Below are 72,089 nucleotides of genomic sequence, written 5' to 3'. Positions count from 1 at the left end.
TTCACCTGACATATTAAATAAACAGCAACATCTTTATTTTCCTTCTTTATTTAGATTGTATGATTTGGTTAATTTATAGTTCCTTGCAACTTAATTAAGAATAATATAAATAATGATTTTGTTATGCAAAGAAAAATGAAATGTACACTTGTGTAATTACTTTTGTATACCTTTTTAACAATTTTTTTGTTATTTATTTATTGTATATAATTTTAATTTTCGTTCTTAAAAATTGAAATAAAAATTTGAACTTGTAACTCTCAACTTAGAGGGTAGACACTTTCGTTTTGAGAGCATGATAATTCTAAGAACGTATGAATGTGGGCCAAAATGGGTATGTCGGTGAACCATAAATGCCGCCTTATTTGGATGGGGAAATAGCAAAATAGTCGTAACAAAGGAATGTGGAATTTTAAATGTTTGTATCAGCTCACTAAGTGCCACATGACGTAGCTACAGAGGCATGGGGGAATACTCCCCCCCCCCCCTCGAACGGCGATTAAAAAAAAGAACAATAATTCTAGAAGTGGAAAAAGGGGGAGGAAAACCACACAAAATAATGATCGAATCTTCTACACCCCGCCCATTTGATGACTTTGTCAGGACACCTATAAAGTCCGTAGGACCAACCACTATTGACCTCACCCCCCTCCCCCTCGCTACCATAAAGTAAATCCTTGAAGCTAAATGTGCCTTTTTTGGTGGTAATGTAGTCATATTTAAGGCACAAATCTCTATTAAGTGCTCTGTTACGAATAATTGTGATTCAATGGTCAGAATGTGAAATACATACATTTGTTGCTAGGTATATAGGAAAAACATTATGGCCTTTCCAACCTCACAACACGTAAAGTATGCTATTCGCATTTTGACTTCAAAAATACAATTATTCGCTGCGGGTGAATGAAATGATAAGTAACGAGGCACTTAACAACATATTCTTTGCATTAAATTTGATTACATTACGAAAATGGTGTATTACTGGGCCCATGATTGGCCACTGTCAGTGACACGATTTAACTTAGACCTACATGATTTGTAATATTCTCGCCGTTTCTAATTGTTTAGGCAAAATACTTGTATAAGGTTTCAGAAATCGCGGTCTAAATTTATCTCTTTTTTTAAAGAATCAAGTGGCACAGTTATGGCTAAAACAGGAAAAGAATTAGGCCGACTCCGTTCCCTAAAACTATGGTTGGCATTTGATGCTATGAAGATCGATCAAAAGTTGACTTGTTGACCAATCAGAGAGCCGAGGTCAACTACTTTTGTTATTAAACCACACGCCCGAAGCATGTTCTTTCGTTATGCTACGGTCACAAAGGTTCGTACGAACGATAATTTCGTGCGAATCTCCCTGTTTTTCCATTGTCTTCCCGAATTTCCATTGTCTAAAAATCGTTCGTACGGCGTTTGTAGCAGTTCGTAATGGCATTTGTGACCGAGGCATAAAATACAAGATGATTTTCCAAAAATCATCAAACGATCCGGTTGCATGTTTAGATCGCAAGCTCGAACTCTCTACAAAAAAACAAAAACAATATTACTATTTCTAACTTGAATTCCCAAATTTTTGACGCAGTAAAATCGCTTCCCTATTGATGCTTTTATTTACAAAATAGTGGTAATTGCACATTTTTCATACCTTCACAGGAAATCAAGAACAAATCAAAGAAGCCTGACACTCAACAATCATGAAGATCATCGTTGCCATACTCTTTGCTCTCTCAATCGTTAGCGTGACAGGCCGGTCAGGGCGCGTTCGGCCCGATCCTACCGAGTTTAGTCTACTTGACGCCCTGCAATACGCTTGCACGGACATTCTTCCTGGATTGGATCATTTGAACTATTTCAGTGATCACTTTAGCGATTTGAAGATTGGACTGCAACCCATATGCACCGTCTTCCAAGAGGCTGGCGGTCCTTCCGAATTTGACGCTACAGCATTCTGCATTTTCGTCGGCGATTATCTCCAGCTCGGTGGCCTAGACCTGTTACACTATCATGGTATTGGTTCTGAAAGTAAGCTGGAAAGGCTAGCCTTCTTTTTCAACAGAATCTTTTCCAATACCACCCGAAACCTATATGGAATCGACCTCAGCAACCTCACAACCATCTGTCCCAACGCACATCGGTTATTTCAACCTCCTCTCCAGAAACTCCTTGAAGAATCAACGAAAGAGTATTACACCGAGCTGCTAACCGCCCTCATCCCCGAGATCAAATTCATTTGCCAGGACTGGAAAAGATACTTTGCTAGTTTGGGCGTGCCGGACGACTCTCCTTACCAGCAGTTGGTGGGTAGTCTTGTAGACATCGTTCCGGAACTTATGGGGCTTCGAAGTTATGAGAGCCTGTGTAAGCAGTTGAAACCATGGTTAAGTCTAGGTAAATGAAGCTCAATTAACTTTAAAGCCCCACTGCCTTATAACTTACTTATAGCTACTTGCGCCCTCTGTATAGCAAACAATGCATAATCGGTGACCCTTGGTCCCCCACGATCCCCTTTTTCTTATGGTAATTGAGAGCTGATTTGATGAGATAACCACCTATCAGTGATCAGGTTTAATCCCTCCTGGCCAAACTAGTACAGTGGGGCTTTTAGGGAAAAAATCTATGAAATTTATTTCTTATTTTCATTTTATGTCCCATTCTTTCTTTTTTGAATAATTAGAGCAATTGTTACATGGAAATTACTTGTTAACACTTGGTCACCCATTAACAGAAAGTCGACTTAGTCAAGCCAGGCTTAACTTAAGCCGATTTCGAGAGTATGTGCCTTTTCGTTTTAATGGTGTATCTGGTTTTGTTCATCCTTCTACTCCACAGATTATGCTAGTCGGAGGTCGATCTCCAGTACGTTCGTCAACCTGATGAATGAAAAGTTGTAGTGCTCAACAACCGATTCATCCTCCCATGCCTCTACAACTAGGATCCCAGAACTGGACAGAACTGTGTGCCTCATTAGGCGCCCAACAAGACCGCATTAAGGCCCGTTCAGATATGTCGCGGTGAACCACCGCCAAAAAAGCCGCTGTTTTTCTCCGTGTAAATGAATGAAGACTTAACGTTATCCAAAAACAAGAAAAAGAAATCGCGGATTTGCTGAGGCATATCTGAATGAGGCCTTAGATTACAACTACAAACGCTTTAATTAAAGAGTAGGTTAAGTTCTGGTAGAGGTGAAAACAAGATTTGTGAGCTTTCTCTTTCCTTTCAATTTAGTGTAGAAGAATAACTTTTTGTTAAAAGATTGGTCCCTGAATAGGATGGCTCGACAAACTATGCATGCTATTCGATATGGCAAGAAATATCTAGAGTGTTTAGACTAAACTTTCATGCAACATTTCTTGATATGTTGGTTCTTCTAAAACCACGTATAACCATGGACCTACTACACGTACAGCATAATACAGCAATCTCATGTGTTAAATTGTTAATTACAACCTTTTCCAATAATTGCATCCGAACACTTTCTGTCACAATGCAATCACATGACCGGAATTGAACTTTATTATCTTTAAGTAAAATACGCAGTTGAAGATATATTATATTTTCTACGAGATATACATATATGCCCACTGCAAAGGAGGCTCCATTTTGGCTGACGCATGAATGCGTCAATAATAGATCTTTGGCGCACGATGAGAAAGTCGTTTCGTACAAATGTGGGTGCACTATACACAGTTTAAAAAATTAAAAAAGTATGTTTAATTACTGACGTAAGGGCTATTTTTCTTCCTCGACACAGTTTTGATTAACGAAGGTTATGACGCTTTTAAAGGTCGCCTCGTGATGGGTAGCAGGCATTATCCTACAAAAATGCTATTAAAAGAGTTTCGTCAGCGTTTTTCAACCTTTTCATAGTCAACAAGACAACCTTTACAGAAATAGGGAATAAAAAGTTTCTTGTCACCCCTTCCCAAATTCATAACAGAAGATTCATTTTGCATCACGCTGGTAGTCGTAAGTGCCATATACACGTATGGGCACATTCTTCTTTTTTAATTGCGAGTAACCGAAGCGCGAGCACAACATGCTCGGTCACCTCACGAATATGTGGATATTCGGTCAACTCGTTGCCTAGAATCAGCCTGTTTCTATACATTCCGAGCGAGTAAAGCGAACGAGCATGGTATAATTTATTTTCGATAGAAAAAAAAAGATATATAAGAAATATCCGGACACCTCCCTGTCATATTCTGGCACCCCAATTCCAAAATAACGAGACATTCAGGCACTCAAAATCACAGCTTAAAATCAGATTCTAAATTTTGCGAGCGAGGTAAGTGAGCCAGGTGAAAATAACACTTTTTTTCAAATATTATTTCATAATGAAAATAGATAGCCGTTGATATTATTTTGCTTCACGAATTTGACTTTTATTTAAAAATGCATCAACAATAGATCTTTGATAAATTTCTCTCGCGGCACCCTTATAGGTGTTTGACGTCACGCCGGTCGAAAAACGCATAGTATTCCTATTCCTATGTTTAAAGTAATGTATTGAAATTTAAGTAAATGTGTATTTTAAATTTGTACTAGATTTCCCACGAACTTGCGTGAGTGCGGGTGTGTGTATGTGTAATGTGTAGGCGTGTATGTGTGTGTGTTTGCTTCTAAAGTTGGAGCAGCTTAGACTTTAATGTTAATTAAGATTTATTTTCCTCTCCACCGTGAGCTTGTTAAAGTGTAACTCTACTTTGCAGCCTGGTAACTTATTGAGTATATTTCTGATATAGTGATTAGTTTGTGTGTGTGTGTGTGTGTGTGTTTATATATGTGTGCGAGTGCATGTGTGTGTGTGTTGTGTGGGTGTGTTTGTGTGAGGGAGTGTGGCATGACGGAGCAGGACTTTGTCCTTTGTACCAATAAAATAACCTCCAGATGTGTTAATGTTTTTTTTTATATAGAGTAAATAACATGTTCAATTGATTTATAAATAATGATTATGTACTTCAAGTTCATTTTGTTACTCAGTTAAATATACTGTAAATTATGTTTTGTTCAATTATGTTTATTTATAAGCAATTAATATTGAAAAGGTTTATTTACTTCATTCAATTGTATGTTGTTCTTGTTTGTATTACATTTGGAGGAATAATACAAAATTACCCCCCCCCCCCAAAAAAAAAAAAGTGTGTATGAATGTATAAGTACATGTGATCTTATAACCATATTGTTAGTTACTGACTTGTAAAAGCTCGAAGTTGAAAATCAATACTTAATTAAAGAAACAGTTTAAGTCTCTCTGTAAATATATAAACACGCTTGTAGTCTAGTCTATAGATACAGAACCTTGCCATTACGGCTTTTGAAAAGCGTAGCAGAGGGTCTGAAGTTTTACACTATGTAGATCAATGTATATCATTTTTTTGAAAACATCAGATCCTTAACTTCAAATTTCAGCACAAAATTATCAAATTAATTCAAAATGAGACAAGCCATACAATAAAGAGAAAGGTGAGAATTTAGGAATTTCATTCATTTTGGCCTTATATTATGCAACCATGATTATCATTTATTTGTCGCTTTGAATTAATTTCTCGTCGAACATAAATCTTTAGAATGTTTATTTTCTTTTGTTTTGGTCTGTTTCAATTAAAACGCTTATCCTAAAATAAATTCTTGGTTTATTTCTAATGATTGTTTGCCGATCTTTTTTTCCCTCACATATTTTATATAGCCAAAAAAAAAACGAATTTGGTGAGAGTAAATATTTAACTATTCCCCCCCCCCCCCTCCGAGACCAACAACCGACAAGGCTGTTTGTGGACCTTCTTTCAACTTATTCTGATGATCCACGAGACCGGTGGATCACGGAATCTAAAGCCAGTGAGGCCGACATTGTCTGAGTGCTTTTCTTACGTGTTTCTAAGCCTTTTTTATATTTGTATTTTTTGGTAATATCACCTTTTGGAGCAACTAAAGCAATAACATGGTGCTTACATTAGAAATATTTGATATGATCATTATTGGGAAGAAAAGTTACGTAATAACATAAAAGGCTTACAATAATTTCTAACTTTCTAAATGAAACGAATAAAATTGTAATCTGAAATCTCATATGTACGGATACAGCATAAGCCATAATCCATCACAAAAGTTGACCAGGGCCCCGTCTTATAAACAGTTGCGATAAATCTTATTTGATATTGATATCAATTTCAACTTTGTACATAAGACTGCAAACTTGTGATTGATCAGAGGACGTGCGATTGATTCTAATCAATAGCAACTCTTTTTACGATGGGGCCCAGATTTCCGTTCTTTTCTATATCATGTATATTTTACCGTTTCTATTTCTTTCCTTTTTAATTTCTAAGTTGTTCATTTCCTCGTCTTCTTTTTGCTCTCTCCATTGAGTTTCCTCGTTTTCCTCTTGCTACTCTTTTCATGAATGTTTTTGTGTCTTCAATATTTCATCTCGATTATTTAAATCTTTCATTATGCATTTGTTTTTAATGGTTCATTTAGACCAAAAACCAACGAGACCGCAAATTGTCTTCCTCCCCCTCAGTATTACTTCATTCTGTCGTGGGTAGTTGATCTCCTGGGTTCTCAATATCACTGACTCATCGGTTTGAAATTCGTAAACATTTTGAAACCTTTATTTTTTGTTTTATGTTTCTATTTATGATTTTGTTTAATAATTTTTGGCAGTTACGTGGAGCGGTGAATATAAATGCGTGGGCAAGTACAAGATATTTGCTGTGTCATTGCCGTAAATAAACAGATGAATATCAAGCAACAATTCAAAACTTAAATATTGCCAAATACATAAAATTATTGTCTTTAATCTGATCTAATTTTTTGTTGAGTTTTATACCGGATAAAACCATCGGATAAGCCATCACACCAAGAGAGGGAGAGCGAGAGAGCGAGAGAGTGAGAGAGGGATACAGAGAGAGAGACAGAGAGACAATCATGAATGGCATATTAAGTTGTTTTCAGTCTCATTGGCGCTCTACAAATTGGCCTTTATCCTGATGTAACCTAATTTATGCATATTTAAAAGGAATTGAATTGAATTTATTTTCTCCAACATACAAATCAAATTGCACTTCAAAAATACAATATATGCAATATATAACAACTTTTTTGAACGTGAATACAAAATATTGACAATATATGATGTCATTAAAACAAAATGTAAACTGAGAACCGCTCGCTATTCATATGGACAGCTATTAATAAGGACGATATTCATAATTTCAGAAAAAGAGTCATTATTCATAAGTGCCATTATGAATAGCGCCCCTTCTTTATGATTATGAATAGCGACCCCCATGTTGCATTATGAATAGCGGTCCTTATAAGTAATGACCCTAAATGTGACTAATGAATAGCGGTCCTTATCAATAACGTACGTCCTTATGCCTTTATGAAAAGTGACCCCCTTTCCGTTTGATGAATAGCGGTCCTTCACGTATAGGAAATTACACGTGATGAATAGCGGTCATCGGTCCTAGTGAGGTTACCAGCAAGGGGCGGAACCAGCCGGTGGCAATGGAGGGGCCCGATTCGTGAGAAAATATTTAGCGGCGAATCAGCCAGCCGGTGAAAAAGCGGGAGGAAGAAGTGGGGTACGGATCACTAATTTTTGTTTGCTCAACACCCCCCCCCCCCTCACCCCCTTCAGCACACAAAAAAACTAGTACTTTTTTTTTTTGTCAGGGGATGGGGTTCGTCTTTTTTTTTGTTTACAAGGTAAGATTAACGTGTTTTTACCTGTTATTTTTTCCAGCGGAGTGGCTTCGCCCCTTCCCCCCCCCCCTGATCCGCCACTGCCCCGCCACTGGATGGGGAGGCGGGAAGACTTTTTGAAGCGCCTCTATAATCATGAATGTATCTAGTAGTCAAAATTCAAAAAAAGTATACATTAGTTTTTGCTAGGTAGGTGAAACGTCTTGGCTTGTCATCCCTAACACCACTTGCAAAATATATTCTGAGTATTGAAATACAATTATTCGTAAACATGTGTAACATGTGAATGAAAAAATTCGTATCGGGGCACTTAAGTATGAATTTGGTTACGATACAAAAATGGCCTATTCCGGGATCGAATTGGATGGATGATGGATGATGCCAACGTAGGGGACAAAATAGGCTATCTCAGATTTGCCCGTATTTCGTCTGATATGCCGAGTGCAGATGGCGACAGCAAATATAACGAATATGAGTGAGTTTTCTCGTTTTGCTTTTTCTTATTATGTCTGATTCATTTTGGCGGTTTGTGTTTTCTTTTTGTTTGTGTGTGTGGGGGGGGGGGGGGAGTGCGAGTGTAGGTAGGGTACATATACACGTATGTATGTGTATGCGTGCGGGTGTGTGTGCGTGCGTGTGTGCGTGTGTGCGTGTGTGAGTGTTTGTGTTTATCTAACATATGTTATTTTAGCCTCGTTTAAATGATAACAAAAATTGTTTTAAATATATTGTTTCTGTTTGTCTGTAGCTCCAATTAGGGGTATTCTGGGGGGGGGGCTAGAAACAATGTGTGGTGGAAGTGTGGTCGGGTGGTGTGTGTGTGTCGCATGGTGTGGAGGGGGGGGAGTAGTGTGTTTGATTGGATGGGGATATTTCCCGGCCCCTCCACTCAGTATTATTTAGGATACGCATATGCATGTTCCCTCCTTTTGAAAACTTCCCTGAAGTCCGGTGTGTAAAGTCTTTTTTGCGAATGTAAGAGCCGGACTTTGGTTCGTGAAAAGTACCCCTTTACCAGACATTTGGTAACACGCATGATATCCCTCCGTTCACGGAGTGGGGGGGGGGGGGCCGGGGTTATTTGTTTTAAGTTACAACTGATTTCATTTTTGTTTTCATCAATTGCCCAATCTATGTAATGAAAATGTTTTGAATTCATGTCAAGGAAAAACAACTGTATTTTATTTCGAAGATTTGTTTGTATGGTTTGGAGAAAAAAAATTAAAAAAACTATTGAAAAAAAAGCATTGCTTATCAAATAAGTATGACCAACTTTTATAGCTCGTTCTTTCCTGTAGGAATAGGTTGCTATCCGTTTCTGATGTTATATGTCTTTACTTTTCTCTCTTTGGGTATAAATAATTTAGTTGTTAACTGTATATGTTTGGTTTACATTCGTCTCTGGATCCCTCTTCATATCTCTCTCATTGGCGATTCCTATGTTCTCTGCAGCTAGCTCCTCTTAAACCTCCTTTTCACTCCCCCTAATATGCCTCCTATATCCTCCTCCTTTTAATTCCTTCCTCTTCTTCCTCCTCCTTCTCCCCCTCCTTAGGAGTACTTAAACATGAAGAGGCCGTTGGAGGGGGTGAGGTTGAGGTTATGGCATTCATTTTCTACACGTGCCTCGTAATTTTCTTGGGAGAGCTAGAGGAGTCCCCCTCCTTACATCGTGATAGTGTAACATAGACAAAATAAATTCTGAATTACCCTACAATCAAACAAACAAGAATCAAACTCAGTCAAAAAACGAACAGTAAAAACACCAAACTGATTGAATTGAGAACCTACAAATAAATGGAGCTGAACAGAAGTATTCGAAATAAAATACATTGAAGAGAAGAAGTCTAGAAGTGCTCTGATTTATTTTGCCTGCACTACAAACCTCACCTTCCTTGTTTTTACAAAACATATTCAAATATATTCAAATGAATGGGCAAGTACCCAATAGAAGAACAGAAAATAAAAGAACCCATAAATTTGAAGAACCAAGGGTCAAAGGTGAACTAATGAGAACGGGACGAGGATGAGTCAGGGGTAGTCTCCGGAATTATAATGAAGGATGAAGGCAAGGGATAGGAGCTAGGTGAAGGAGATGCAAATAAAATGAAAATTAGATAAATGGCATAAACAACTGAACAGGATGACAGGAAAACAACTTGAAGAACTAAGAACAACAGAAGTCGAAATGAGGTTATTCACTGCACTGCAAGTCACTCTTTTTTTTTATTGTTGTATCTAAGTTGAGGGCTGCGTGCAAGTCAAGCTACTTTGCTTTATGTAGCCCTCCTGCATTACAGCGGATAAGCTCCCAATATAACGAGAATTGTGCACTTTTTGAGAAAAGCATGAAACTTCTAGCATAGTTAGTTTAGACCATAAGATTCATTTTCAGATGTGGAGGGAAGTCAGATTTGACCTCTGATGACCCTGAGAGGTCAAATTCAAAATGGCCGCCAGTCTGCATGGTCTAATGTACAAACACGCTTAACTTTTGAACCAAATAGTCCAGAAAAAAAATTTAGGTGTCGTTTCCAACTAAATTGGGGATGCCAATTCATTTGGTAATACTTTTGAGATCGCCAGATTTCAGGGTTTTGCATTAAGGTCAAGGTCAAGGTCAAAATTGACTAAAAATAGCAAGTTTTCAATGTTTACAACAAAACAAATCCCATTTATTTGTCATTTGTTCGCCTCTATGTTCTCAAATTTCTTTAAGAGTGGTTTCCCTGCAGACCATGAGATTCATTTTCAGATGTGGAGGGAAGTCAGATTTGACCTCTGATGACCCTGAGAGGTCAAATCCAAAATGGTTGCCTGCAGTCCCGCCTATTCTAATACGCTTAACTTTTGAACCAAATAGTCCAGAAAACATTTAAGGTGTCATTTCCAAGTAACTTGGGAATGCCAATTCATTTGGTAACACTTTTGAGATCGCCAGAACTCAGGGTTTTGCATGTAGGTCAAGGTCAAGGTCAAAATTGACTAACAAATAGCAAGTTTTGAATGGTTACACAAAGTTTTCCATTTATTTGTCATTCGTTCTCCCCTATGTTCTCAAATTTCTTTAGAAATGGTTACCCTGCATAGTCCCCCACCTTAATCCTTTTCAGTTAGTTCATTTCACAGTTTGATTTGACCTCTGATGACCCTAAGAGGTCAAATCCAAAATGGCCGCCAGTCCGGATGGTCTGTACAAAGACGCTTAAATTTTGAACCAAATAGTCCAGAAAAAACGTTTAGTGTCATTTCCAACTAACTTCAGGATGCCAATTCATTTGGTAACACTTTTGAAATCGCCAGAACTCAGGGTTTTGCATGTAGATCAAGGTCAAGGTCAAAATTGACAAAAAAACAGCAAGTTTTGAATATTTACAAAAAGTTTTCCCATTTATTTGCTATTCGTTCACCCCTATGTTCTTTAATGTCTTTCGGAATGGTTCCCCTGCATAGTCCCCTACCTTAATCCCTTTCAGTTAGTTTTTTCACTAAATATAGCACCAAACCATTATTTGTCTTGTAACTGACCCTATGCATAGCATGGTCAGTGGGCAGCTAGGCCGTATACGGCAAACACCTCAATCCAAGTCAGGAAAACTGCTCCTTTCCATTGCTGCTCAATACTACTGGTAAGTTGTTCTTTAAATTTGTGTATTATTTGGTTCTAAGTAATTTAAAGGATCACTACAAAGTTTGAGGAACAGGCCATAACGGTTCTGCTTACACTAAACAACATCACCATGACCATAAACCTGGAGTGCGGGTAGTATTCCTGAGGGATGTTAAGGCACTTGTGACAGTACTGAAAGGTATGGGGAATCCATTTGTATAACAAAGTCAAGACCTACTAGTCATTAGCACAAGAGACATATAATGGACACCCAAGTGGCTGAAACGGGGAGAAGGATTAAGACCCTAGGTGAGGAGCAGTACACAAAGTTTGTGACAGAAAGGCTATAGCAGTGTACGACACCTGACACACAAACACTTCATACGAAGAAGTTGCCACTTTTCAGTCGGCAGCCGGCCAAGGTTATGTCAAAACAGAAGGCACAGCTCTTTTCGAGGATGTACATCTCGTGTCAGACACGGGATGGAGATATGGACAATTTCTTCTCCCATGAAAACCGGGCAGCCCCCCCCCCCCCCCCCCCCTAGTTAAAGCAGTTCTACTCTGCTGCCTGGAATCGAATCGGCTCGAAAACAATAGTGCACCTGTGGCCCGAGCAATAATTCTTGATGGTGCAGCTGTGGTTCAAATGCTCAATCCTTTGAAAGAGTGTTTGCCCCATACATCTTTGTTCAACTCGAGAAAAGCATCCGCATCGACCTTGGCTATGGTGAATACTTACCTGCCTGCCTGAATGCCTCAACATGACAGGAAAGGGGAAAGGGCACTAGAAAAGGGGTGGCTCCTTCTACTATGCTGCCAAAAAACTGGATGGACTTCCTTCGAGTCAATGAGAACAAAGCCGAATTGTTTGCTTTCCTGCCACGCTAAACCGTTCATCATCCTCTACCACAGAGCAAGGAACTGTATGCAACAGAAGTGGAATACTCTGCTCTCCTGCTGAGTCACATTTGTCAGGCCTTGTCCCATGCTCGCACGAGGAGACTGACACTCGTCTACTTCTGCATGTGGCAGATGCTGTGCAAAAAGGGTGAAAAGGGTAACCAAACGTACTGTTGGTACTGATGCGGTTGTACTGACCGTGGCTTCATTCAGCAAGACAGCTCCCGATGAGCTGTGGATCACTTTTGGTGTCAGATCAAGCTTTCGGTACATAGCTTTTCACAAAATGGTTGCCACCATGAGTCCGACACAGTGTATGACTCTCTCATTCTTTCATTTGTTCACCGGGTGTGACACTGTTTCTGCATTCAGAGGAAAAAAGCCTGGGAAACTTTCCCAAAGTCTTTCCCAGAGGTGAATGATTTCCTCAGTGAACTCCTGTGCATGTCTAGTGAGGTCAGTGAAGGACCAATATTACTGCTAGAGCGATTTGTGGTGCTGAAGTACGACCGAACCAGTGAGAGCGTGGTAGTGAATGATGCCAGGAAACAGCTCTTTGCACAGAAGTCTAGAAACCTGGAGAACCTTCCTCCAACCCAGGCAGCACTCAGGCAGCACATCAAGCGCACTTGCTACCAGGCCAACTTACTGTTGGAACTAGACATTGGCCAAGAATCCAGAGATGCCAGAGCCATCTGACTTGGGCCGGACAAACGAAACAACTGGGTGGCAGCCTCTTTGGACCACTCTCCCGGAGGTATACAAATCGTGCCATGAATTGATACACTGTCGCTGCAAGAAAGGATGCACTGGATGTTGCAAGTGTGTCAAAGCTGCAGTGCACTGTGCTCTTGTTTTGGAGACTATTAGATGTTGATCGTTACCCAGTTAGGATATTCATCAGTTGTGGACCTTGCTAAATTCATGTGGATATGAACAGGTTTTAGGTCGTATTTGGAATAGCTTTTTTGGGTCTTCTGGGCCCAATTTCATGAAGCTGCTTTCCGGTAAGCAAATTTTCGTGCTAACTGTAGCAGAAGAATTTGCTTAAGCAGGTTAGCAAGAAAACAAGGCGTCCACCTTGCGCGTTTACAATGGATTTGCATTGTTAGAAAATTCATTAAGGGTTAATGCATTTTCGTGTGCTTAGTAGAAACTCATACGTAAGCACAGAACCGGCCGATAAGCAGCTCTATAAAATTTGGCCCTGGATAGTCAAAGTGGTGGTACATGGGTCTTTTTATCATTTTTTTTAATTATGACTCGTTAAGTGTCAACATGGAGGCGAATATGACATTGACCTTGACCTTATTGCAAATCCCTTAGTTCTGGCGATCTCAAAAGTGTTACCAAATGAATTGGCATCCCCAAGTTAGTTGGAAATGACACCTTAAATGTTTTTCTGGACTATTTGGTTCAAAAGTTAAGCGTCTTTGTACAAGACCATCCGGACTGGCGGCCATTTTGGATTTGACCTCTTAAGGTTATCAGAGGTCAAATCAAACTGTGAAATAAACTAACTGAAAAAGATTAAGGTCGGGGACTATGCAGGGGAACCATTTCTAAAGAAATTTGAGAATATAGGGGCGAACAAATGACAAATAAATGGGAAAACTTTTTGTAACCATTCAAAACTTGCTATTTTTTAGTCAATTTTGACCTTGACCTTGACCTACATGCAAAATCCTGAGTTCTGGCGATCTCAAAAGTGTTACCAAATGAATTGGCATCCTCAAGTTAGTTGGAAATGATACCTTAAACGTTTTTCTGGACTATTTGGTTCAAAAGTTAAGCGTCTTTGTACAATAATACCATCTGGACTGGCGGCCATTTTGGATTTGACCTCTCAGGGTCATCAGAGGTCAAATCTGACTTCCCTCCACATCTGAAAATAAATCTTATGGTGATAGCTAACTATGCTAGAAGTTTCATGCTTTTCTCAAAAAGTGCACAATTTTCTTGCTAAGCCGCTGCACTCATGTAATGTATGTTAATTATGCATTCAATATATTTGTTTAATTTCGTTTATTATCTTTATACAATTATATACACTTAAAATATTGTATCAAACCATATTATGTTCATGGAAATGTATGAAAAAAATGCATGCCAACCAATAACCAAATCAAATCAAATAAAAATCAAATAATGATATAAACATAGTACTGAAATCACAAATGTCTATACAAAAATTGACAAATTTAGCAGATTTCAATTTTAGCTACGTAAATGTCTTCAATTGTAGGACAAGTTGTTTCATATAAGATAACAAAACAAAAAACGTTCTCGTCATTTGTTCTGATATTGACAATTTAACAAAATCTACTTTTCAATTTGCACAAGTACCAAGTCTAGTATATGAGCACTGCATAAAAAACCAAAGCAAACTTGCTCACCGAATACAATACGATGGTAAAGAAAATAAAATGAATTCACAAACACATTCACATCTCTAAAAATGTTCACAGACTTAGAGACGTCATGTAAAACACAGCAAATAAAATGACAACGGTATTTTGGTCAAGCAAAGTACTTTCTGAAATTCAGCATTTTTTTCTGCACGTCAAATTTTAGTTTATACACAGTAATACAAATTTAACACAAATGAACACCAATTAAAAAATGAGTAACATATACTTCAAGTGACATATTTATGTACATATACAATTATTTACCCCCGGAATAAGTGGAAGAAAACAAAGATAACAAGTTGGTGAAACAAGAGATTTTAAAAATATAGCATGAAGAAGTCAAGAATAAACGTATGTTTGCTGAATATAGATTACTGCAGCAAAAGATATATAAAACATCACATACAATGGTGAAAAACGGCTTCAAAGTCACATAACTACTGCAAAGTAGTCATATAGTTAACAGATCCCAATACTAGTATGAAATTTAAAATAAAATAAAAAACATATGCCATGATATCTATATATTTTGTTGTATTGTTGATAACTTGTGCAATGTGTTTATGGTTTTTAGTTTACAGAATCTAAGTCCTATTTTGATATTGCTGTTTTTTGTACATGTATATATATCTAAAAGTGTTATTTATTGTGCCTAACATGTAAACATAGACATCCCAGCCAGTGCTGTCTTTCATGTAAAATTCAATCTGTATGAACCAGTTTTTGCAATAGTAAAAACCATTTATGAATTGAATTGAATTGAATATATATAATGAAGCACAGAATTAGGAAAGTTTACAATTAGTACGTTAGTACTTTCTAACGTAGCATGGTATTACTTCAGAAAATATGCCATTATAATCTTCCTATATATACATATACATATATAATGAGGCACATGATCAATTTGCTTTACAGTTAATACAGTAATACTTTCTACGTAGTATGGTATTTGTTCCGAAAATATACCATGATAATCCTATATAAATATATATATATGTATAGGTATATCTATATATACATATATAACGAGGCACATAAACAATAGACTTTGCAGTTAGTACAGTAATAGTTTCTAACATAATATGGTATTACTTCAGAAAATACGCCATGATAATCTTCCTATATATTCATATATAATGAAGCACTAACGTTACAGTTTAACGGTAATACTTTCTAACGTAGTATAGTATTAAGTTCCGTTTTTCACATGTAATTTCGAAATTATTTAGTGTAAATGCAATATAAACCTATGCTGTGTAGATGTCTTTATTGTTAACGAATATCAATTTTGCAAATGTTTTTTTTTTCATGTGAGATAAACGAAACTAAACTCAAACTCAAACGTAGTATGTTATTTCTCCAGGATATATGCCATGATATCTTTTTATATAGCTATATATAATGAGGCACAGATTCGATATAATTTACAGTTAGAACAGGAATACTTTTTAAAATACAATGGTATTATTTTAGGCAATTTGATTGTGACTATAGTAGTGAATAAAAATAGTTACGTGTTACCATTCAACTTATTAAAAACTACAGATATAATCATGTATCAACAATGTTTATAACTGATATTGAGGGAAAAGAAGGTTTTGCCACTATCAAAAATTGAGTTAATGTTACATTTAACATTCCATTCATAAAACCATGTATGCTTGATCATAATACATATTTTGGTGTTTGAGTAAAAAATCGTTTCTTTTTCTTCAAGTCTTCTAAAATGTGATATGAGTACCTCCAAATGAGAAAACATACAATCAATAACAAAAATAAGAGTTAATATCTTTCTTTTCATTTAATTACATTATTGGGCAAATCCAAGGTTTAACATGTATGTCTTATAAACAGGGGCGTACGCAGGATTTTTTCAAGGGGGGGGGGGGTTGTATGACCCTTTGTTCTTTGACCTCATGACCCCAAAATCTAATCAGTTCATTGGCTCTACAAGATACATACGTGTCTTCAGTTAGGTGGTAATCTGTGTATCGATTCTATTGATAACGCGACTACAAGCTACTTTTGCTTACATAATGAGCCCCATGTCCTTTGACCTAGACCTCATTACCCAAATTTTAATCAGTTAATTGATTCAGCGAGATACATACATGTCTTGAGTTTGATGGTAATCCGTCAATCGGGTATAATGAAAATATGATCACGAGCTATTTCTGCATACATAATGAACCCTGTGACCTTTGACCTCGTGACCCAAAATATAATCAACTCATTGGCTCTGCAAGATACATACATGACCCAAGTTGGGCCGGAGTCCATCAATCGGTTCTTGAGATAACACGATCACGAGAACGGGAGTTACGGATGGACGGCTAATTCATCGTGGAAGCATGAATACAGCAACAAAATGGCAATTCTTGGGAATCAATAGTTCACTGTGAGGGAAAATGCAACTGGTCGATAGGCAGCGTTGTGTGGCTTCAGGTATGTCCAATCTTTTCCTGTATCACTCTTCTGAGTTGTGCAAACGTCATGGATGATTCATCTGAAATGAGGATAACAGGTAAAAAATAGTTATATATTTAAACTGTTGGTGTAGGTGATGGGACAAACTATCATTTCCGAGGCTATCTGAATGTAGCGTTGAGGAAAGATAGCGTATACATTCAGATCGCCGAAGAAGTGATAGTTTTCCATCGCCTGAAACCAAAAGGTGATTATTTGCTTTATATTCCACATCGATTCCACATCAATTAACATCTAACAAACGGTGCACGATACGTACATGAACAGTGCATGTAGTATACGTACGTACGTATACGCAACGTATACACTCTTCAGTGAAAGTACGTTGCACTGTATAGATAGTGCTAGTATCTTCAGTGAAACTGCGTTCCACTGTGTAGATATATACTACTATGTAACGAACTTTTCTTCTCCCATCAATGATGGGCTTACTATCTTTCATCACGTCGTGATTTACTTTTGACCAACCTTAGAGTAAGATTCTTAGTATGTTGAATATAATTTAATTTAATCCAACGATGCTTGCACCACTAGAAGCGTTGACAGATTATTTGGAATAAATATAACTGCAACACACTATCAAAGTTACTTGTTTTTGTGTGTGGCAAGGAGTGTGGTTCAAATAGGAAATCCAATCCAATAGTACAGTCAAACCTGTCTATAGCGACCGCCCAAGGGAAAACACAAAATTTGGTTTTTGTACACATGTGGTCTTGGTAGACAGGTTCCTTTAGTACATGTTTTTAATTAGAAACCATTTTTACGGGAAACATAACATGTGGTCTTTGTAAACAGGTTACTAAAGCAGGTTTGACTGTGAAACAATTTAATCCATCGATGCTTGCAGCACTAGAAGCGTTGACAGATTATTTGGAATAAATATAACTGCAACACACTAGCAAATTTAGTTGTTTTTGTGTGTGGCAAGGAGTGTACGTGGTCCAAATAGGAAATCCAATAGTACAGTCAAACCTGTCTATAGCGACCGCCCAAGGGAAAACACAACATTTGGTTTTTGTCCACACGTGGTCTTGGTAGACAGGTTCCTTTAGTACATGTTTTTAATTAGAAGCCATTTTTACGGGAAACATAACATGTGGTCTTTGTTGACAGGTTACTAAAGCAGGTTTGACTGTGAAACAATAATGATAGGATAGGGGTGTGACTTATCAGCTATTCAAGGGTGACATTGGGTTAGAGACGAGACTAACAATTACCAGACTAACAAATTGAGTAATATCATAATTGCAATTTATAGCTTGGTCTTATTTACCCAAAGCAGTATTAGCAACATTTTTCCTGTAGGCTCTGCAATTATCATTACTTCAGCAACGTCCTGCATGTTTATTGCTTGGTTATAGCCCATTATGTAAGAGAAATCAAGTCAGGTCACATTGTTTATGAAGGCTGTAACTTATCAGCAGAAATTTTGGAGGTAAAGGTTTTTGTATTGCCATCAGAAGTTAAAAACTTTCAAACAAGATTAGTAATTGACATTTTTGTCGAGTGCCATCTGTCTCCGATGTGATACTTACGTCCATGCGGTAAAACGTCGGCTGCATATCCTAACCCGGCATCCTTCATGGCAGTGTGTAGTCTGTCCACCTGGTCCCCCGGCCTAACCCTACGTCTCCAGTCACGGAGCATTTCGTCGAAGCCTGACCTTGGGACACTACTAAGGGTCAAATCTGGTCTGTTCAGGTACTTCTCTACGGCTGAATGCGCGAAGCCGAGCTGGTAGCCCAGACTCTGGACGTCCTTAGGTGTGAACAGGACGTTTGTCAAGGTCTCAAGCAGCTTGTCTGAAGCATAGTGTTGCTGTCCTTGCCTGCAGAGCATCAAAACAAAGATGGAGAAGTCAGAAAACAAATTCATCAAGAAGAAAATGAATCCGCTGGTAGATTTAAAAGGATAGTTGAGTTCTTCTTCCAGACCGCAAATGCCTTGAAAGTGCATGGTTATTCTTTTTAAAGACATTTTTAGTGCCCTTTTAGAACCTAAAACTACTATGAAGGTAATTTAATACCACCCCCTCCCTCCACCTTACAAACAAATACGCAGACCGTTAATTAATGAATTAAATAAAAATAAAAATACATGGGCCGGCTGGTTGTGCGTACTATAAACAACAAAAAGCCAAAATATTGGTATTAGCTGGAATAAAACGTATTAAATTATGTAATATTTGTGGTGGTAGGCCTACACAAACATAAGAAATGGTTATATTTATGCATATTCCATCCGTCTCTGAACCGATTTTGATCAAACAAAGATGATTTTGTCATTAAGATTGTATGTTCTTTCAAATTTGACACTCAGTTTTTCATTATCTCACACAAAAATTATTTTGTGTACCGCCCTCTGTAAGAGAACTCAACTTTAGTTGAGTTCTGTTGTAGAGAGCGCCCTTCGTGACGCGGTAAACCTACCCTCATGCAGATATGACTGGGTAAACCTAAAGCCTCATTAAGATATAACTTGGTAATCATTAAACCTTATTCAGGTATGACGTGGTTAACCTTAAAGATGAAGTTGAGTTCTGGTCATGCGATTGCATTGTAAAAGAAACGATGTGGAATCGACCAGAAAAGGTTGATCATCTAGCATATAAGAATGTGTGTGTATTGCAAGGTTCTGGAATCATCAAAATGATAAGAAATTTGGCCAAGTCTTGGTAAAGTTTCAAACACTGTACACATAAAGATGTATATGGGACTACACGAACACGTGGCGTAAAAATCCTACCCCCGAGTTTTACGATGTTTCATGGCATATTTAGAATATGAAGGCATTTGAAGAGCCATGCTTTTCAGGGAACACGTCTTATCTGATGTTCTTCCACACTTGCATAATAAGAATGATTACGCTCACAAATTATTGTTCACCTCTTCCCAGAACTCAACCTTCTCTTTAAGTGTTATTCACTTATGACGTAAAGCTTAAGCCTCATTCACATATGAAACGGTGAACTTTTAGGCCCATCTACATATAACTTGGTAAACCTTATTTCTAATTCAGATATGAAGCGGTAAACTTTAAGCCGCATTAAGGTATGAAAAGGTAAACCTTAAGCCCGTTCAGATATGACGTACTAAACCTTAAGCTCCATTCAGATATGACGCGGTAAACCTTAATCCTCATTCAGATATGACGCGGTAACTCTTAAGCCTCATTCAGATAAGCCCCATTCAGATATCAGGTGGTAAACCTTAATCCTCATTCAGATATGACGCAGTAAAGCATTAAGCCCCTTTCTGATACGATGTGGTAAACCACAGCTTTTCTATTATTATGTAATGGTAATTTGTTTTATATTTTATTTCTGTATCTTATAATACCGACCTCAATGAATACGGACATGGTCTTTGCTACACGCAGTTTTATGAAGAAAAAACGCTACGAATCTGATTAAGCATTTAGGGTGGGGGTAAAATAAGATTGTACACCCGTTTTTTAAACCAATGTGGCGGACCCTTTGTACACAACTCACAAAAATGTTTGTCTTTAAAGGTACCTGAAATTTCGATAACCATTTTTCTTTGGTGTTGTAGTCCAGTGGATAAGTCATCGGACTGCAAATCACAAGGTACAGGATTAAAATCCTTGCCATCATTACAATCCTTACCAATACACTCTGGCAAGACAGTTATCTATATTTGCCACAATCTACCCAGATGAAGTAAATTGGTCCCAGGTAGGATAAGTCCTTCGAATTCGCTGTACCCTGATAAGAATGTGATATCACAACAAACATTCAATATGAAAGGATAAATTGGGTTTTACTTACGCGTCAGTGAGGTTAACACCATAATCTGGTTCCGCTGTTGTTAATAGAATTTAGGGAGAGAAAAGACATTGGGAAAAGCCATAATTTGGATATGTCCAATTCAATATGAATTTTGTTTTTCTTTCTTATTCACACAGTTTATATAATATTTAGCAATACAGGAAAGACTGGAAGCAGTATGGGAACGAATACAAAAATGATGAAAAGGTTGACACAAATTTTGTTTATCTTCCTGTCTTAAATTCTCTAAGATGAATCAAATTATTTTTTTAAATGAACCAATCATCATTGAAAATTACATACTGCATTAGAAAGTAAAAGAAAATAGTAATCATGAATTATAAGACCGGTCTTACACGTTCTTACACCAATTTACAAAGCTACTGATTAGGGGGGGGGTCTCAATCAAGACGTTATCTTTTCTCATCGTTTTCCCCTTCTCCTTTCCCTTTGTTTCCCCTCACCTTTTTCTTTGATTTTGTTCACGATTTGGTTGGGCGAGGGGGGAGGGTGCCATTGTCCCCTTTTCGTTGCATTCTCCTGTATCTATCAACACCACTACATATGGATACTTACCTTCTATTGATGTAGTGAGGCTCTGTTCTACGAGTGTTGACGTCCCCTGTTGGATTGAGAGATTAAAAGTCTTCTTTCCATCCTCAAATGGTAAGAACTCGAGCTCGATGCTCAGGACACTGCTTTCCTCCGCCAAAAGCTTGCCAATCGAGATCTTAAAGTTTTGAAGTGGAAGGAAATGAAAGTTAAAGGCTGGCGCACTGTGTTATAAAAGAGCTAGACCTCACATGGTTGTGAATTCAATAACTCTAGCTAAATACTTTAAGAAAATACATTCCACTTACATGTGTCTCTCTCCACCCAAGAGTAGGCAAGAAGTACCTGACAGAACGAGATTCTTTGAATGATTTTAACCTTACAATTTGTGCTGTTTGGCTAAAGTCCCGGATAGAATTTTTACAAGCAATTGACAAACTAAATTGCATCATTTTGGTAGAATTTGTGCTTGAAACACTAGAATAATCCACAAATTGTATGAAGACAAAAAGAAACAAATCGAAAAAATTGAAAAATATTAACTTCAGCGTCCTTTTCATCATATTTCTTTTCCTTTCGTTATAGCAAATAATAATAACTACATTCATGCTAATACCCATCCCAGAGGATGCAAAAGGCACCTAAACGTACTATTATTGGCCTGGCTTTAGTCTAGATGCCCTACGTTCTGAAAGCATTCATTAACTTAATCAAGCAGTAGATTAATGATAAATTATTTTGTATTATTACTCACTGTTTTTGGCTTCTCTATTAAACCATCACTGAAGCAAATCGTTAGATCCAGTGTCGTTGATTCTACTGAAAACTTGGTTGCATTCGTCACGGGGCAGAAAGGTTCTGACAACTCTTTTTCCGCTCTCTCAATATCCTAAGATAAAACATGGTCAGAGCTCATAGTGAATGGAATAATACAAGTGAACCGGCTCAAGAGCATTCTTAACAGTTTATAAAGCTCAGTGACATGTCCCTCTCCAACTCTAATTCAAATACAACATGAAAATACATTTATTGAACAAAATAATTATTAATGAAAAATCCAAGGAAATAGTCTAAATATTAGCAAAAAACTTATTTTATTCTATCCGCTCGCATTTTGTAAGATATTGTTTAGTATTTTCTTTTTTTTTAAAGTATAGATTGTAATATTAAAATCATTATTTTAGTTTTGTTTTGTTTTCTGAACTTTCCATGTACTAAAATACTTTGTTTAGCTGTAAGGGGTTAGGCTCGACTAGCACTTTTGCTATTACCTGGCTCCTTTTACCAACAAATATTTTCTCTTCTTGTATATTTAAATAGCATTTTATGAAATGTATTGCTGTTTTGCTGTTGGTAAATAGACCAAATCAAATCGAAATAGGATATAATCTTCCAAATCATTTCTACCTTTATAGGTCTCCTATAGGGGTGAGTGACGTAAACACGTAGTGTGACTTTCCGGGAAGAGGGCATGAAGAGAGGCTGGAAGGTTACACATCTGAACTGAACTCCTTGGACGTTGGTGGAAGACAAGGCAAAGAGCTGAAGCTGGTTTGTAGTGAAATCAACCTTGTCTTTGGTGATGTGGAAACCTCTTGATGAATTAGGAAGCAACCGCCTGCGACTGAACGTTCCTTGATGAATAAAACAGATTTTACAGCTATATTAAATCTTTTAATCTCGTTAAAAAAAGGTGTAGTCCACTCTGATATTAACTTTTTTTTCAATAGGAGCCGAAAAATGAGTGACACAGAACTCTGAAAGTTTGAGCAAAATTTGATTAACATATTAAGAGAATTATAAGTTTTTAAAGTTGCAATCTATGAAACACAAATTGGCAATTTTGTGAGGTATCGTATGCGGGCTATCCCGTTTGTTCTGTACTGAAAATTTCCATTTTCCTTTTTCTTGATAAAGGAATAGATGTTTGTTCAGGGGTTCTGTAGAACTACCAGCAAAGTCATTATGAAGATGAAAACAGTGATTCATTCAGCCCTTAAATAATATAGGCATATCTAGAAAGGGTTAATACCTAGTCCTGTTTTGGTGAACAGAATCATCCCTGAGCCATCCCTGCATTGTTTAGGACCTATGCAATGTGGAAGCACTACCGTAGCAGGTTCGAGTAGTTCCTGAGTTAGAGAACACTCCACGACCGGAGTGATCAACACATCACCGTCCCTGAGAGGAATCCGAGCAGCGCCCTCTCTAGGTATCCTGATGGTAACCACAGACCTCATTCCCCTACGTAACGCCCCGGCAGGGATTGAAACCTGGATATCGAGTTCACGCAGCTCCACTACTCCTCCTTTGTGATCCAGGGTGCTGATCGAGATGAACTCTACAAAGCCTTGATCAGCTTTGATGGCTGTAATGATTAAAAAATGACAAGGTTAAAAATGTAAGGGGTAAAAAGGAAAGAAACAGGGGTAGGAGGTCAACTTTGCTGGGTATCTTTATCCAACATCATGAAGTCAATCTACAATTTTGGTAAGCCAACACAAAGCCACTCTGTTCTATATGTTTCATTCACTATTTTTGTTGGTGGGGGGGGGGGGGAGATATTTGTCATAATATACGAAGAGATGCCAAATATTGTATATCGTCTCTTGTATTGAGTTATAAGGAAATAACAAAAACAATCATTACTTGCAGCTATGCTTTCTACCGCATCGTTGAAACGGAAAGCTTGGACAATCTCCACGAGTCTCCCTCGGGTTCCTCCTCTCCTTAGCCATTCTCTGAGCATGTGCAGAACAACCGGATGTACTACATACGCGGGCAGGGTGACGGTCTTACACATGGCACGCATGATGTCAGAAGCGCCAACGTGCAGGCGTGGGGCAAGCTGAAGCAAGTCTGATATGGAGCACATCCTTTTGTCGAGTTCTTTGAGAGCGTCATCTAGAAATAATCACATGATAAACACAAAATAATAGCAATAATTATTATCATTATTATTTTCATTATTATCAACATCATTATCATCAGTATTATCATTGTTGTTGCTGTTGTTAATAGGCCACTTCATATAAATGTGCTCAAGGCATAAAAAGAGAAGAAAAGAAAGAAAATTAAAGAACATGGAAATATGCAAAAGAAAAATAGCTTGCAAAGTGAATTTAATGGGTAGTAACATTTTAAACAATTTACAGGTTTTTTTAACCCAGGACATCCAATTGTTTGCAAGTGGTTAAAGTTAAGGTACATTTCTTAAGAGTCTCCTCGGTACCCACACAACCACACATTCACCTACACACGCTCATTGTTCAAAGCAAACCTGTTTGGTTGTCCTGAATATTGTATTCCAGGAGAAGCTCAGCCATTTTCTTTCTCCTTTCCTTCCTATCTAAACCAATCCATGTATCATCAACAAGCTGACGTGCAACCTTGGTCAGTGTTGTCAAATCAGGTGGCTCAATGAGTGCAGCAATAACGTCATCCTCCAAGCAGAGAGCTTTTCCTAATTCCCAGGCTAATGGCAAATTCTTCACTGCCCCAGCGACACTGCAAAGCTCCTCCAAAGTTGGCGCTCCTCCAGATTTGTTGATGTCATCAACAGCTTTGTCTTGATCTATAGTAAATAAAAATGAAGCATTTCGCGATTGGACGCTTTCGGTACCAACATGTTGCATACTTACTGAAAGGCTGTTTATTTATTCTCTCATCAAAAGTATCCGTTTATGGGGTGTTCATAGAAAAGGTAAGGGAAAAGGAAAAGGGAAAGAGATAATGATGTATTTAAGTTTTTTCTACACTTCGACAAGACTATCTGTGGCCTTTAAATTTCGTTTTTTAAAACTAAAACTGAGGTGAAATGGAAAAGGGAAACGAAGGGGGAAGTAAAGGGTAATCAAGATCAAGAAGTTTATGAGCAGATCAAAAAAGTGTGAAGGGTGTAGTTCTGAAAAGAACTATCGGTATTCGTCTGTAGAGAAAGAAAAATTAAGGTGCGCATATACCCTGAATCATAGTTATTTGAGAGAGAAAGTTGCATCGCTGAATATCATTTCTAATCAATCAGTTATTAATATAATATCTGTAATCTGTTTTGGTTTTTTTTTTTGAATGAAGACAATAATACTATTCCCTAAGCAAGTGGATTACACAAATTAAATCAAAGAATAGAAAATATCGTTTGATAATAAAAAAAAAAAAAAGATGTTTATTGCCTGAATCTTTAGTCCTGATGATTTCCACATAGTCCGCATCCGTTCCTTTGCTTTGTAGAAGTCTCCTCATAGGTTTGGTTATGGTCTGATTCTTTTCAGGCAAGCTTTCCTCATCGACAACTAGATACAAAGAAATAGTAACAATTAATGACCATGGTAACAAATACATAATGAAGATACTTGTGATTATTTTATCAATAATAAAGACATTAATGATTTTATTCAATCATCGTCAGTCTACACCACCAAAACTAACTCTAAAGGGTTGATCAAATATGGTGCGGTAAACTCCTGCAAAAAAGGTATCATGTTTCCTTTGTGTGTGCGCGCATATTCAGTCTTTGTTATAAGATGTAGAAATATGAAGCGTATTACACTTAACGCCATTACAAGAACACCCTATGGTTATGCCAAGTATTATCTAAATGAGCCTTAAAACGATCAATCTTTGTTGGCCATGAACTGAAAGTTTTTCTTCAGTCTGGTGTCGGTCTGTATGGTCTCGTTGGTAGGATAAAGGTATTAGGGGTGGTATTCTGCACTTCGTCATCTTTGCTGTAAGTGAAAGTCTTTTAATTGTGTTAAGAAATTGAAACATACAGTTGAGAGATATCTGCATAAGCCACCCATAAAAATTGTCTTTCTATTTCGGGCAATATTAATTACTTATGATTAGCGACATTAACTAAAATGAAAGAAAAAGAAATTTCCAGAATCTGGTCTCAGCCCAACCTTTCAATTCCTCTGTTCTCAATGTAGGCTCAGGTTCAAGAGAAAAAACTCCATTCCTTGGACTAGAATGTCAACTCGAGGCCCCGTGCCCCAATGCATTTTAATACGCTATACTTCTCGCAAAGAGTATGATGTAGACCTCGTTTTTAGTATGCCTGTTTACAAAAACTGGTAATCTTTCTACAAATCTTTGGGAAAGGCTGTATAACCCTTGGAGATTAACATAAGAAAAAAAAAGAAGAAGAAAGAGAGACAACTATGTCAGAGTACAGTCCTACCTTCGGATTTCACTGATTTTGATGCTGTTTGGGTGGACTCCCAAACGCGTTTTATCACCTCTATAGCTTCTGGTCCCGAAGATTGTGATGCTTTCCAACTAGACAGCATCTGGATGTTGGCATCCTTTCTGTTTGTAAACGTTCGATGTTGTATGTGTTCTAGCTCCGTGCGGTTGAATTCCAACTTCTTGCCAATCTCAAAGAACTGCTCTGCTTTGATCTGACTGGCAAACGCAAGCAGCATCTTGTCGGGAACCTCACTGTGATTGATAGTAAAGTGAACCAGTTATTACTTCGCGTCGGGTCGGGTGGTCGCGTTACCCGATCTTTTGTGACACACCCTTTAATTCATACAAAGTGGGTGGACATGTTTGTGTTAAAAAAAACTCTCATCTAAAATAGTGTAATCAACATTACTAAACACTTCGTGAAAACCCCACAGCAAATCTACGAATTAAAAGTCGCACATCTTCTTGTTTCATGAAAGGTCGTGTAATAAAGCAACCACCCAGCCGAACGTTATGATCTAATGATTCGAAGTAATAAGCCCTTATTAACTAGGACGTTGTAACTATTGTTTGTCTAAACATATTTGTTCACGTACATGTAGCTTCTGAATAAAGGGAGTTTCACTGCTATTCAAATGTCAAATCTTATGGCATCTATGTCATCATACCAAAATGGTTTTAAAATAATTGCACCATGCAATATTTTTAAAGTTAAAACGTGAGTATAATTACAAGCTACGTAGTCCACGCATGTGCTTTGATATTGGGGGTGTTTAAGCGCTCTTTTCAAGAGGACCATACCGTACCGCACCAGAGAAAGCGCCTTAACACTCCTGAAAAAAGTACCATGAAATAACCATGGTTCTTTGTCCAAATTAACATCCACCATAAGAACCATGGTTACCATGGTACTTTTTTAAGGGTATATTAAGCAAACGGTACCGTACGTACCAGTGGCGTACGCAGGATTTTTTCAAGGGGGGGGGGGGGGGGTTAAAATCGGGCCAAAAATTTCGCAACGACTCAGCCAGCCGCTGAATAAGCGGGGGGAGTGGGGGGGGGGAATGGGGGGGGGAATGGGGGGCGGGGGGGGGGAATGGGGGGCGGGGGGGGGGGGGGGGTAAGAGGACACTGTTTGTTGTTTTTTTGTCTCGAAATTTAAAATATTTGACATTTTGTTTCGTTGGGGGGGGGGTAAGGTTACCTTTTTTAGGTCAGCCACTGACACAATTTTTTTTTTTTTTTTTTTTTTTTATTAAAAAAATAATAATCAAAAATCAAAAGGGTTTTTTTTCCCCACAAAACATACACATTCAAAACTCAAGCCTGCGTACGCGCCTGGTACGTACCGCTCAAGAAGCGAGCCTGCACGCCGGACCAAATCCCGAGGTGGTCTAGAGAGTGCCAAAGTGAACCGTATTGCACCTCGAAAAGTCCCCAAAAGCAAGGTGGTCTATTCACACAATACAATACACGAGTTCAAACAGGTCAGTGTATCGGGGCAGGCCAGGCGGCTCAATAGTTGTTCGAAATGTTGCGCCAAATACTCTCGAAAAACTAACCACCCGGCACGGGGCGCAATGTCATGGTTTGGTCCGATACGGTTTGCTTCCGAAAGTGCTTGAACACATCCTAAGTTGTGTATTTAGTTGCATATATATACACTGTTGGTCATAATGGTGGAATTTCTTTTTTAATCCAATTTATGGGATGATTTTGAAAATGATTTATTCCTAATAGATGTAGATAATAGTTTACATTCTCAGATTGTATTGAATAATAATTTGCGAGTGTTTGTTTGTCGTGACTGTTAAAGCATGTGTTTGCTACTATGCTTATCAATTGGGGACCTACGTCCTTAAGTCATAACTGAAAGTAATGAGGATTAATGCCTCACAAAAGAGCACTAATATATAGCTGATCGACACGGTTTTTATTCTGGGGCCTCACAGTTACGAAGACATTGCTTAGCCACTGAATCATGACTGTACGCAGCGGGGGCTAGGGTACGTTGCCGCCCCAACAAATACAAAAAAACTAAGAAAATGCAATAAATTATCATAAATTTATTGCATTTTCCCCCGGTCCCCAACATAAACAAATCTTCCGTAGGGGGTTGCATTATGGGTCGAGGCATGCCCACATAGAGGAATTTGTTTATCTTAGGGGTCGGGGCAAAATGCAATGAATGATTGAAAATGTATTGCATTTTCTTTGTTTTTTGTATTTGTGGGGGCGGCGACGTACCCTAGCCCCCGCTGCGTACATTCATGATTCAGTGGATAAGCAATGGCCTGGTTACTGTGAGCCCCAAGGATCAAAACCATGTCGATATGCTTCATTAGTGCCCTCTTATGAGGCATTATTCCTCATTACTGTCAGTTGTGACTGAAGGACGTAGGTCCCCAAGTAGATTAGCATAGTAGCAAACACATGTTTTAGCAGTCACGCAAAACAAACTCTCACAAATTATTATTCAATGAAATTTGAGAATGTATACTTTTATCTAGATCTAGTAGGAATAAATCATTGTTAAAATCTTTCCATAAATCGGGGTAAAAAAAACAATTATTCCACCATTATGACCAATAGTGTATATACAGGCTCTATGTCTAAAACCAAATAAATTACAATATATATATATATATATATATATATGCATGTTCGCATAAGGTATATCTGTTTTCCCAATATTTAGAGTGAGAAGGCAATCTATTCTTGTACAATGAAATTGTTCTTGTTCAAAGTGTGATGGGAATTTTCAGAATACCAAGAATAGCCCAAGAGTGACCACGTCAGTAATACAATATTCCTTGTTCAATCTCAAGTCAAATATTTATGACTGTAGACATAGGGCTCTCCATCATATAAATATACTTACCCAGTTACAGCTGATTATGATATATGTTGATCAAGTGGTAGATAATGAATTCACGTGGCCGGGGAAGGAGAAAAAGAAAACGAAATTATAATAAGTTGCAATAGATTCATTCTGTTGTTATATAACTGCTAAGAATAACTCCAAAGAAATAGGTAGGTAAGAAAGATTTAAACAAATTTAGAAAAACACCCTTCTACCTCAACCTATAATAATCACCCTTGCATTAAGGCCTTGTCAGACCTCACCTTAAGCCATATAACTATAATGATAAATCGTTCCCGATCCAGAAGGTATTAATCGGGCAGTGCCCCAACTGATTTATTTACAGAACCCTAGCAATTTTATTATTCAGGGCTCCGTATTATAAAGAGTTTCGAATGCAATATATATAGATCAATCGCAAAACCTCTAAGGATCAATTTCAAGTTTGCAGTCCTCATCTCTGATGTACATAGTTGCGATTAATATCAGGTGTACATATGCAGAGCATTAATTGTTAGGTTCGACCAGGCCTTTACTACAAGTTGGCATATTATCCTTTTCCTCTCCCTTCTATATTCACATTAAAAAGAATGAATGGCCCAAATCCGCGAAGAACAAATCACTGGTAGGCCATGGGTACCATGGGATGCCTGCATGCAGGTCGTTAATGCCATCGACAATAGATACCTCTTACATCTAATATGATCAGTCAAGAGAGGAAACGTGAACAATAGCAAAAGCAGTCAAAATATGGATAAAAACAAGCACAATATCTTTATACAGTTGTCAAAAATCAAGAAATAATTAGTTTTAATACTAACACTATAAACCTGACGGTGAGTGAAATTCTCCTGCAACAATTTCTCCAGTTTATATTTTTTTCAAAATTAAAGGGTACGGATTAAGGTTAGGTTTAGGGTTATAACTGGGTTTTAGGATAGATTTAGGATTAGTATCAGGCAAAGTGTGGTGCAGGGTTGAAAATAGCTATTCAATTCTCGCTACCCCAAATAGCGATTCTGCCGAGATCCGGGGAAAATCCTGAAAACGCGCATTGCATTATGGGATAGCTTTTCGACATTACAGCTTCCTGTGCAGGCGTTCGTGATCACAACCCTCTCTTTCACGGTAGAGTTTAACGGCCTTTTGTGCTAAAGTCACTAATTCTGCCCGAAGCTTTCCATTGCATATTATAATCTGTACAAATTACACTGATTGGCATCGATTTTAGCGTGCGTGAAAACTCTGCACAGCGAACACAGGCGCTAGCGCCAGCGGGATGGGACTCTATACCGGAAGTTGTAGTGACGACCCGAGAGAGTGAAAATTACCTCGTCTCGCGAATTTCGAGATTTTCGTACCTATTTAGGGTAGCGAGAATTGTAAGAAATTACCGCAGAGCGATTGATGCAAGAGCAAGTGCCATTCAACTGACCTGGAATCTCTGTCTGTTCGGCTGGCGTGTCCAAAGATTTCATGAGCGAGAGAAGCGTGTCCTTTGCGTCTCGGCCGGAGGCCTGTCTCTTTCTCCATGTCACCAGCATGTCATAGATGGCCTGCTGTCTGTCACGGAACCTCCTGTATTCTATGACATCCAACTGTTGTATGGTAAAACCAAGAGCCACTCCCAAATCATAGAACTGGTTCACCGTCATCATCTGAGCTATCGTGATAACATCAATGTCGGGCAGGTCACTGCCGGAGAGCTCTTCCACAGCCCTGAAAAATATACAGTCAAATCTGATTTGGCAACACCTATACAGAGAGATCTGTTTCCTATTGAAACCTGTCTGTAAAGACCATCTGCCTATAAAGAGCGCTTTTCTTTTCTACCTTGAACAGTCTTTATACATTATGTTTCACTGCAGTAACACAAAAAGATTTTTTTTGGGGGGGCGGAGGGGGAGGTGGAGGGTTGAAAACAAATTTCTTTTCAAAATAGGAATAGACTTTGTAAAACTTTTATTTTTCTATTTTGGCTTTTCTTATTTCATGTTTTATAAAATGAATAAATCTATAGTGGCGATGAAGTTAATGAATGATATATGTCCTGTAGTCCTTTACTTGAGAGGTATTTTGTATATAAAATATCAAAGTAACAAAAAGAAAGTAAATACATGAAACAATATATATAAATGGTTAATCTTAAAACTTTTTCTATTTTGGCATTTCTTATTTCATGTTTTATTAAGTAAAGAAATGTATAGTGTCGATGAAGTTAATAAATGATATATGTCATGTAGTCCTTTACTTGAGAGGTATCTTGTATATAAAATATCAAAGTACCAAAAAGAAAGTAAATACATAAAAAATACATTTCTGACAACAGCATCATACAAAAAGAAAGCTTACCGAATAAATGAAGAGGGCTCAGTAGATACTTGGCATGTCGAGTCATCTGCAATAAAAGGAATTCACAATTTCAAAAGAAAAACAAAGTGGTGTTGGAGAATTCTATTGCATTAATAATAATAATAATAATAATAATAATAATAACTTTTACAAAAAATGACGATAAATAATAATACAAATAATAGTTACAATACATCTTATTGACCCAATGTTGCCTCATCAGTATAAATTCTATTTTCTCTGGAGGGCCTGCAATCCTATTATTTAATATTAATGTCACATGAGTCTACTTGTTAGCAAAATGAAAGCCACAATCATCATTTTAACAACAAAAGCAAGAGCAGGAGCAAGAGCAAGAGCACGAACAGGAATATGAACAGGAACAACAAAAACGATCAGAACAACACCACCATCAACAGTAATGATGATAATAGTGATTATGATATGGTCGTATTTACCCAGGGAAGCCTCATACGTATTTAATAATACTTATTTTTAATATAAATTTGTTATTTTATCTTAAGCCTGATACTATGCTTCAGGCGCTCAGTGTTTTCAATGAGTTATTTTGTACTGGGTACCTATTTACTTCACCTGGTGGAGAGTGGCTAATATAGATTAATGTCTAGCCAAAGGATATCGGATGAACTTCGATGACTTTATTAATATGACAGTCTAATTCTAATTCCAATTTCAATCCAAATTCCAATTCCAATACCAAAATCCAAAATCCAAAATCCAAATCCAAATCCAAATTCAAATCCAAATCCAAATTCACATCCAAAATGAAATTCAAATTCAAATTCTATTTCAAATTCAAAACCAAAATCCAAATTCAAATCCAAATCCAAATCCAAATTCAAATCCAAATCTAAATTCAAATCCAAAATAAAATTCAAATACAAATTCTATTCCGAATTCAAATTAACATTAATTAAATATACCTGTTTGCATTTTTTTTCGGCCTTGAAGACTGAATAGCTTGCTAGAGGCTTACCCAACATAGCAACAACTAATGTATGCAAAGTGAATTCCATCCATTTTACATAGCATGTGAATCAAATAGTTGGTAACAAAGGGTTCAGGAAAGAAACATGCATGAATTGAAATACATTTGTAAGCAGGTCTATTGAGCCCCCCCCCCCCCCCCACACACCACTCTTGTAAACCTCATGTGTTTTTTTTCATTTTTAAACTTAGTCTGAAACAAAGGCTAGCTTATAGACGGATCCTCTAGCTCTCAGAATAATCAACATGACTTTCACCAAGCTCTATCATGGGGAATATAAATGTCCACCAAACCTGTATATCTGATGACGAACGCCATCGATCGAGACATCCCTTGTCTTCCAGCCTGTGAAATCGTCACGTAAATGACTAAGAATTCTGCATCACCCTCGTCAGGAGTAATTGATAGCAATACGCTGTGTCTCATTTGGCTGTGAATATCCTTCAAAGAAAGTAGCTGTTGGCAACAAAATACAACCAAACAATTAAATTAAACGTGTAATTTAAGACCACCCAGGGAAGGAAACAAATGTGGTATTTATGAGCAGGCAGTTTTTATGTACAGGTTTCTATAACACATGGTTAGATGAGAAACACGATTCAAGGGGAACAAAAAATGTGGTCTTCATACACAAGTGATCTTTCTATGCAAGCGGTAGCTTGAGGCAGATTTGACTGTATTTTATTCTATGCAGTTAGCTATCAAATGAAATTTTAAGGTAAAATTGGAAAGGAAAAGAGCCGTTGAAAGGAGAAGAGCCGGTTAAAGGTTTTAAAACCCCACTGTCCTACTTGTAACTACTTGCTCCCTCTATATAGAAAACCTCCCCAATCGGTGCCTGTTGGTCCCCCATGATCCTCTTTTTCTTATGTTAGTTGAGAGCTGAGTTAATGAGATAGCCACCTGTCAGTGACCTGGTTGTGTGGTCTAATCCCTTCTGGCCCAGTAGTATTGACGATCATTAAAAGATGGTTGACTGCCAGTAAAGGGGAACAAATGTTACCGGGCATTTTTCGAGAAAAAAAATTCTCGTTTCATGTGGAGGGGAACAATCAAAGTTTTACATTAAAATGTATCTTTAAGTAACAAATTAACATGTGTTAAAATAAAAAAATGGGACTTCTCAAGGGACTATTTTGTTTATGGTCAAAGTGATTTTACTACAGAAAAAAAAAATTAATAGAATAAAACGTACTTTAGCAACCAATTGTACATTGAATGACCACCTGTCCATATAGACCACATTATCCGTTTCCCTTGAATAACGTTTGTCATTGTGTACTATAAAAAGAATATGTACATAGAGACCACCTATCTGTCTCCCTTGAACGGTCCTAATACAATGAAACCTAAATATAAAAAATGTTCAAAGGGGGCAAGAAAAGTAGTCTTCAATGGCAGATGGTCTTTAGAGACAGATTGCTTTAGAACAGGTTTCAATAGGAAATAACTTTAGAGAAAAACACCACATAGGATCTTTATAGTCAGGTAGGCTTTGTATACAGCTTTGCGTATAGGTTTCACTGTATTGGCGCATGTAAATTCTCGCTACTGCGACTACGGTATCTGGTTAGAGAGCAGCACTGGGCATGGGTATATTGGGCAAAGGTACGTCCGGTTCCAACACAAATACAAAGCGGGGTCGGGAACTGGAAAGTCCGATAGAAATTAAAGTTTCAAAACTATCAGTAACGGATTATGATGGGGCCTACATAGATCTCATCAAATGAGCGGGGGGGGGGAGGGGGGTTATTAAACCTGAACAGTAGTTTAGTAAAATAAGGAATTAGTTGACACTGCTGTACATTCTCTATGGAAGCCAGAAGTAACCTTGTCTTATCGTCTTCCCCAGTATCGTATATGCGCATGTGCTGACCAGCACATTGTAAGAGGAAGGTTGCCATCTATTGTCGAGCATCATATTTGGGGTGGGGTCAATTGTGTTTTCATACCTTAGTGTTGCTCATCTTGCCTTCACCGTCACAAGTCACTGAAATGTCACCGGATTTAGCTTCGATAGAGATCGGAAAGGAGCGATGTGCATTGTGGTATGAACTCTGCTTCTCCTCCTTTTGTACTTCCTATTTAAAAGAAAAGAAACAGAACATTAGAATTCATCTACCACCGAATCTTATTCATGAACTTTTTTAGGACAGCTACGGAGACAGATTTGTCGCCAAAACGGCACCTGTTCTCTTGAACTCACTTTCTCTTAACTGAGGAAATTAGAATCCGCAAAACAATCCAAAACACACCTGGATATTTATCTGTTTATCTAAAATTGGACTTTCTCTACCTGTAGATTTAATCAATTTATTGTTCTGTGTGTGTTATAAATGCATATATAGTATTAGCATTATTTCTGAAGGGCTCAACTTGTCACACATTGTTCTTCAATTAGGCAACAGTAACCCCTTAATAAGACCCAAAAAATATATTTCCATGTCAGTTTCTACAAAAGTTATATGTAATATCTACAACCTACATGACGACCCAATGTATCTACATGCATTTTTATAATAACGGTGGGCCAACATTTGCTCCGCTGATAATTAGTCTGGAAGCCCGCGTGTAGGAGAGTCACACCCTATGCAAGCTAGTTTACACTCTCACAGAGAGTACGGTGTAACTCCGGATTTTAGTGTGCTTGCATATACTGCTGCAATACACAACTGGTAATCCATATACAGATCTTAGTGACAGGCTGTATAGCCCTTTGAAAATTACAAGAAGATGAAGGAATAATCATATGGGCAAAATGGGGTTGCCCATATAGGTCCCATATGAATCTGTAGTGCAAACTTATATGGGGCACATATGGGAATTTCAAAGAGAGGGCTATATGGGAACCCCCACCCTTTGATGCCCATATGGGATAGTGCACATTATGCCCACCTGGGACGAACCCATATGTGCCACCTGGGATGGCCCATATGTGTCCCATACGAATGTTAGGTGCAATATCATATATGGAGTCTATATGGGCAGACCCATGTGGGACCCATATTGAAACCCAATGTACATGTGACCCATATGAGCATGCTCCCTGGGAAGAGATCTGAAGGGAACGAGAGAGAATAAAAGTGAACCGAGTTGAACCGAAGTATTTCTAACCGACCATTTCTATGCCCGGGATATCTGCATTCAGGTGGAGATGAACATCAAACTCTTTGCCTCGTTCAATCTTGTCCGGTACGTATGGGGTACACATGAATTGAAGCTGGATGATCTGTTGTTCAAGAGGGATAAGAACCCACCACTCGGCACAGTGATCGATGTGCAGCTCAAGATGTCTCTCCAGGACTTTGCAGAACGGCAATTTGTCAGGTGCATCAGATGATTTTGTCCTCGAAACTCTTGGTAAACCTATAATTTGAGCCACAATGTCAAACATTCTTTAATGAGCATTTGAGCAACATGAAACCCAGGATAGCCCTATTACGAAAAAAGATTCTTGTTTGAAAGGATGATGACTTTAAAGATAAAGCTGAGTACTTGTCATGCAATTACATTGTGAAAGAAACTGTCTGAAAGCAACTTCAAAAAGTAGTTTATGATGTTAATAAAATCTGATGTGCCTTGTGACGTTTTTTTATTGATTTACATGAAAATAAATTGACTCAGTTTTCCATAAGATCACATGCACCACACACAGAAAATGTGTACACGGTACTTAACACAAGTGTTTGGATACAATTTGATAGTTATTTTTCACCACATTTTGAATAAGAAAGTATTCTGATGCAATCCTTTTCAGGAGACTTTTCTACTATGGTATATTTCCAAAATGACATATGAAGAATGAGAAAAATCACAAATTAACTTTAATCTTAACCAGAACTCAACCTTCTCTTTAAATCATACGTTTTGGATGATATGTTTTACATATTCTGAATATGCTTGGTAGCCATTTTAAGGTCATCCTTTCAACAGTTATCATTAATACAATATCAATATGACATATTAACAATTCTTTCAGTCCCGCTTCAGTCTATGAAGATTTAAATTTACAATGTGTTTTCAAGAGATATTTTGGTCCGTATCTACTCATTTAGTCCCCGAAATCAAGCCCTGAGTCTAAGACCATGTTCAGCTTAAACAAACCGAAACCTCAGAATAACATCCCTATTTTAACCCGATTTTGGACACAATCATAGCAAACAATAAGGTAGTATTAGACCACTGTTTAAAAGGTGAAAGGTGAAAACTCAGCTGGTTCATCTGAGCATTCACATGATTCTTGTTTATGTTTCTCTAACACTTGGCTTGAAGATCGGGATCCCTTTGGTATAACCAGAAGGAAAATAATGGTTTAAAGTAGTTTAGTTTTGGAAACAAGATTTCTAATATAAACGTTAAAACAATGGATATTTTAATAAACCAAATAACATACCCTTTCTTGCATCCCAAATATGTGAGACGATGTCTGGTATCACTTGCTCAGGGTTGATGAATATGGTGGAATGTGGTATCATGATCTTAACAGGCTGGTGGAAGACCATGTTTGGTGGGTCACACCTGATCCCGTATGCAGCCATTGGTGTGTCATCTTGGATGTCAACACTGAAGAGGTCCCTCACAAGGGTGAGAGTGACCTTGCAAGATTCATTCCGTTCGACAGCTCCAGGTGGGATAGACATTGCAATGCCATGGTGTTGCAGTTTGAGCTCTTTACCTTCATATCCGACCTGAACAGAGACGGCGTTGACCACTGGAGGCGCCGTCTTTCCTGCTGCAAATAAAAATAATCAAAGAGAGAGTGATAAGGGTTTAAAGATAAAGTTGAGTACCTTTCCATACCCAGAAGCAATTGGGAGAGGTCGACTATGTTTAACATAAGAATCAATAAAGTTTTGGAGTGATCAAAATGAAAAGCAAATCACTCTATCTGGGTATGGGTATAGGGAACTGCACAATGCAAACACGTGGCTCAAAAGTTTGGTCCAAACTTTTAAAGTATTTCTCGTCATACTTCAAATATAAGGGCATTTGCAGAGCAATACTTTTTAGGGAATATTTAAAATATGTATGTTCCCCCAAAATGTAATAAAGAAAACACACAAAAAACATGGGAAAGATTACAACTTATTCTTTATCTTCACCAGAACCTAACTTTCTCCTATGTGGCCACAAAATAAAAATAAAAGTCCCCTTAAGCATTATGGAAATTTAGTTAAACAATAAAACTGATCACCTCGTCATTCATTTCTCTTTTAAATATGAAATTTGTACTTCTGAAAATAAATTTGGCAATTGCCCTGAATAAAAGATTTCTTGTTCACATCTTGTTTTCATAATGCACCCGTGTCAATAAAAAAAAATTGGAGAACCTTATGAATTATATATCTATCATTACTTGTTTATGATAATCTATGTCTTATTATTTATTTATCAGAGAGTGTTACCTCGATAAGCTCTGATGATGTCCATGGCAGGAGACCTGGGAATTTATGCAAATGACAACAAAGAAAAATGATATTAACTTCAGAATATTCTTGTGCAAGCAAAGGGATTTGATTAAATATTCACAGATCTTTTACTAATGGAGAAGTCCCACTTTCTGTAATTCAGGATAATCACTGCTAAATTAATGGAGGTGATTCACAACTACCTTTTGTTTGCCCTCTTGAAAAGAATTCTTCCACCTGTGTACAATAGAATATACTGTTAGTGCATAAATGAATATTGACCACATACATTCATGAACACATATCCAGTATTGAAGTGGTTTATTCTATAGTTTTACAATATCTACTAACTAGTTTAGAGTACAATTTTAAGACATGGTCATGACAAAATGGGACATATGGAATGTATGGGACAATTAGCTTTCAAAAGCTTTTTTTCATACATTTTTTTCAAATAAAGACTCAACTTTCTGAAGAAAATAAGCATTTGAATTTTAAACAGAATTCAGCATAATTTATGTTTCAAATTGCCAAAATTTATCTGACTAAATTCTTAAAATGTTTTCAATGAAGTTACTGAACATTTGTGCAATCCTCTTTGTATACTAGTATTCATATTTGGTTAAATTTAATTTGAACAATTTTTAATGAATGTGTCCCAGGTGGAATTGCCCTGTTTCATCCGCATAATTTAATTTCAAAACCTGGTAGCAACCGTATTTATAACTCGGCTGGAAACCCAAATCCGAATTTAAGAAAGCCACGTTAATCATTTTCATTTAAAAGAAGAGATAATAATAACTGTATTTTATAAAGCACTTTATCATTTACAATGTACCTGACTTAAGTTGTTACAGTATGATCAACTAGTCCCTGGACTCTATAATGATTCTGCACTTTACAGTGCACTCTCCACTCCATGGGGAGCCGTTTAGCCAGTCACACTTTTATACTGGTATGTGCATGCTAATCAAATGACATTGGTGTTCACATCGTGGCAGGTACACATTTAATACCTGGGTGGAGAGGGCATTGTAGATAAACATGCCTTGCCCAAGGACATGCATGCCATGCAGAGAATATAAAGAACCGACGACCTTTGGCATTCCAAGTCAAGTACTATGACACCGTTTCTATATTTGTTCCAAATGACCATGTTAATATAATGCTTCCCTACCTTGAGAATATCATCTGGCGAATGATTTCATCCTTGGCATAGTGGACTGGTAGGTTGCCATGGTTATCCTTGATGTCCGGCTTTGCTCCGTGGTCCAAGAGAAAGAAGACCAAGGCCTTCTTGGCAGACAACTCATTCTGATAGAACTCTTCAGAGATCTAGAACAATTATACAGAGAAAATATTGTTTATACTTTAGGAGGCCTTTGTGTTTCTGAAGATTTATCCACAGGTTCATAATTCTAAACAATAGTTGTGTTTTTCTAACTCATTCATTGTTAAAAGTCGTCGTCACTAACGTGTGAATGGCATGATTCCAATTACATCCCATTGTAAGTAAGCAATCCGGTTAGTGTAGGAAATTACTTCATAGCAATTGTTAGAAGAACAAGAGTTGTACAATCCCAGGCACAGTGTGTCCTAGAGTTCATCATCTTACCTTTTGGAGTGGTGGTGTTGCTTCAACTTTGCTGTCCTTCCTACCACAACGTCTGATGGCTTCGTGAAGACAGGTCTGTCCGTCGATGGACTGGATGTTGAGATCGGCGCCATGAGAAACTAATGTCTCGATGATGGAGGTGTAGCCATTTTGCGTGGCTAAATGAACTGGTGTGCAGCCTTTCTCAGAATGTTGTCCAACAACCTGTGTAAAACACCATCCTCAAGAATTAAGAATCTACAAACAAAACAGCTTTTTATAAAGCAGTTTCTTTTCTAGTTTTCCATATCTTTCATCACCGAATAGACTTACATTTATACAGATATTAACATTTAAACAAATATTATACAGTCAAATCTGTCTGTAAAGGTCACCCATGGGAAACCCCCAAAAAAGTGGTCACTGTTGACAGATGGCCTTTGTAGAGAGGTTCTCAAACACACATTTCATTCTCGAGGGAGGCAAAATAAACTGCCACGATACACAGGTGGCTTTCATAGACAGGTGGCCACTAAGACAGCTTTGACTTACATGTTTATGCACTGGTACAAAATAAGTTTTGAGAAGTCCTCGTGGAATCATTTCAACCTTTTTCATGATTCAGACAATTTATATACCTTCACAAGAAAGTTTTCACAGGATTATTAAGGCTTAAAATTTGCTAACCCTTTTCAAATTATATTGATATGATTTTAATACTTGCAAGAATATTGATAAACTGTATGATATTTTTTTCATATGAAACATATAGGAATACTTGATTAAATACCTTCTTCCCATCTTCTGTTAAACCCTCAGTATTTGCATGGCCATTTGGGAAAGAAGGATGTTTCTGCTCTTCAGCACACCACGTATCTGGACTTGTCCCATGCACTTGGTCTTGTTCTGCAGCGAGTGGCAACGCAGTCTGACCAGTTTTAATCAAATTAAATTCAGCTCCGTGCTCCAATAGACATCTTGTGACATCGGTGTGTCCATTTGCAGCAGATAAATGTAATGCAGATGATCCCTTCTTGGTAACTTTGCTTACATCTGCAAATTGCTGAAGTAGACACTTCATTACATCGATGTGACCATTCTGAGCAGCAATGTGCAAGGGAGTCCAACCGTCATTGTCTGTCGCATCAATTTCGGCTCCGTGGTTGAGCAAGCATCTTGTGATATCGAGATGACCATTCTGCACTCCGACATGTAGGGCTGTAGAACCTTTCTCCTTGGTGGCTCCGTTGACCTCTGCTCCTTGCCTAAGCAAATGCTCGGTAACGTCACAATGGCCAACAAATGCAGCAACATGCAAAGGCGAGATATCATCAATGTCTCCTTTGGCTACTTCAGCTCCTTGTCCAAGTAGATAATCTACAATATCAAGATGCCCCTTTTGCGCACCAAAGTGAAGAGCACTCCAGTCAATATTATTGCTTTCGTTCACATCAGCTCCTTGGCTCATCAGATACCGAACAACAGCAAGACAGCCACCTTCTACAGCATATTGTAATGATGTGAGTTCAACTGTTCTGCTTCCTTGACTTGCAAGAATATCTTGAATGTCAAGATCAGACGATATAAGTGACATAAGCACCATAACCATTCCACCTTGAACTGTCTTTTTCTCATCGCCATCTTGATATTTGCTTCTTCCAAGATCACCTTCTGGAGCACCTCTAAAGACAGTGAAAGAATCAACGAGTCTGCTATCTGTACGACCTACATTACTCTGCATACATCGCACAACATCATAGTGACCATACTGTCCATCAAATTTTAAGATGACAGAGTCACGCACACTTCTCTTATTTAGTTTAGAGCCTTGGCTAAGCAGATACTTCGTAATGTCGATCTTACGAGCACATATAGCATAGTGGAGAGCAGTGATTCCATCTGCGTCGCAATTATCTGCCTCAGCTCCATGGCTGATTAGGGATTTGACGATATCTAAATGGCCAGACTCTGATGCAAACTGTAGGGCAGTCACTCCAAGGTCATTTCCTTTGTTCATATCGGCCCCTTCACTGATCAGATATTCCACGACATCCAAATTCCCTTTCTCTGAGGCACTATGCAAGGCACACCTACCAAAGTCGTTGCTATAATTCACATCAGCTCCTTGACTTAGCAAATATTTTGTCATACCAAGGTGTCCATTACTTGCTGCAATATGTAAGGCTGTCCAACCAAAAGAACCAGCTTCATCCAGCTCGGCTCCTTGACTGACATGATCTTTTATGGCATCAAGATCGCCTGTCTCTGCAAAGGTATGTAACTCCGTCCAATGAATCATATTTGATGTGGTCAGCTCAGCTTGTTGACTAAGCAAAGCACTTGAAACACGAACATGACCAGCAGCTGTGGCAAGGTTTAAGGCTGACCATCCTCTGTCACAAGCCTTATCAACATCAGCTCCTAGTCTGATCAGGTACCTGGTGACATCAGGATGACCATTCATTGCAGCTATATGTAAAGGGGTCAAACCATAATTACCACCTTTATTCACCTCAGCACCTTGACTGATGAGATATTTGGTGACGTCAGGATGGCCATTCTGTGCTGCCAAATGTAAAGCGATCCATCCGTCCTTTTCAACTTCATTCACCTCAGCACCTTGACTGATTAATTCTTTGACGACATCAAGATGACCATATTGTGAAGCTTGATGCAATGCAGTGCAACCGTCAATTTCGCGGTTATTCACCTCGGCTCCTTGACTAATGAGATATTTAATGACATCAGGATGACCATTCTGTGCTGCCAAATTCAATAAGGTGAAACCGTCATTTTTGCTGTTATTCACCTGGGCTCCTTGACTGATGAGATATTTGGTAACATCAGGATGACCATTTAGTACTGCCAAATGTAATGGGGTCAAACCGTCATTTGCGATGTAATTAACCTGGGCTCCTTGACTGATGAGATATTTGGTGACATCAGGATGACCATTCTGTGCTGCCAAATGTAAAGCGATCCATCCGTCCTTTTCAACTTCATTCACCTCAGCACCTTGACTGATTAATTCTTTGACGACATCAAGATGACCATTCACTGAAGCTTGATGTAATGCAGTCCAACCGTCGTTTTCAACTTTATTCACCTCAGCACCTTGACTGATGTGATATTTGGTGACATCAGGGTGACCATTCTGTGCTGCCAAATGTAATGGGGTCAAACCGTCATTTGAACTGTTATTCACCTGGGCTCCTTGACTGATGAGATATTTGGTAACATCAGGATGACCATTTAGTACTGCCAAATGTAATGGGGTCAAACCGTCATTTGCGATGTAATTAACCTGGGCTCCTTGACTGATGAGATATTTGGTGACATCAGGATGACCATTCTGTGCTGCCAAATGTAATGGGGTCAAACCGTCATTTGAACTGTTATTCACCTGGGCTCCTTGACTGATGAGATATTTGGTAACATCAGGATGACCATTTAGTACTGCCAAATGTAATGGGGTCAAACCGTCATTTGCGATGTAATTAACCTGGGCTCCTTGACTGATGAGATATTTGGTGACATCAGGATGACCATTCTGTGCTGCAAAATGTAAAGCGATCCATCCGTCCTTTTCAACTTCATTCACCTCAGCACCTTGACTGATTAATTCTTTGACGACATCAAGATGACCATTCACTGAAGCTTGATGTAATGCAGTCCAACCGTCGTTTTCAACTTTATTCACCTCAGCACCTTGACTGATTAATTCTTTGACGACATCAAGATGACCATTCACTGAAGCTTGATGTAATGCAGTCCAACCGTCGTTTTCAACTTTATTCACCTCAGCACCTTGGCTGATGAGATATTTGGTGACATCAGGGTGACCATTCTGTGCTGCCAAATGTAATGGGGTCAAACCGTCATTTGAACTGTTATTCACCTGGGCTCCTTGACTGATGAGATATTTGGTGACGTCAGGATGGCCATTTTGTGCTGCCAAATGTAAAGCGATCCACCCGTTCTTTTCGACTTTATTCACCTCAGCACCTTGACTGATTAATTCTTTGACGACATCAAGATGACCATATTGTGAAGCTTGATGTAATGCAGTCCAATCGTCATTTTGAACTTTATTCACCTGGGCTCCTTGACTGATGAGATATTTGGTGACATCAGGATGACTATTTTGAGCAGCATAATGTAATGGGGTCAAACCGTCATTTCCGCTGTTATTCACCTCGGCTCCTTTACCGATTGGTTTTTGGATGAGGTCAAGTTGTCCATTCTGCACAGCACTGCTTAGTGCACTCTGCAAATCACCAATACGGCAATCTTGTTCATTTCCTTCCTTTTTGTCTCCGTGGATCAGACTTTTGGCGTTGCCTTTACGACTGACCGACTTTTTGAAAAACTTCTTCCACATTCTTAGTGAAAGCTAGGTGTCGTTCTCCTGGCTCTTAAAGTACTGTACAAGTTCTTGAATTTATCAAAATCTTTTAAGGCTGTTCTTAAATTTATCTACATGCTGTATCTTCTCTTTCTTCTGCCACATTCCTAGTGAAAGCTGGAAACTGTCATCAGTTAATCACCAAAACACCTAGAAAAAATGAATATTTTCAATTTTCTTTTTGCAAAATTGGTTAGTGGTGAGGTTCATATTTTTATGGCAATTAGCAGTTTTTTTAGAGGTCAATAATTATAGAATTTATGCAATTTTTGACGGAGTTGATTTCTATATTAATTTCAAATAGGTTACACGTCGCAGATGAAAGAAAATCCTTTGGACTATCTAGAAAAATATGTAAGAAGTCTGTAGGATCTAGGATAGTGAAGATACGAATGAATACGGAAAGGCATTAAAACGGACCAGAAATTGGCGCCTGGACGGTTACACATGGTGATTTTGTCAAACGAAGAGTACACCGACCTTGATAGGATGGTAGAGACTATGCCTACGAAATGAATCGAAATGGAGAAAGGGACCTAGATAGGGCTCACAAGCGCTGCATGCAAATGGGATTTGGGTGAATGAAAACATGACGCGTATTGTGGCCGAATTGGCCTCCCATACTAAGATAATCATGCAGGGTAAAAATTGGTGTCTAAATTTCCCCTTGACATACTTTCAGAATCTGGCTTTGAGATGCCCTGCGTTTGGCCATCCAAAATATGGTTGCAAAAGAGCAATGAAAAAAAATAGCGAAAAGGGGGCAAACAAGCTTCTTCTTTTCTGTTGATAATATTTCAGCAAGAATTAAGAGTTTGGGTAGCAGGGGAGGCGATTTCTTTTCTTTTCTTTTCAAATGCGAGGGACGAGGGAGCTGTGGCATAATCGGCAAAAACTTTTTTTTTGGGGGGGGGGGCAGAAAAAAAATCTGCATCACCACCACTCTTACATGTTACGCAGGCCCTGGAACGTTTTTCAAAGTCGGGGGTGGGGGGGGGGGGTTACAGTATTTACGATCAGGTAGAGCAAAGCAAAGCAAAGTGGAGCGTACATTGGCGTGGGATCCGATGGCAAAGCCCCGGCGGGTGTCAAGGGGCGCAGCCTGATGAAGCTCAGGGGTTTTAGGCATTTATTAAGGTCAGATGAGCATCCTGGGATCGGAGCCCCCTGAAGCTCAGGGGTATAAGGCATTTAATTACGGTCAGATGAGCATATTTTGATACCTTATTTGTGACACTGGCATGCAGGTCACTTATTAGGGTGGGGTCCAGAGGGCAGAGCCCCCAGAAGCTCAGGGGTTTAAGGCATCAAATTACGATTATATGAGCAACCAGGGACCCGACTTAAGGACCTTTGAGGGTCCAGGGAGCAGAGCCCCCGGAAATTCAGGCGTTTTAGGCATTTAATTTCGGTCAGCTGAGCAACCAGGGGCCCGACGTACGTTGACACTAGCTCTTTCATTGGAACCCTCATGTCTCATTGACTTTTGAAATTTCACCCACCGTAATTTGATCAAAACAGGTCGCAAGCTCGCCTTTGCCTATATAACGCATGTGTAACAAGTCGAACTTTGGACGCAATTTGCCAAACGATTGTAAGGTTAATACCGAAGTGTTGGCTCAGTCAGTAGAGCGTCCCCCTCACAACCGGGAGGTCGTGGGTTCGAACCCCGGCCGCGTCATACCAAAAGATGGGAGTTGTTGCTACCTTATTTGGCGTTCAACAATAAGGGATAGAGCAACGTCGATCTGGCGCTGCTCAGTCGCTGCCGGGCTCACTATCAATTGGGCAAAAACAATTTCCGTTTCGGTTTAATAAAATTTGGAGTGGACTATTAGGCTATTATTATTATTATTATTATTATTATTATTATTATAAGTCAAGCACACGGATGATAACAAGCAAAGATTATCATAGATCAGTTCTGCTTGGTTCAATATGTCCACTTCAGCCAACCCCTCACCGTAATTTTTCCATTTAGTTTAGGCAAACATTTTGCCGAGGTAAGCAAAAACATGAATATTCATGACACACCATGGACTATTCGATTATTTACAAAGAGGTGCAATTGTGCACCATATCAAACTCCCCTACTTTCAGTCAAGTATTTCATTGTATTATGTAGTTTGGTAGGTTTATTTTACTAACTGTTCAATTATCAGATATTAATGATAGTTTAAAGATATGGAAAAGGTTCTTGTATTTTATATTTAGCAAAGCAATCTCACATACAAAATCACTACCAAGTGTCATCTGCTCCGCCGATTGCCGTCTGCCATATACGTTCAAGGCACATATTTATCTGTGGACTGTGATGTAGACAGTTTACTCGTCATTGTAGATTTATGATTAGCTATCTGACACACATACAATTACCACGCACACGAACACTCTCACTTCCCCTCCCCGACACACCATTTCCGCACACCCGGTTCACACATACCCAATGGCACATCCTGTAACATAGTGGAACATTCTACGAAATTGACAATTTTCCTGCAAAATAGACCCCTTGAATCATGTAAGACATAATTTACCCTATTCTGATGACATAAATGCATGCCAAGTTAACAATGGCTGCATGCGTTTCCATACAGAAATAAAACTAGTTTGCGATTAGAAATAGTCAATTTTTCGATAATTCCACAAAATATATTTGCCGCCTCATACAAAATGACGTCATTGACAGCTGATTGGCTAGTTTGGTAGTGACGTCGAACTAGCTACGTTTGTGCTGGGATTGGTCTAGCGAGCGAAAGTGAGACAACCGGAGCAATATGATCATGCCATTTCTACAACATTTGTAAATCACTGGTAACGAATTAGAAATACGTTTGAATTTCATTTGGGGAGGGGGGAACTGCCCCTAAAGCCCCCCGCCCCCATCAGTACGCAAATGCGAGGGAGCATAGTAAATGAGAGGGGTGACGGTGACTACCCCCTCACAGGTTTTAACAAATTATATTCCTTAGCAAAACTATAGTATAAACGTTAGCAATATACTTTTTTCACCCTTTAATTTTCTCGGTAATTACTTGTACATTTTGAAGGGTATTATGCGAGGGGGGACGTGTCCCCCCCCCCCCCCCACTGCCCCCGGATCGCCGCCCCTGTTGGGTAGACATCTTGAATGTAGTATAGCAATAAATTCTGGGCACATGACGTATTGCAAAATATAATCAAGATAATAAGGATCTGAATGAAACCACTACTACTAATTGTACTTGTACTACACTACTGCCATTTATGCTGACAATGCAGATTATGAAGATGATTGGAATGATATAACAATTATTATTATAACTAAAATAACAATAAGGATAAGCATTGTCATTTTCATCACATTCGTCATGTGCAATTTCATAACAAAGATAATTAAGTGACGTTACATAAATAGTACCACAATGTTGTTTATTGTTGTAAAGACATTTTTGACTTGCACCCAGTAGATTGAGATCATGTGCTCGATGTCGTAATTAAAAAAACAAATCAGTAACATATCTTGAATCCAGCGGAATCTACGGAGTGCACACCAGAAATGTCGTAAAAGCAATTGAAACTTCTCCCAGGAAGCCTAACATTTAAACATGTTGTTTATTCAAATAGTATTGTAGAGACGATAAACAAATAAGAATAATGCTAATACATATTCGTTGATCGTGAAATGTTCACGTCTATCTCTCTCTCTCTCTCTGCTAATTAATGCGAACAGTGAAATAAACCGATGTGAAATCAAGTGTTAACTTGTTTCCATTTCCTATTCTTTATTCGCTTAAAAGCACATATAAACAAATCTAGGTGGCAAAATTGAGGTTAACATAATAAAAACTAATTCAAAGCATTTATACAAACCAAATGAGTGACGCCGTCGGGGGAAGAAGCAAAAATACTAGTGATAGTTTTGCAGCTAGATAAATAAATGCGATTACACAAATAAATGCGATCCCGTTTAAAACAATCATCCCCATTCCCCCATGTCCCAGGACAACTTGATTTAACTTTGACGAAAGTGGATTCGAAATGATAACTTTGATTGAACAAAGTTAAAACAAAATTAATGCCAAAAAACGGAAGATAAAGATAAAGATGGCCGCGGATTGACGTGTGTTGCTGGGGCTCCAGAAATGTTCGTTTGTTTCATGGACTTAGATTCGATTTCTCTGACAATCAACTTAATTTCATCTTATTATGGAGGGAGAACAACATTTTGATGCAGTTATCAGCTGTTTATAATGTAAGATTTCTGCCACGAGAAAGTATTTATAATTCTCGTCATGCCTAGAAATAGCCAATCAAAGCCACGCGACTCGGCTACCGGTAAGTCTGCATCTATGTCCGTGGATGTACCAGCGCAAACTGAGCTGTGCGATGGATTGCCGCAGTCGGTGCCTTGCAACGGGGCATAACTAACATCCAATCTAAGTTGGATGGTTTTGAGTCTGCCCTCGAATTTCCAGCCACCCGTACAACTGATCTTGAGCATCGTGTTCAGTCTCTTGAGCAGAAGGTCAATTCTATGGAGAAGAAACTTGAAAATCTCCATATCCGAATCCACAAAGCCGAGGAGGCAGAACGTAAGCTTGACAGATTTTTAAGGAGAAATAACCTAAAGATCGTCGGCCTGGCGGAGGATAATGGAGAAAAGCCTGATGAGAAAGTTGCCATTTTGCTGGTTCAGTATGTGAAAGTTGTAATTTTGTATTTGCTAGTTAAAGTCATTTTATTTAGTATTTATTGATTTAGCTTGACATTGCAATAATAGAACAACAGAGGGCGTTTGGTCAAAGATTACTTTGACAGTTCTTATTTAAAGTTTTTCTAGTTTGAAGGTCAGAAACTTGTTTGGCGCCACCTGTTGTTGGCTGATTTGAAATGATCATGTTTGCAACATGATTTCTGTTTTGTGAGGAAAATCTGTGGTTTTCTGGAGCATCCTTTGTTCCTGAAAGCTGTTTCTACAGTATTATGGAGCCACAGAGGTTACTTAAACCACATATTTGAGCATTATGAAAATGAATGTCAAAAAGGTAGTTTTTTAAGATGTTTACATTGTATGAAACTTACACAGTAGCACAGTAATTTGTATGGCAAATGTATAACATGTGTATACTGTGTACCCACACATAGGATAGACTAGAGATATCTATTGCACATTTAATATGTCATTACATCTATAATTGATGTTTAGTTTTACTTAAAGTTGAAAGAAGTATAGTCAAGTAAAATATATGATGCAGAATAAGACATTCTATGATGAAAATGGATGAGGAATGTGAGCATACTTGTGTGAATGACAGGTCAAGGTCATGACTTTGTTATTGTATTCCTTGACTATGATAAAGTCATTCAAGCTCGTTAAATATGGTTACATTTTTAGTTGAAACCGTGTTAAATCTGGTTTAGACATGATAGAGATGATATAAGTTTAATTGTGTGTTAGCTGTGACATTCTACATAAAGTTCAGATAGATTTGTCAAGACAGTGTCTGACTTATATAAGATTTACAAGCAAACATGAAAAGGAGTTATAATTCAGACAATGTCTTTGATTTAGTAGAATGCTATATCTGCTTTAATATTGTGGAACTTATATTCATGAACACATACTTATTATGCATTCCTGTTATGCTTTATCATGTACAGTTTTCACGGAATGAAGGGAAGAAGAACGGAATAAAGCAGTGAAAGGAGTAAAGATAAAGATTCGTTCGTCAAAGACAGAGTTGCATTTCCCTTGATGGTTATGACTCTAAAATAAACTGACATTCCCGTAAAAACCTGAGTCGTTGTAATTATTCAGCGTTTCACCTCACAGACAGTCACAGTGAAAACTCTCTCTCAGAAGAGTGAAAAGAACTCAGGGAAATAGCCAACCTTTTCCTGAGTTAAACCGCCTCTCGGCTCTTCAAGTAAGCTCTCTCCAACGATCAGACAAGATGATAGAAGGAGAAGGAAAAGCTGAGGGACAAACAGCAGTTGCAACCGACAAGGTGTTGCAACCATCAGCTGAGGGTCAAACAAGACCATCAAGAGAAGCAGTTGCAACCGACAAGGTGTTGCAACAATCAGCTGAGGGTCAAACAAGATCATCAGGAGAAGCAGTTGCAACCGACAAGGTGTTGCAATACCAGCTTGGCGTTGCAACCAAGAACTGGAAGGATGCAATAATAACGTGGCAGAAAACAGCCAACAATTTGATGGAACTGTTAAGTGATGAAAACTCAGAATCATCAATAATTAGAGATGGTCGAAAAGGCACCCAACAAGCAATCGAGAACGCCATCGCAACTCAGGAAACGCTGGCAGAAGTCACAGCTGCCTTGTCAAAAGAGGACGACAGCGAGGACAAGCTTGAAGTGATGGAGGAAAAGCAATTCGGCTTGATGAAAGAAGCCGCAAAGACATTGATTCTCTTACGTGGTGATGTGGCCTCAGAGGCCTCCTCCACTGCCTCCTATCAATACAGGTGCAAAGAAAGGGTTGACAATGGACCGCCAGCTGTCACCAACAACGAAGACGGACCTTTCGGGACGCAGACCGATTTGGGTTGGAGTATCATCGGCACAGTGAACTCCAACTATCAAGGCAGTTCAGATGATCCAATAGGACTCACTGAATTACATGGTGTCAGCAAACAGAAGTCCGATGCAGTGTTCGCACAGTCTATCACCGCAGAGGAAGATATCAACCCGAGCCACATAGTGAAACAAATGGAAGCAGGTTTCAATGCAGACACGAGTGAGAGGCCTTATTCACAGCATGATGAAAGGTTCCTGAAAGTAATGGAAGATGGCATCCATGTTGCGGATAATGGGCACTACGAAATGCCACTACCACTCAAGATGGAGGAACCGTTGATGCCAAGCAATGTGTTCCAAGCCAAGATGAGGCTACAAGGCTTAAGACGGAAGTTCACAAAGGATGTAGTCTATCACGAACATTACACCAAGGTAATGGATGCTCTCATCAAGAATGAGTATTCAGAGTATGTACCAGAACCCATGGACTACAAGAAAACAGTCTGGTACATTCCACATCACGGCGTTCAACAACCGAACAAATTGAGAGACGTCTTTGACTGTAGTGTTCAGTATAAAGGAGAATCGTTGAACGAACATTTGATGACAGGACCGGAAATGACAAATGCACTGGCTGGCGTCTTGTGCAGATTCCGGATGGAAAGGCCAGCCTTCATGTGTGATGTGTGGTGGCCTGATGGTGATTACCAGCAACCAGTTCATCACTATAGAAGGAAGGCACACTTGTTTGGTGCTGCCTCATCACCAGGGTGTGCGAATTATGGACGAAAGAAAACTGTAACTGACCACAAAGACAAGTGTGTAGCTGCAGCAAACTTCGTACACAGTGACTTATACGTGGTCCATGGTTTGATCTCTGTTCCCAAATCAGCAGAGGCAGTCGACTTGATGACACAGACTAGAGTGCTCTGCAAGGAAGGAAAACTGCACCTGCACAAGATTGTTTCCAACTCAAGAGAGGTAATGCAGGCAGTGCCTATGGAAGAACGAGCCAAGTGTGTGAAAGAACTCAATCTACTACACGATGAGCTGACGATTGAACGAGCCATAGATCTGCAGTGGTGCATAGAATCAGATTCCTTCAACTTTCGCATCACATTTGCTGACAAGCCATGCACCGGAAGAGGAGTGCTTTCAACAGTCATGTCACTCTACGATCCTCTTGGACTGATTGCTCCAGTGACATTGAGAGGCAGACAGAGTGTTCAGGAATTGTGCAGAGAAGGTGCTGACTGGGATGATCCACTGACAGACAAGATGAAAATGGAAAGGGGAGTTTTACGGGTTGGAGGACGATTAAAGCGAGCAGAGGGTTCATTTGATGAGCCGACTCATCTAGTACCGCTAACTCCAGATCACCTGTTGACTCAGAAATCAAGGGTGATATTACCGCCGCCAGGTAACTTTCCACGAGAAGATGTGTACGCCAAGAAACGATGGAGAAGAGTACAACACCTAGCCAAGAAGTTCTGGTCTCGATGGAGGAAAGAATTCCTGAGCCAACTACAGTCATGGCAGAAATGGACGAAGCCACAGCGCAACATGAAGTTAGACGACATCGTGCCGACGAAGAACGATAACATTCCTAGAAACTCGTGGCCGCTGAGAGAAAGAAGTATAGTCAAGTAAAATATATGATGCAGAATAAGACATTCTATGATGAAAATGGATGAGGAATGTGAGCATACTTGTGTGAATGACAGGTCAAGGTCATGACTTTGTTATTGTATTCCTTGACTATGATAAAGTCATTCAAGCTCGTTAAATATGGTTACATTTTTAGTTGAAACCGTGTTAAATCTGGTTTAGACATGATAGAGATGATATAAGTTTAACTGTGTGTTAGCTGTGACATTCTACATAAAGTTCAGATAGATTTGTCAAGACAGTGTCTGACTTATATAAGATTTACAAGCAAACATGAAAAGGAGTTATAATTCAGACAATGTCTTTGATTTAGTAGAATGCTATATCTGCTTTAATATTGTGGAACTTATATTCATGAACACATACTTATTATGCATTCCTGTTATGCTTTATCATGTACAGTTTTCACGGAATGAAGGGAAGAAGAACGGAATAAAGCAGTGAAAGGAGTAAAGATAAAGATTCGTTCGTCAAAGACAGAGTTGCATTTCCCTTGATGGTTATGACTCTAAAATAAACTGACATTCCCGTAAAAACCTGAGTCGTTGTAATTATTCAGCGTTTCACCTCACAGACAGTCACACAGTACTTCGGGATGCAAAATCTACCAATTGAGCGTGCACACCGAGGTGGGAAACCAATTGAAGGGAGGCCGAGACACATGTTATTCAAGTTGCTGTCTTATCAGGACAAACGGCACATCATGTCTCTCAAGCGCCAGAAGCTAAAGGATGCTCCCTTCTACATCGTCGATGACTACACAAAACAGGACAGGGATGAGAAAAATAAGTGGAAGAAGGAAGTTGCAGATGCATATCGCGCTGAGACATTCCTTCACTTTTCTGCAGGGAAGTGGCATTCTCTAGGGAGTGCCCCTGCTGTTTTCTATCAAGCTGTCACTGATCTTGCCCATGCATCATAATGTCACGACCGTCAATTCATGAGCGCGATGATTCATAAGGCTTGACTGTGTTATCTGTGATCTCAACTTTATTGTTTTATTTCTTTGCATCTAATTCATAGCATTCCTATGCATTTTCCAGGTACTTCTTCAACCTCTTTTTCTACTTGGTTGGATATTTAACCAGTGAGTAAAACGACCAATCTGATGTCTTCACATGTGAATGATGTGAGTCATAAAGAATGTATGTTAAATATTCTGTAGACCCCTACATGTATTATGTACGCTAGAGAAAATCATTATTTTTCTCAGGTTGATTCTGAGCCCCAGAAGCAACCCACGTTTGTTGTTTGATAGATTTTAACCTCTGTAAATGAGTCTTCTTGCCTAACTCATTTTGAGGAAGTTTGTAAATATGTTAACACATCACATTTTTGTATACGTGATGCTTGGCCATGCGGAAAGGATGGCTTTTAACATCGCACTGGTTTTTTTTTTAACTTATACCAAATGTGTCCACAAATGGGTCCAAAATGAAATTATGTTTACTCACTTCAAACTTATATTTTTAGGATCAGGACTAATCATATTTTTGAGAAATGCAAATTCTGGACCTTAATCTATCTCCTTATTTGTTCACCAGATATGAATACTTTGAGTTTTTACAATTTTATTGTGAACTATAGCATAACTTATAACTGTGATATAAAACTCATTTGCTATTAACTACACCTTTAAATATGTTGGGTCTTTAAGAATATGTTTCAGAGATTAATCATGCAAATTTTTGAGTTTCTATCTTGAAAAATACAGATTTTGTATCCCTTGAAAGTGAAAAATAGCTCTAAATTAGGGCTTTGAGAATAACAAGTTTTTAATTCAATAGGTAAAATGCTTTTTTCTTAGGTCAAACTTATTTTATTATAACAAGTGATGATATAAGGTAAATACTTGCAAAAAACTTGGGAACCAGTGCATTGCCTAATAATTTTCATATGTCACACCACTGATGTTTCGGACGTTACACACTGTTAACATTATAACTTTCTTCAAGTTAATTGCTTTTCTTTAGGTATTATTGATCTCAGTTACTTTAATTGTTTGCAGAAAAATACTTCTGTAACATTTATGGAAAAAAATTGCGCAGTTTTAATTAGTTAAGCACATACATGTATACCAAGTTTGTCTTCATCGACCACTCAATTCATGTAAGGAATATTATTCATTTCAAGAACGTTTACCGGTAGTTAAAAATTGTTTATGTGATCTAATAGAGTGAAATATGAAGCTAATAGCAATTTTAGTCATCAAAACTCCTCAGAAAATTCACGTAGAAACATACTCTTTATTGCATGTTATGAACAACAGTGTGAAATGTATACTATGGTTTGTTTCGGATGTTACACGATGTTAACATTTCAATGAGATCATCAATTTCTACAAACTCTACAATATAGATGTTTAATCAGCTTGCTAATGTTCTTTGCCTTCAACTATATAGCGTGTCATTAAATAATATTACTAACACATACATGTATGTAAGCAAAACATTGAAAAATCTTTTTAAAAATAAAACTATAAAAAAGTACCCCCAGTCATGTAAGTACGGTAATAAGAAATAAGTAAATCCTAATGTTTGTACATCTCGAGAATGAGACATTTTAGATGAATTTTAAAATTGTGTATGTTTTTAGGTTATAATACTACTGTAGTAACAATCATCCTTTACCACTATTTGTATTAGGAGGTTGTTTCAAACGACAACATTTTTTAATGCTCTTAAATAAGTATTTATTTATTTATTTAATTAATGACCGATTGATGAATGGATGGATTAATTGGTTGGTCGGTTGGTTGGTTGATAGATCTTAACTCTTGCTGTGCCGATATCACAGGTGACAAACAATATACAGTGTAGGTTAAACATGTACCGTATTTGCCGGCGATAAGGCCGCAGCGCCGCACCCCCAACTTTGACATTTCGTAGAGGAAAAAAACAAAAACGGACAGCCCATTTATATTTCACACTAGTGTCGGGTTGCGGTTCTAACAGATAATTCCTAGCACTCTTAACACAGAGGCACCCCAGCAGACATGTTGTAGGATTGATAACTACTGGCTAACTTACCAGGTTTTAATGTGTAAAAGCATTACAGCATTCTATGTAGCATTCCACATACATTCCATGCAAAGTAGAAGAAATCAATATATATTCATATAGTCCCATACAAGTATAAATCAACATCACAAAGTATTCCTGAATATTCAAACATAAACAAAGGGTATATATTGAATATTCATAGTATATGTACATTATACTATATAAGCTCGCCTGCATCAGGTGAATATTGAAACCAATGAGAGAGAGAGAGAGAGAGAGATAGACAGATGAAAGGATGGTGAATGAAAAGGGTGAATGTGAATGAGGGATGACCTATTAATATGAAAGGGATGAATCGTGGATATGAAGGGGAGTTTCAGAAGTTCGAAATAAATCCCTACACTAGCTTATACATTTTGTATGTATGCATACATTTGAGGAAGATACTACTTGTATATTTTTAGGATCATTAAATAAGGTATTACTGGTAATGCCCTTTTATTTCAAACATGTATGTACTTTCTACACAGATTAGTTACGTGTACTAAGTGCCCTTTTTAAAAGGTATTTTCAAATGGAAATTCATATTTCCCATAATTTTTTAGAAAAACATTTTAATTTGCTTGATTTTATTAACTTTATATACCTGTATCATACCCGTGTCATGTACATGTACACTGGGTATTGCTTAAGTGGGTGATTTTTAGTTTTTGTAACCTACCAAATAGTTTAGATTGACCATACAATCTTTGGTTATATGACATAATTTGGAACAACCTCTGTAAAAATGAAAACCTGATGATTTGCAAACACACAGCAATGTAAATAGCAAGAGGAGAGGTTGAAAAATTGAAATTTGCTATTCTTTCATTTATCTTTGCCCCTCATTTGAACTAGTTAAATTATGAAAATGTCTGTTAACAGTTTAATGTAACATCCGAAACGTGCTAACAGCATACCAGAAAGTGCTGTTAAAATGGCTGAATATTTTGTATGAGTCACTTTTATTAAGATTTTTTCTGATAAATTACAACTAAGGATATACTAAAGCAGCCAGCCATACCTTGCATCACAATGAGTGGCTTCAATATTTTATGTTTTATAAGTCAATTTTGCAGGGAAATTTGATTTTTCGCATCATATTTCTTCATATTTTTATATTTAGATCTAAATGAAATTATCACAATAGTGTTTTTAACAGGATTGTGCATTGTGAAATCGTAACTTGCACATATGATCGAAAATTAGTTGAAATTTGGAAACTATGTGTTAACAATCAAATAGTGTAACGTCCGAAACACCTTTCTTGAGCTTACACAAAATTAAGGGATTTGAAAGACCTGATTTGGATTTTGACTTGTGTTAAGACTTATAATAACTTATGTCTTAATGATTTATTCACTCCAGATACCCTCAAATATGGATTATCATCATTTATTTGGTATTTTTTGTTTCGGACGTTACATTTGTTTCGGACGTTACAACTGTTAACGGAAAATTGGTTTTAACTATAAAATAGTATTGTAATGATGTATTGCAAATTTCTTTTTTTTTTGGTGGGTAGCTGCCATGAAATGTTTTAAAACAATTACGAAAGATAGGTCCTGCAGTTCATATATTTTCTGCTACTTCAAATTGAAAGTTGTTTCGGACGTTACAAAATTGTTTACGGAAAATGAGACAACTTTTACAAATTTTGAGTATATTTCTAATATAAGCGCTACTACAATCAAATTATATTTTCTTTTAATTTAATGACTTGGAGTAACTAATAAGCTTATTCAAACCATAAACAGTCTCATTAATTTATTGTTCTGGTGGGTTAAATGAGGGTCTACATTGTTTACGGAAAATGTAACGTCCGAAACACCATTTTCAATTGCACTGTTCCATCAAAATACAGGAGTTAATTCATATTACTGTTAACTTTCTTTAAGATCCACCCATGCTCATCAAACATCAATAGAAAAAAAACATATTGTTTGTGGGTATATATTTTTTTCGGTTCCAACCAAAAAGGTATGTCAATTTTGTTACAAAATTCCGTAAACAATTGGCTGTTGAGAGATACCTCATGCACATAAAGCAATGTTGAAAATTTTTCATTAAGCTATGGGAGGTCAATCTAGGTCCATGCTACAAGAAAAAGTTGTAATTGATTTCTAATTCTTTATCTTTGAAAAGTTTCAGGCTCTCAAAGGGCCATTTAGCCATTTGGTCATAGTTAAAAAAAACCAGTGCCACATCTCAATCAATTGTGTGTATGTCTTGTTTTGCCCTTATGTGCTGTTGCTAAATCCAGTTACTTACTTTATAACAACAGATCTATGTGCAGATTATAGTGAAGGTTATGATGCCTCAGGTTAATGCTAATCAATTGAGCCACACTCAGTCTGATGAGAATATTGTTGCAGAGTTGAATACGAATGCAACACGTTTTTATTATGTTGAATGACGAGGTTGAAACTACAGCGTACGACTCAAAATATTTTACTGAAAAACAATTTTCTGAACATTTAGAAAACTGTCCTGTCAATGAAACGTCCTTTTTGCACTTTAATGTGCGTAGCATGAATGCAAATATTGACAGGCTTTCCTTGTGTTTGGACACTTTTCAGGATAAGTACCCAATAATTGGAATCACTGAAACTTTGTTTTCTAGTCATCCAACTGCCATGTACGATCTTCCTAGGTATCAACTAGTCACTATTGATCGACAAAGCAGATCAGGTGGTGGTGTAGCAATGTATATTCCCATTTCATTTGAGTGTCATACAAAAGCAGAATTGTACATTATGAATGATTCATTAGAATCTCTATTTGTTGAGATTATAATTCCTGGAGAAAAAAAAAACTTAGTGGGAGTAGTCTACAGGCCACCAAATAGTGATGTGAATGAATTTATGGAAGAATTGTCTAACACTCTTTCAAGCCCATTATTCAGAAATTTAAAAAAAACTAATTATTATGGGTGATTTTTATATAAATTTATTTTGTTATGATCGCGATTACTCTGTTTATTATTTTGTTGATACTTTAGGTACATTCTCTTTGATCCTCTGATTAATAAACCAACTAGATTAATAAAAAAAACTCACAAACCTTAATTGACAATATTTTCACCAATTTGCACCCTATTCCCACTGCTGGTATAATAGTGGCCGATATATCAGATCATTTCCCTATATTTGCTAGAACATCTTTAGCATTAAGGAGTTCTTGTAATGAATCATGTGATAAGTTAACACGGAAATTCACTAAGGGAAATATAGCAAAATTTAAGAGAGAATTGGAAACTGTTGAATGGAACGAAGTTTTATGTGGGACAGAAGTTAAAAGTCTTTTGATAAATTCATGGATATAATAGTGTTATTTTATGACAGATGCTTTCCCTTGGTGCAAAGAAGTAAAGCAAGAACATAAAAGAGTACATCGAATGCCATCGGTCACTAAGTCTTTACTTAGGTCAATAAATAAAAAGTATCGTTTGATTTGTAGATTCAAAGGAAAGCAGATTGATGAAGCCAAATTAAAGTATACTAACTATAGAAATATATTGACTTCTGCTCTGCGCCAAGCAAAGAAAGACTATTATCATTTTCAATTGCGGTCTACGTGTAACAATGTTAAAGGCCCACTACATTACTGGTAGCTACTTGCGCCCTCTATATAACAAACAATGCCTAATCGGTGACCACTGGTCCCCCATGATCCTGTCACGTGAGATTTTTTTTTATTTTTTTATTATTGCTACGGACACACAGAATAAAGGGAAATAGAGCTTGTTAATTAAAGTTAAATTGTAACGTTTAATTTCCAATCATTTCTCCTGTTTCCCCGCCCCCCCCCCCACTCAGGTTTCAAAATGACCGCATGCGTGTTGCCAAAATGTCCTTTTCGTAACAAAAGAAAAAGGTCGAGCCGTATTGACTTTACACACCGGACTTTTGCTGAAAAGGGGGGGGGGGGGTGCGGAAAAAGGCTCGTATACAAAAGAAAAAGGTCGAGCCGTATTGACTTTACACACCGGACTTTTGCTGAAAAGGGGGGGGGGGGTCGGTTGGAACACGCATATGCGTACCCTAAATAACATTGAGTGGGGGGGCCGGGCCTGTTTCACACACTTTGTTTTGGCTTCAGTAATAATACAGTATGTAATTAAACTTATCTTTAACAAAAATAATTCTGGATGGGTAGTTTCCCGTCTGACATCGACGCCGGACCTCCGCAGACTGAGATACGATGGTGTGCGTCCCGATCCCAGACAAGAGCTAGCCCCCGACGAAAGCTATGGAGAACCGGGTGGCAGTTGAGCTAGCCTCTCGTCCCGACGTGGAAATACCCTCAGATATTGACTTTAATTGCCGACTAACATGACGTTCAGTCTATTATAGCTTAGGTGGTTCTCCTCGATTGCAGAAAATCCACCTCTTAATATACCCTACGGTTACTAAGTAAATTCTAAAAACATGACTACAAATATTTGGAGAGGAAATGATCTTACAAAGGAAAATACTTGTATTGAAAAGAGGCTTCCTAAATGTGTGCTAAACAACAGATAAAACATGTTCACTGAATTAATGACTTCGCCAGGCCTATTCATAGGGAACAATACATCTTGGCCTGAAAAGAAAACATCTGACCTTAACATCTTCACCTGACCTTAACAAAGAACACTCCAGACCAGAGAGCGAAACAAATACATTTCTTTCCTGACAGATCCTTTTTTTCTTATGTTAACTGAAAGCTGAGTTGATGAGATAACCCCCTGTCCAGTGACCTTGCTGAGCGGTCTAATCCCTCCTGTAAACTACGGCAGATAAGCTTTAAAGGAACATTGAAAGTTATTCGAAACGTCTTGAAAACCAATCCCAAACTACAGAGTATAACAAAACTCACCTGGAAGGATGGTCTTATTGAAGACAAGAAACTTATGTGTGAAGCATTTAATGAATATTTTTCTAACATTGGTGCTACTCTGTCTAGCTCCATACCTGATATACAGGAAACCTATGGAAATTATTTAGCCAGTCCAAATGAAAAGAATTTATTTTTTGTTCCTGTAGTAAATTCTGAGGTAATAGATGCTGTTAGTGGCTTGAAAAGAAAAAAGAAAAAGATATGATGGTATAACTAATGATTTGATAAAAGAAGTAATTTCATTTGTAGTCATACCTCTCACTCACATTTATAACTTGTCTTTAATGCATGGAAGTGTTCCTAAGAAATGAAAATAGCTAAAGTTGTCCCTATATATAAAAAGGGAACCTTGTAGAAACGGGTTATTGTAGTTTGGAAAAACTTGTATATATTAGATTGATAAAGTTTTTGAAATCGTGTCAAGTTTTCTCAAATTCTCAGTTTGGTTTTCGCGAGAAACACACAACTTATCATGCTGTTTTATGTCTTTTAGACAAAATATCTTCGGCACTTGATAAACACCTCCATACAGTTGGTATATTTTTGGATTATTCCAAAGCTTTTGATACGGTGAACCATAAATATTTTGTTGCGCAAGCTCTCTTATTATTGGGTAAGAGGACTTGCACTCGAATGGTTTAGAAGTTATCTTAGTAACAGACAGTAATTTGTAGTAGTGAGCACAATTTTTTGTTTTTGGTCCTCGAATTTTTTTTTTTTGCACCCCCCCCCCCCCTTGAGCGTCAGGGGGGGGGGATCCGCCACTGGTCCCCCACCCTGTGTTGTACATTATCCTCTTCTTTACTATTCCATTATCATTATTCTGTTTTCCTTTTTAGTCTACCATATTCTATAAATTAGTGGTAAATCTGATGTTCTTTATAGTCAGTATATGTAACGAGAATAATATTGTGAGTCCCCCTCCCCACGTATTGTAATCTACTTCTTAAACAACAAAAAATTGTTCCTGTAAAGGTGATCTGCGTTTTAACAAGCTGTGCTTTTTAACAGACCACCTCTTTTCCACATTTGTTAAAGTCTTTATAACTGTTTCATTGTTAATTTATTTAAGCTAGTTGACGATGAACTCGTTGCTACTGTTCCTGAATGAAATGTTTTTTTTATGCAAGTGGAAAGAAATAAAAAAATCTCGAATCTTGAATCTTGAATTGACTATGAGATGTGCAAGATTAGGAAGATCCGGGACGAAATCAAATGAAAACAAGCTTGTTATCTCCTTAAAAGTTGTTTAAAGGGATAGTTGAGTTCTGTTGCAGAGGTCGCTACACAAAATATTTTTTTGTGAGATAATGAAAAACTTTCAAATTTGAAAGAACATAATATTTAATTGACATAATCATCTTTGTTTGATCAAAATCGGTTCAGAGACGGCTAAAATATAACGATTTCTAATACTTGTGTACCACCACAAAATAGAATTTTGAAAAATTTGAAAAAACCGTTGAAAAAAACGACATAACGCTTTTTACGTCGTATTTCAGCCAATGCCGATGTTGGCTTTTTTTGTTGGCATTTTCGTGTTGCTTATACTACCCACAATTAACCGGCTCATGTATTGTTATTTTTTAATTAAATAATTAATTAACGGTCACCGTGTTTCGTTTAAAGTGGAGATAAATTGGTATGATCGTAATGGCTAAATTCCACACATTTTGGGGTCTAAAATTACCTTCATAGCAATTGTAGGTTCTAAAAGGGCACTATAAATGTCATAGATAAGAATAAGAGCAATAACCATGCACTTCGAAGGCATTTGCGGTCTGAAAACAGAACTCAACTATCCCTTTAAGGATGGGAAAATCTAAATATATAAGCTTGTTTCGTGAAAAAACTTCCCTCTCCCTCTTTGGTAAATCATCTGAACACAAGTTGGGAACATTTTGTTTTTTACTTCCCTTTATTATGAAGATTAAAGAGAATATTGATAATATCAGATTTAAAAACAATATCAAAAAGTTATTTACCAGTTTCTGAATATCCAGATAACATTATAGAGCACAGTGGTATATTGGTGAGGACTCTTGACTCTCACAAAAGGTTTGTTCCTTATCAGTGATACTGCTTACATCCTTGGGCAAGGTGTTTTGCCCACATATTCCCTATCGACAACCAAATTGTAGTTGCAAGGATGGAGTAATAACAATTGCAGGGCCTACATGAAGAGCAGTATGATGTGGCTATACCCTGGCTACATCCGACCAAATTTTCACAGTCATGTGATAACAATTTTCATACTGTTTCTGTTTATATTTCAAGGCGAGAGTCGGGAAGAATAATAGGGACTAAACAACATTTGTTCTTGTAAACGTTCTCTACATGAGGTAATTATCCAAAGTTGTGTTGTCTATAGTTCAACTGTGGCCGCGGCAACGGAATTAGAATTCCTCCGTGTCACGAATCATGGGCATCACAAAACCACGACAATCTGATTCGCCACCAAAGACAAGCATTACACATCTCAAAACCGCCACAATAACTCCCAAAACATAATAGTTAGGAGGCCAATGCATGTCTATGTGTCAAGATGTCTGCGATAACGAACACTTTATTCACTAGCCTTGGCTCCAAGCGCACGCAGGCGCGTCACACTTCCCTCCTTAAAACAGAAAGTTATGGAAGAACTTTCTGGCAACAATATGCATATAGTCACAAAGCATGCTCTGTAAGTTAAACAATGTAACTCAAACAATAAACATAGTTATTGGATACATCTACATAGTAACAATGTTTAACAATACAAAAAACAAGAAGATGGGATTTCAAAGAAAAATGAACACCCTCTTTATAGACATGTACCCATTGCACATCAACACTGGATACCTGGATTTCTTTTCTTTTAAAAGAACAACTGGCAATAAAAATAAACATCATTGCGACTAAAAACTGAAAACATTGTTCTCTGCCTTTTGATTAGACACAAATATGTCGACCTGGATCTGAAATATTTAAAATATGCTATATACCTGTAGGTAATAATGCAAAATACTGTTAAACAATGACATATATCCAGATAGAATATGCAAGTGTTTACATAAACAAAACGAACAAATCAACATCTGTCACCTGATACGATATAGTGACAAATTTATGACGATAAATATTCATAACCTTTCATTATCGTTTAACGTTACCATAGCTACCTCACTAGTTATCAACACACATGTATAAACAGCTCATCACATATGTGAAAGATAAAAATAAAAATAAAAATAGCTAATCTTCCACCAAGTGAGTGTAAGCACGATTTTAACATTCAAACCAGGAAAATCGTTTAATGCATGACTTTAAACAAATGAATGACATTTTCAATTATCCTTTTCTGAAAGGAAAATACTGTAAAGTTGCTCTTTTTCGACGACACAAAAAATATGAAACCTGATACATTCAATAACATGCACAAAGCACTTTCATACATCTACTTTAGTACTCAGTACACTTATTAGCATGACTTTTGCTGTAGAGCTTTTTGTCCTAAAAACAATGCATAAATTTTGCATGTACATGTACCTTAAAACAAATTGTATGACTACTCTGTATTAACTTTTCTTCTTGTTATCTTCTTCACAAGCAAACTTCAAAACAATGTATAATTATGTCCTTTTTAGCAATAACACTACGCCAGTTGCTGTGCATCAATCTCAAATGTACAATTTAAACAAGCCCCAAACAATGAGAAGTTACAAATGTAGTATTGTCATTCTCTCTTAAACATAGTACCAACTGTTATTGTAGAAGTCTTAATTGTCTGCACCAACTCTAATCTGACCAAAATGCATTTGATGAAGTGAAATACATTACAATGTATTAACTGCTACTTAAAAAGTCTTGCAAGTTAACCTCCGTTGACTAGACGAAAAGTATGACTTAGTTATACCTGCAAATCAAAACACAATATGCAAAAGAATACGCTGTACAATTTTCACATGTTACATAATTATACAAATACAATAATTACTTCTTAACATTGGAAATAGCAACCTATCCACGAGACAATGTATCAGAAATGATATTGTCCTTTCCATAAATGTGTTCAATCTTCAAATCATACTCCTGAAGAATAAGAGACCACCTCATTAGTATGCTGTTTTTGTTTCTCATATTGTCAACTATCTTGCTTGATGCTTGTTAAACTTCTTAGACATATACATACAGGGCGCTCCAACCCAGCCTCATTCGCTTGGATCAAAACGCTTTCAACCCCCACGTCGCTGGCATCTACTTCGAGTAGAAAAGGCCTGTCGAAGTCTGCCGCCGTTAGGACTGGTGAGCTGGCTATGTTTAATTGCACCATACGTATGTGTATGATATCCAACATCAAATGTATATTAAACAGAATCAAAACTTCAAACTCATAATGAAAACTATATCGAATGAATATTATTTATCAGATAATTTATATTATTTCGGTCAAGAAATTACAAATCATGATTTTTCACATTCTTTCAAATTTTGAGCCCCAAATCAATTTTTTGATGAAAAATGGGCGTGGCATCCACCTGTATCGTATTCCTCAGTATTTGTTCAAAATGTTTAGCATTAATGCCATTATCCCCAAAACGCGATTTACTCAAAATTTTCTGTTTGAGTATATACTGTATTAGGTATCATTCGAAATTGCATTTCATTGCGGTCATTCTGCTACCATTATCATCTGCTCGAAATGTACTGCAAGCATGAAACGTATTGTTATGTAATGCATAGTAACTTCATCATTTTTGGTGATAACTTCGCGATGACGTCATTTAATTTTACCAAACTTGGCAGACAGTTGGCACATGTATAGATACAAATATCGACTTAGTTTCATTGACCTAGGTATAGGGTGCACCATTTTAAATCAAGTTGATATTATTTCGGAATTTATCCGAAAAGCAAGATTTTCAAGTTGGTCAGAGGAAGGATACCCATATATATATATATATATATATATATATATATATTTTGTAGGGGGGCAGGAAAGGGCATATCTTGAAATATCTAAATCCAAAAAAGGGTACGGGTTTGGCCAGACAAGAATCTTCGGCAACAGAAAGATAGCCATTTCGGAACTTTAAAGGGGCTATTTATATCATGCATCAAGGGGCTTCAACTCCGCTTCTGCATTCGTCAAGCCATGTGGACATTTTGGGAGTCAAAAGTTCACACTGCTCCCAGTTTTCATGTATTAGCCTATCAAGACGACAACTTTGTAGTGCACCAGCGAAATATAAATCTTTTACTGCGTGCAGAGCGTAAAACATGTTAAGTAAAGATGTGAATATTCATGGCTCTTTTTCACTTAGGCCTATTAGCATAATATCGCAATGAAAAAACAAAACAAAACAATGTGCATGCGTTACTATCGATCGGATCCTGGGGCCAGTCCCGAGCTAAAAGTGTAGAGCAAAGGTCAGAGTGTGGGGGAGGGGGGTAATAAACGCTTAAATGGGAAACATGGGGGCAAGAAACTTCACTGTTAGTAGAGTGGAAATGACATAAAGAAATTTCAGTGTTTCCATGGCAAATATAATGACCCGATTTCACCGTCTGCCTCAATCTCTTTTGGGTCTCTCAATTGTTTGTTCCTTGTTTTATTCATATTTTGTATTTTCCTTCTTTTTAATCAGTCAGATTTCTCAGATCATTTAGCCCACTTAACATGTGCCATTTTCAGTGCCCAAATGATAAATCATTCATAAAATTTGCATATTGTGCCCCCCTCCGAACCGTAAAATTTCAATCCAGACCCCCCTCCAAATACTGAAATGTCCATTTATAGCCCTATTAACCCCCCCCCCCCCTCCCACCACCACCATGATTGCCCATGCTGTTTGGCACTGATTTACTTATTTTGTTTTTAAACATTGCCTTCCCTATCCCCCTCCACACTGTAAAGAATTTGTTATACTGCATTTCTATTTTTGCCCTGCCAACTCTCTTATTGCCACCTTCCCTCAATCTCACGAAAGACTGTATCAGTACCGTCACACCCTAGTCACACAGCTATGCCATTAAAGAGTAAAAGATTGTGTGCCTACATCATCATAATCACCATCGTCACATATCTTTCACAAAATAAGAAAATGAAAGAAAAACAATTGAGCAATAATTTTATTAACATTTATAATCTCATCTATCACGATAACATTTGAATAATGATCTTTTCAAATGCAGCATATTATAACATTACATCAGCAAAATGAAGGCAACATAATGGGGAAGGGGCTGCTGTCTCTTGAACACATATTTTTATGGTTTGAGATTTCGCAAGAAATTACAAAATTTTAAAATCAATCATCAACATGCAATTTTACTATGTAAAGCACAGGTGTACAGTGATTTGTATGAGTATTTTTTTTCTATATAAGGAACTATTGGTGTTGTTTTTTATCATTATCATTATTGTTTTAATTATTATCAATATTATAAATATTGTCATTATTGTTATGACTCCGACATCATTACATTTTTCCCCTTCAATTTAATATCCATCCCTAATATATTTGTCATTACAAAAAATTAATAATACGTTCAGGATCCTTGATATCCTAACCTGAACGAAGCCTGGTAAATTAACCTCCTGGGACAACCTGCCAAAAAAAAACAAGGAGAGAAGCACAAAATTAAGATTTAAACTCGATCCCATCATTAGAATTTAAAAAAAAAATAGTACCTCCTAACTGTTATGTCTTACGTATTAGTTTTATTGACAAATTATAGACCTATGTCCACGTGATAGGTCCTGTTTTAAAGTGTATAGTTTAGGTTCACATTCATTTCCAAAAGCTTTACAAAATACATAGCAACATAAGATGACAGTTCCCCCGAAATATTGGTGATATCAGACTTCTAGTAAAGAGGGCTGTAACCCCCCCCCCCTTTCCCCACAGTACGAAACACAAATGTATAAAGTCCAAGATGAGTGCAATGTTTGCAATGTTCGCAACCCATGCGTCCTGTACAAAGTGTTGGTAAAAATATTTAATTCATCTGAAACTCTTTGATGTTATAACAAGATGCTATAGGAATATCTTTAACCAATCTCCCCCGCTGAAATACTTTTTTTTTCTTTCAGTGAATTAAACAGTAATTAATAAATCAATTATTAGTTCCAAGCTGCCTGTATTTAAACCAGCTCATGTTGTTGTATACTAGCGCCATCTACTATTGTAAATGGTTCATGGTATAATCGATAATGAAAATGTGTTACGTTCGCCCCGCACGGCGCAAGCCGCATGGACAAAAGACAACAGCAATTTCGACACCGCGCTGACCCCGCACCACAGCGGAAAAGCGTCTGCATTCGCATGGCTAAGGTCCATGGTCTCTTTTAGAGCTCAATGGTACCAGCATCTGTGTGTGCGTTTGTGTGAGAGCAAGTACCGTTCAGGATTGTATCGCACAAATCAAGGGAGTTATAATCTCCTTGCAGAGTGAGTAACCTATGGTTTGACGTACCCGTAAACCCTCCTCCGCAACCGTCTCAATCTAGTCTCAGCTTCGACTAATCAGTCTTTTTGACATACATTTATAACAAACAATTTCAATATGCTACGGGATACATGAAGTCTTATCATTTTTTCCAATTATTATGTCCGTGAAATGCATTCAGAAAAGAATATCAGAAAGAAAGCAATTTGAAAATGAATGACCACATAATCGTTCAGATAAACATGAAAGAAATACAATAGATATGTCTATCCATATACCGCTCTCTGTCTCTTTCTCACAGTCCCCCCCCCCTCTCTCTCTCTCTCTCTCTCTCTCTCTTTCCTACAGAAGTTCGTTGTAATGTTCATCATACCCTTGGAAGTTTCGAAAATAATCATTTTCACCACATGGACCCTCTCTCTCCGAAATATAGACCCAGGCTCTCTCTGTCACTCTCACTCTCTCTTTCCCTTCCTCTCGCACCCTCTCGATCTCCCTCTCTTCGCCTGGAACTCTGCACTGAATGTTTGACTTGTTTTATGATCATTATTTTCTTTCATCCTCATCTACATTATAACCCTATCAAAAAACTATGGTCCTATCACGTGAATGAAAACTTCTATCGTCTTTGTGATTATTATTATCTTTGTCATATATTTATATCATCCTCATTTACATACACCCCAACAATGGTCCTTTCGCGTGAATGAGAACTTCTATCGTTTTTACGATTATTATTATCCTTGCCAAACATATATTATCATACTCATTTACATGAACCACAACCAAAAAATATGGTCCTATTACGCGAATGAGAACTTCTATAGAAGTTGTCTTCGTGATTATTACTATTGTTGTCATAAACTCCAACCAAACACTACTATCCTATCGAGTGAATGAGAACTTCTCTTGCTTTTGTGATAATTATTATCTTTGTCATATATTTATATCACCCTCATTTGAATAACCCCGACAAAAGAAATATGGTCCTTTCACGCGAATGAGAACTTCTATCGTCTTTGTGATTATTATTATTGTTGTCATAACCCAACCAAAAACTACTGTCCTATCACGGACGTGAATGAGAACTTCTCTCGTTTTTGTGATAATTAGTATCTTTGTCATATATTTATATCACCCTCATTTGAATAACCCCGACAAAAGAAATATGGTCCTATCACGCAAATGAGAACTTCTATCGTTTTTGTGATTATTATTATCCTTGTCATAAACTCCAACCAAAAACTACTGTCCTATCACGTACGTGAGTGAGAACTTCTCTCGTTTTTGTGATAATTAGTATCTTTGTCATATATTTATATCACCTTCATTTGAATAACCCCGACAAAAGAAATATGGTCCTATCACGCAAATGAGATATTCTATCGTTTTTGTGATTATTATTATCCTTGTCATAAACTCCAACCAAAAACTACTGTCCTATCACGTGAATGAGAGCTTCTCTCGTTTTTGTGATAACTATTATCTTTGTCATATATTTATATCACCCTCATTTGAATAACCCCGACAAAAGAAATATGGTCCTATCACGCGAATGACAACTTCTATCGTCTTTGTGATTAATATTATTGTTGTCATAACCCAACCAAAAACTACTGTCCTATCACATGAATGAGAACTTCTCTCGCATTTGTGATAATTAGTATCTTTGTCATATATTTATATCACCCTCATTTACATTACCCCGACAAAAAAAATATGGTCCTATCAATCGAATGACAACTTCTATCGTTTTCGTGATTATTATTATTCTTGTCATAAACTCCAACCAAAAACTACTATCCTATCGAGTGAATGAGAACTTCTCTTGCTTTTGTGATAATTATTATCTTTGTCATAATTATACCACCCTCATTTGAATAACCCCGACAAAAGAAATATGGTCCTATCACGCAAATGAGAACTTCTGTGGTTTTTGTGATTATTGTTATCCTTGTCATAAACTCCAACCAAAAACTACTGTCCTATCACGTGAATGAGAGCTTCTCTCGCATTTGTGATGGTTATTATCTTTGTCATATATTTATATCATCTCATTATTTTGAATTACCCCGACAAAAGAAATATGGTCCTATCACGTGAATGAGAACTCTTATCGTCTTTGTGATTATTATTATTCTTGTCATAAACTCCAACCAAAAACTACTGTCCTATCACATGAATGAGAACTTCTCTCGCATTTGTGATAATTAGTATCTTTGTCATATATTTATATAAACCTCATTTACATAAGAAAATAAATAATAACAAAAGAAATATGGTCCTATCACGCGAATGAGGACTTCTATCGTTTTTGTGATTATTATTACTGTTGTCATATTTATATCACCCTTTATGTTTGAGTTTGAGTTTGAGTTTATTAACAACAAAAATAATAACAAGTAAAACATAATGTATCAAGCATGATTACATAAAATATAACAATATAACACAAGATCGATAACATTACACATGAGTATGTCGTATACAAATGGAATAAAATATTATGTGTACACTTGTGTTGTTAAAGGGGGTACCAGAAGTTAGCACAAGTGCTAGTCGAGTCTGGTTACCTGTCTTTGGCAAGAATTTAAAAACTTTTTTTTTTTTTTTTTTTTTACTTTACTACATTATATACATGTAACATAAACTATATAAGTAAACAAAGAAATAGAATAGTCCTTTAGAAGTATTCCTTACTTAATATACATGGAAGTCAAATGTGTGTTGACTTCCTCATTTACATTACCCCGACAAAAAAAATATGGTCCTATCACGTGAATGAGAACTTCTATCGTCTTTGTGATTATTATTATTCTTGTCATAAACTCCAAACAAAAACTACTGTCCTATCACTCACGTGAAAGAGAATTTCTCTCGTTTTTGTGATGATTATTATCGTTGTCATATATTTATATCACCCTCATTTACATAACCCCGACAAAAGAAATATGGTCCTATCACGCAAATGAGAACTCTTATCGTCTTTGTGATTATTATTATTCTTGTCATAAACTCCAACCAAAAACTACTGTCCTATCACGTGAATGAGAAGTTCTCTCGTTATTGTGATTATTATTATATTTGTCATATATTCATATCATCCTCATCTACATACCCCTAAACAAAAATAATATGGTCCTATATCACGCGAATGAGAACTTCTAGAGAGAGAGAGAGAGAGAAAGTTGGAGCGAAAGAAAGAGAGAGAGAGAGAGAGAGAGAGAGGTGGATATAGAAAGAGAGACAGTCATCAGACAGACCATGGACAGACGGTCACAGACCGACAGAGAGAGAGACTAACAAGTGATATGGATATAGAAATATGTAGAAGGGGATGAACGAGGTGATGCGATGAGAGGGAGAGAGAGAGACAGATATATACAATATACATCAAAAGAGAAATAAGTAGAGAAAGGGTAGAATGGTATGGGGTAGAGAAATAAAGAGAGAGGGAAAGAAAATGGGAGAAATAAAGAGAGCGAGAGAGAAGAGAGAGAGAGAGAGAGAGAAAGGAGAGAAGGGATAGAAAGGGATACAAAAGAGAGAGAGGGGGAGATGAGAGGGATATAGAAGCGACAGAGAGAGAGAGAGAGAGTGAGAGAGAGAATATCAAGGGAGAGTGTTATAACATGGACCTGGTCAATGTAGTTGGTGCATGGTTATGAGATGGAGGCGAAGAATATAATTCAATTATACGGAAAGAGAGAGATTAGCCCAAACACGTGTAGCAATTACTGACCTCTACCAGAGGTCATTTGGCTAAACAAACAAGCGTACCGTACCCGTGAACTTACAAAGGGATGATCTCAAAATATTAAAGAATGTGCAGTATACACATGATCGACTGTTCGGGAAAACGTCAAGTCAACCTTATTATTGATTAATCTTCGTTTGTAAGATTAAACGTATCTTCTTTATTTTTAATAAAGAAATGCACAATAAATAATGTTACGTTCTGTCTATAAATGATTACCCAAACTGGCCCTGTACAACGACTTTGGGGAGTATTTTGAGATCATCCCTAAAAAAAAAATGTGCTCGGAAATTCTTCGGGCCAATCCGGCCCAACGCACATAGACTAATACACGTACACACGTAACATGTACTACACGTAGGCCTAATACACATGCACAGGAATCAATGCCAGAACATTGCAGTTCATCACGACCACTTGACTTGACCAAAATACAGGCAATATGTGCGTTCGTTTACAGAGCTGGCGAACAACAATATTATCAAAGTCGAGCAATAACAAATGCATTTCAA

At 37.5% G+C, this 72,089-nt stretch overlaps 4 protein-coding genes across 4 annotated transcripts in view; 2 read left to right on the top strand and 2 right to left on the bottom strand.

Annotated features, from left to right (window-relative positions):
• Window positions 1-5,086, top strand: part of LOC105447556 — a 9,660-nt gene extending 4,574 nt beyond the window's left edge. Inside the window, exons 2-3 of the mRNA XM_011685771.2 lie at window positions 1,654-2,388; window positions 2,830-5,086. Of these exons, the coding sequence (XP_011684073.1) occupies window positions 1,695-2,388; window positions 2,830-2,891 (756 nt within the window). The 5' untranslated portion in view covers window positions 1,654-1,694 and the 3' untranslated portion in view covers window positions 2,892-5,086. The remainder of the gene's footprint in view (window positions 1-1,653; window positions 2,389-2,829) is intronic.
• An 11,828-nt stretch (window positions 5,087-16,914) lies between these two features.
• LOC105447557 lies at window positions 16,915-29,538 on the bottom strand. The gene is made up of 12 exons (XM_030988266.1): window positions 29,532-29,538; window positions 26,643-26,902; window positions 25,633-25,752; window positions 24,741-25,034; window positions 24,110-24,364; window positions 23,493-23,828; window positions 22,868-23,094; window positions 22,215-22,349; window positions 21,485-21,638; window positions 20,909-20,942; window positions 18,657-18,949; window positions 16,915-17,140 (listed from the first exon to the last, which is right to left on the bottom strand). Exons 2-12 carry the CDS (start codon window positions 26,884-26,886, stop codon window positions 17,076-17,078), a joined length of 2,157 nt encoding a protein of 718 aa, XP_030844126.1. The 5' UTR covers window positions 26,887-26,902; window positions 29,532-29,538; the 3' UTR covers window positions 16,915-17,075.
• Window positions 29,539-30,874: 1,336 nt separating this feature from the next.
• LOC105441554 (ankyrin-3-like) lies at window positions 30,875-44,257 on the bottom strand. Its single transcript, XM_030988265.1, has 11 exons — window positions 44,050-44,257; window positions 40,667-42,939; window positions 39,898-40,101; window positions 39,460-39,617; window positions 38,280-38,314; window positions 37,268-37,606; window positions 35,993-36,240; window positions 34,827-34,955; window positions 33,168-33,330; window positions 31,866-31,911; window positions 30,875-31,232 (listed from the first exon to the last, which is right to left on the bottom strand). Exons 1-11 carry the CDS (start codon window positions 44,255-44,257, stop codon window positions 30,875-30,877), a joined length of 4,161 nt encoding a protein of 1,386 aa, XP_030844125.1.
• Window positions 44,258-49,280: 5,023 nt separating this feature from the next.
• LOC115925090 lies at window positions 49,281-52,449 on the top strand. Its single transcript, XM_030988264.1, has 2 exons — window positions 49,281-52,021; window positions 52,133-52,449. Exons 1-2 carry the CDS (start codon window positions 50,218-50,220, stop codon window positions 52,447-52,449), a joined length of 2,121 nt encoding a protein of 706 aa, XP_030844124.1. The 5' UTR covers window positions 49,281-50,217.
• The last annotated feature ends 19,640 nt before the right edge of the window (window positions 52,450-72,089 follow it).

Source organism: Strongylocentrotus purpuratus, unplaced genomic scaffold (assembly GCF_000002235.5).
Source record: "Strongylocentrotus purpuratus isolate Spur 01 unplaced genomic scaffold, Spur_5.0 spur5_scaffold_17, whole genome shotgun sequence".
Taxonomy (NCBI): domain Eukaryota; kingdom Metazoa; phylum Echinodermata; class Echinoidea; order Camarodonta; family Strongylocentrotidae; genus Strongylocentrotus; species Strongylocentrotus purpuratus.
This window is presented reverse-complemented; position numbering and strand designations above follow the sequence as displayed.

Coding starts and splice junctions, on each gene's coding strand:
- LOC105441554 (XM_030988265.1), bottom strand. CDS start 44,257: ATGTGGAAGAAGTTTTTCAAAAAGTCGGTCAGTCGTAAAGGCAACGCC. Junction 38,315..39,459: donor CGCCAGATGATATTCTCAAG/GTAGGGAAGCAT, acceptor ATAAATTCCCAG/GTCTCCTGCCATGGACATCA. Junction 33,331..34,826: donor GCAAGATGAGCAACACTAAG/GTATGAAAACAC, acceptor TGTTGCCAACAG/CTACTTTCTTTGAAGGATAT.
- LOC115925090 (XM_030988264.1), top strand. CDS start 50,218: ATGATAGAAGGAGAAGGAAAAGCTGAGGGACAAACAGCAGTTGCAACC. Junction 52,022..52,132: donor GACATTGAGAGGCAGACAGA/GTGTTCAGGAAT, acceptor AGCGAGCAGAGG/GTTCATTTGATGAGCCGACT.
- LOC105447557 (XM_030988266.1), bottom strand. CDS start 26,886: ATGCTGCTTGCGTTTGCCAGTCAGATCAAAGCAGAGCAGTTCTTTGAG. Junction 24,365..24,740: donor TATTCAGGACAACCAAACAG/GTTTGCTTTGAA, acceptor GATTATTTCTAG/ATGACGCTCTCAAAGAACTC. Junction 23,095..23,492: donor GTTCACCAAAACAGGACTAG/GTATTAACCCTT, acceptor TTATTCATCAAG/GAACGTTCAGTCGCAGGCGG.